The sequence below is a fragment of the Phyllostomus hastatus genome, unplaced genomic scaffold (assembly GCF_019186645.2).
Source record: "Phyllostomus hastatus isolate PE091 unplaced genomic scaffold, TTU_PhHast_1.1 phas_contig_348, whole genome shotgun sequence".
NCBI classification, from domain to species: Eukaryota; Metazoa; Chordata; class Mammalia; order Chiroptera; family Phyllostomidae; genus Phyllostomus; species Phyllostomus hastatus.
In genome coordinates this window covers 10,732,253-10,793,200 of record NW_025333860.1, presented here as the reverse complement: position 1 = coordinate 10,793,200, position 60,948 = coordinate 10,732,253, and the positions used below count along the sequence as shown (strand labels likewise).

At 41.9% G+C, this 60,948-nt stretch overlaps 1 protein-coding gene and 2 pseudogenes across 1 annotated transcript; 1 reads left to right on the top strand and 2 right to left on the bottom strand.

The window, feature by feature from the left end:
- Positions 1 to 1,544: 1,544 nt before the first annotated feature.
- On the bottom strand, positions 1,545 to 2,303 carry LOC123820431 (annotated as a pseudogene).
- A 6,939-nt stretch (positions 2,304 to 9,242) lies between these two features.
- SPTSSA (serine palmitoyltransferase small subunit A) lies at positions 9,243 to 31,327 on the top strand. The gene is made up of 2 exons (XM_045841284.1): positions 9,243 to 9,474; positions 29,445 to 31,327. Exons 1-2 carry the CDS (start codon positions 9,258 to 9,260, stop codon positions 29,546 to 29,548), a joined length of 321 nt encoding a protein of 106 aa, XP_045697240.1. The 5' UTR covers positions 9,243 to 9,257; the 3' UTR covers positions 29,549 to 31,327.
- Positions 19,444 to 26,317, bottom strand: LOC123820411 (annotated as a pseudogene).
- Positions 31,328 to 60,948: the final 29,621 nt, after the last annotated feature.

The following is a 60,948-nucleotide window of genomic DNA, read 5'->3' as shown; positions in this document are numbered from 1 at the left end:
TGGGGACAGTGTGTCTGAACTGGTATCGCCATCTCAAACTCATCAGGAAACCAAATTCAGTGAAGGACAAGCGCCTACCAGGGAGAGCAGTACCCTCTGTGAAGACTTCCAGTGGGAGTTGGGCCAGAGGGCCAGCCCGCTGGATATTATTGGACACATACTCTGTTTTCTACATCAGATCTGTTAAACTGGAAAAAGTTTAAAAGGACCAGAGTATGTCACTTTAGAATGGATGATGGAATGCACTCAGGCTTTTGAGTCCCTGAAGGTGCACCTGGCTTCTGCACAGGCTTTGGGGCTTCTAAACCTACTAAGCCCCCTCAGTTATACATTCATGAAAGGCAGGTCATTGCCCTAGGAGTCCTCACCCAAAGCTTAGTCACATTCCGCAACCTATTGCATACTTGTTAAATAAATTAGGTCACACTGTCCAGGGGTGGCTAGCCTGCTTGAGAGCTGTGGCAACCACCTGTGAGCTCTTACAGGAAGCTGAAAATTTCCCTTGGGACAGCCTATCACCATTTATGCACTCCACCAAGGGTTGAGCCTGCTGGAGCAAAAGGGAAATTTGTGGCTCACTGCTGGAAGAATGGGCAGGTGCCAAGTAATCCTTGATCCCAACGTCTCCCTCAAAACTGTAAGTTAAATCCTGCCTCCCTTCTCATGGAGCCTGACTCGGCTGCACTAATATATGACCATGCTGAGATAACTGATGAAGTGTATTCTAGCAGAGTTGATTTACAGGACCATCCTTTAGAAGAAGCATACTGGACTGTCTATGCAGATGGAAGCAGCTATATGGACAAAGGAAACAGAAAGGCTGGGTACACAGTTGTGACTTTTGAAGAAATAGTGGAGGGCAAGGCCTCGCTCCAGGAACCTCTGCTCAGAAAGCCAAACTGATTGCACTGACGAGGGCACTGGAATTGCCGCACGAAGAGAGTGAATGTGTATATTGACTCTCTTTAGGAATTTTGCAATCACGTGGTTCCATCTGGAAGGAAAAAAGAACTGTTAACCTCCAATATAAAGGAGATTAAGCACATGCCTGGGCTGTGGGCCAGGTCCCCAGTGGGGACTGTGCGAGAGGCAACTACACATTGATGTTTCTTTCCCTCTCTTTCTCCCTCCCTTCCCCTCTCTAAAAATAAATAAATAAAATATTTTAAAGAAAAGAGATTAAACATACAGTAGAAAATTTAAAATTATTAGAAGCTGTTTAGGTACCTTTATGGGTGGCAGTTATACACCACCCAGGGCATCAGAAAGAGGACGCTGAAGTGGCTAGAGGAAACAATCTGGCTGATCAAGCAGTGAAAGAAGCTGCTAAAGGAGTGTTTATAATGCCTTTGGTACCTGTTCTAGACTTGTCACAATTTGACCCTGAATATTTGCAGACTGAGAGGAAGCTGAGAGCTGGGGTTTTGATGAAGAAGGTGCTAACTGTGTGTGGAGAAAGAATCAGAGAGGAGTTATACTGCTTCCCGAACACTTAGTGGAGCATGTGAATAAAACGCCCATGCAGATCCAATCCTTGACTCTGCTCACTGGTTCTGGTAGTGACAGGCTGCACGAACGCTGGCTTTTCCAGTTTCAAAATCACCCAGTCCTGAGTTGCTGTGCATCATGGGAAAATGAGATTGTTGCATTGCCAAGTGGTGCAGCTTGGACAAACTTGGCAGTGGAATGGTGTACTGTCCTTGAATGGTATAAGCTGACCACTTGCAAAGCTGACTGGAGAACTGGACAGCATGGGCCAGTATGGGATGGTCACATCCTTTGGGGGAAATTGGGAGAGAGTGTCCAGTGTGACCACGCAGACCCTTGCCACACACTCAGTGATGGGTTGTAGAATCCCAGCAATAGACAGCGTGCTCAGCTGAGCTGGGGGGCGTATCCCCTGCCACCTGGACTTGGGCCCTTGTACTCGCTCATATTTCCTTGATCGTGCAACCACCCTTCCCAATGAGAGAACCACATGGACTAGGAGGGACCACCAGCCTCAGGGTGACTGGGGGTCTCCTGACAGCTGTGCTGTTGGTAATAGGGCTGTTGATGTCCTCTTCCACTTTGTCAATGATCATAGCAAAGGCTTTGAAGATGGCATTAGTGTGTCCAGCCAAAGTGATAATTCTCTCAATACAATTCCCTTCTGAGGTGCTGATACATGCATCACTCTCCTCACACATCTTCTTAATGGATTTTCCATTCTTTCTGACGGTATTGCCAAATTCCTTTCCATGCATAAGTAGTCAGATGATGAGAGTGACATTTAATCCACCTTCAATCACACCGGAGTCCATGTTGAGCAGTGTTCTGGGGAGCTGGACTTTGAGTGGCCAAGTCTTTGGTCACTGAGGAGGGCAGTGAAAGCCAAAAACTGCAGAGGAAGAGGGAAGGGGGAAGAGGAACAATAGGGGCAGTGGAAAGACTAGGGCTTCCTGCTCCCCCCCCTTCCCTAAGGTGAGGGGATAGGTGGGGAGGGAGAGGAGTAGGGGAGGGCACAGGCTCCTGCCTTTGCTGGCTGGGGTGCATATGAATTTTAGACTTTAAAAGTTTAGCATCCACAACTGATGATCACCTGTCAAAATCTGTCACCTTTCATAGCAAAGTTTTAAGATATATTGTAGTCAATATTTTTTCCTTCAGAGGTTATCATAAAAGCTACAAAGAATGACACAATGGCTCATGCATGACCTGTTATTTATTTGCAACATAAAGGAGACTAAACATGAAGTCACTATTGTATTTGTGCTTGGAAATTACACATAATGAGTTAGAGGAAGCATGAGCTGTTAATGTGAGGTGTGTTCAAATAGGGCCTCTTGTTTATATTCCTCTGCTAAAGAGACAGGCAGGTTTGCAACTGATGACATCTGCAAGGGGACATTTATTTGGCCCTTGCTCTTGGATCTACCTGCAGGACCCCACCTTTCCACCCAGACGCCACTCTCCACCTTCAGTTCTCATCAGAGCCTCTGCCTCCTGGCCTCCGTGCATCTTCAGAGTCAGGCTTCTCAAGCCTCAGGATCCCCACTCATCATCTCCTTTCACAGTCTGGGATCTCCCTCCCTTAGGCCCCTCTTCGGTGGGCCTGGTATTTGGATGAACTCTTCTCTTGCAGGAAGATAACATGCCCTTCTACTCAGTCCCATAGGTCTGTGGATGATATGTGGGGTGTGCCTTTTGCAAAAGGGAGCAGGTTTTCATTCCTTATAGCCTGAGATCAGAGTGGGAACTGACGGTGCTGACAGTGGGGAAAAGCTCCTCATGTGCTGCAGCTCATCTCCTAGGAAACCACAGAGAGCACCTGCACCTGGACTATATGTTGGTGACATCGGGGTTCCTGATTTACCAATGCCACCTTGCCCACTCCTTGGCATTCTCAGAAGTTGCTAGTACTAATCTGGTGCCAAACAGAACAGGAGAATTAGAAATCAGGCTTCGGTGCCTAGCATGCAGTAGGGATTCAATAAGGATTTTCTAACTGCTTGTATGAATGAATGAATACAGTGGTCACATCAACTTTCCTGTAGGTCCTTTATCTTGACTCAAATGACTTGCCAGATTTAGCCATATTTTTAATAATTGTTAGGGTGTATTTATTTTTAACATTGCTGAGGGAAACTCCAAAGTTGACCCTACCCCACTGTGAAACACTTGCATTTGCTGTGCTTCACAGTGACAATCTGTTATAGAACAGACGGTGGGTGGTGGTGGTGGTGGTGGTGGTGGTGGTGTGTGAATGATATACTATTACCAAATGGACCCACCCTTGTGCTCTGGGGGTCTCCACGCTGTACTAGGTTTGCCTTGCCTGCCACCAGGGAAAGACATCTCTCAATGCCAGAGATTGGTGAAAAGGAAAAGGATTATTTATTTAAAGAGTTATACAAACTTAAGAGTAATGACTTAATGTCTTCATTGAGATCCCAAAGTCCTTTAGAATACCCACAAATGCCCAGTCCTTCCTTCCTCCTCCGCCCAGCCCAGGGTACTGTATCTCAGGAAAAGAAATAGAAGTCCGTGGTTCCTTTTTGGCCAAGCAGTGTGGTCCCAAAAAGATTCTGCATGGCTGCTGCACCTGGGTTTAAATCCCAGCACCAAATCTTCCTCTGCCTCACCATTCCTGACTCCTCCCACAATTGGCCACAGCTGCCAGCATTCCTGTATTTTTCCAGCTTTACTGGGCTCCCATAATAAGCCCAGGCAGGTGTAGCCCTGTGGTGTGGAGCCAATCATCTCCAAGCTCTTACACAGGCTCTATAACCAGGGGGAGTTGCCTCCCAGTTATATCATGGGTTGAAGTCACTCCCATCCCCCTGGCTCAAAGCATGGCCACAGCTGTTTAACATATCTATGAAACCCGTTAAACGTTACAAATATGTTAAATGACCATTCTAGAGGTTATCTGCAAAACTGTTGCTATTCAAAACAACTCTCAATGGCCCTGCTCCATGTGTCCCATCCCCCAGCTCAGACTTGTGGGGGTGAGGACATCTTATATATATATTTTTCTAATATTTCCTGGACACCGAGTTCTGGACCCCATTACTAATTCCTATTTGGGGACCCCCCTGGCTGCACCCTGTTACAAATACATTTGAATAAATTACACATAAAAATGTTGATGGTCATTCTATTATGGATGTTTATGTTCTTTGTGCTCTCTGTATTTGTTATATTTTTAAAAAGCACTTTTTTAAACCAAGAATTTACTGTGCAATGCATTTGGAGGGTTTTCCTTATTTATACTCAAATTGACTAGCCTTGCTGGACCCCTTTCCTTTCCACACTAAGAGACCAGCAGTTTCTCTACTCTGGGAACCAGCTCTCACCCCTATTCTCCCTGGAGCCTCTGCTTGTTACCTTCTTCTTTTTTTTTTTTTTTTTTTTGTACTTTAACTCACTAATGGTCTCATTGTTCCTGGAACAGCTTGGCCACCAGAGGCTCTGGACTGGGCCTTAAACCTGGCAATTACTGTGGCTACTGGTCCAGGAATATCTCCTGAAAATCAAGTGGGTAGGGTGAACCTCATGTCTTGTTGCTGATATGAGTATTTATGATATGTGTGTTTAGGGCTCTCCTGGGCCATTAACCCTTTAAAGGCCAGCTCGGTGTGACTGGCCTTACCATTTTCACAGCAAAGAGGCACTCATTAAAGTTTTAAACCAATTGTAACATTATAATATGCATGTTGCATTGGTCTTCCTGAAACCAGTCACCAGCACAGCTGGCATATTGTGAGCGCACAGTAGTGTGCTGAATTCACTCACATGAGTGAATGCATTGGTGAACTAATTACAAGGTCATTTTAAATGAAAAGATTATTTAAGTGAAAAATTTCAGGAGGCAAACAACATGGGATAGTTTCTTGAAAACCTGTCATTTTTTTTTCCTCAACTGCTAAAAGTATTTCCATGAGGAAAGTTTTCAGGGTTAACAAGCAGGAAAAGCTAGTGGTAACAGGTAAACCAAGTTTGAGTGACAATTGCCAGCTCATTATCTTGATAAGAGAGTGCGGTTGTGTGCAACATGTAAAATGGCAGCACCCGCCAAAGGAGGCAGGCCTGAGGGACTGGGCAGTCTGGCTCCATGACCCTCAGAGACAGAAGTCAGGGCTGGGAAGGAGAGAAGGGAATTAGACTGGTTCAAGGCTTCTGGCCTGGAGATCAAGGTACTTTTTGCCATTAACAGAGATAAGAAAAGTAAGTTTTGGGTGCAAGATGAGTTTGGACCCAAATATGCCTCGGAACTCTGGCGCCCCTAGTTATTAAACAGGGGTTGTACTAACTTTCTGAAGAAATGAGATAACAGGTAAAAAGCACTTTGAAATTTGAAAACTGGAAAGAACTAGACAGTTATTGGATGATAATGATAATCTTTATTATCATTTTAATTATGTTTAGATACATTCTGCCAGCATTTAGAAGAAACACTTGAAGTGACTTTTGGGATCCAAATGAAGGAATGAGACAGCTGAGGAAGTAGGCATGGATGGAGAAATAGAGGGACCAGCCAGTCTTTAGAACTTTAGAATGGGGAAAAACAGGGTCCATCAAAGGAGTGGTGAGAACTCCAGGAGGAGGTTAGTACAGAGTGGTGAAAACCAAGACTATGCAGAACTTTTATAAGCTGGAAATGTTCAGTGGTGTCAAATGCTGCAGAGAAGCTGAGTAAGAAGAAGAATGATTAAACTTTGGCAAATGGTTTCAATAGGGGATAGATGTAGAACTCAGACTTTGTATATTTTGGAGGGGTGGGTTTTTTTAATATTTTATTTTTATTTATTTTTAGAGGGGAAAGGAGGGAGAAAGAGAGGGAAGGAAACATCAATGTGTGGCTGCCTCTCACATGCCCCCCACTAGGGATGTGGGGGGCAACCCAGGCATGTGCCCTAGACTGGGAATCAAACCAGTGACCTCCTGATTCACAGGCTGGCACTCAACCACTGAACCATTCCAGCCAGGGCAAGGAGGGGTGTTTATTAAGGATTTAGATCTGGTTCCCCATCCCACCACCTTCATCCTTATCTTTACTCTAAGCCCATAAACTTGCTCACATCTTTCTCATCTGAAAAAAACAAACAAAACCCTTGCTACCATCCTATCTCTCTCTTTTCCGTCAAAGGCAAGTTTCCTGCAAAGTTTAGTCCAATTAACTCTCTTCTTTCCTTCCTACTCCCTCTTGAATCAGGTTTCTGCCCTTATAACTCCACAGTGAATGTCATCACTTGAGCTTCGAGTGGACAAGACAGACTGGCCCTTTCTTTCCTACTTTTGCTGGTCCTCCCTGAGCCATTTGACCTGAGGGCCATTCTGGGCACATCTCTCCTCTTTGCCATTAATCTCAGCTTGTCCTGAGCTCCCTTTAATATCTCCCTGTGGCTCTCATCTCCTAAATGTCAGAATCCCTGGGTTAATTCTGTACTCTGCTCTTTTCACTCTGTGTGCTTGCCAGGGGTGACCTCATCTGTGATCAGGATATCAATTACCAGGGGCTTATTGAAAATTCACATGCCTTTAGCTCCTGTTCATACTTCTCTTCTAAATTCTAGACCCATATCACATGCCAAATGTCCCCTAGACACCTCCACTTAAACGTCTCTCAGCAACCATGGAGTCAGCCTTGCTCTAACATAATTTATATGTTTTCAGCCAAACTTCTCCTGGATTCTTTGTGAATATCATCACCATCCAAGATTCCAGCCTCTTTCCCCCATTTCTTATCAGTTGTCGACTTTAGCAAGATAAATTTTTGTTCACTAGAATCTCATGGCAGCTGAGGGGTGGGGACTGGCTCAGCAGGGCTGCTGTCCCGAAGAGATGCAGTGGTCTGGGGGACTAAGAACTGTAGGGAGGACTGCGTGGTAGGAATGGCACCTACTAGAGAGCTGACCCAGTGGCAGCAGGGTGGTTACAGGTGATGCTTCCAATCTTGGGTAAACTCAGCTGAGAATCACCAAGTGCTGAGGTGCTTTGGGTTCTTGAAGATAAAGGAAGAGTATTTCTGTGTCTGAACATACCTGAACAGAGACAGCTCAGTGAGGAATAGGGAGAGAGAGAAACCCAACACAGTGAGATTCAGAAGTGGGAGGGCCAAGTGTACACGGATCTCTCAAGGGTAAGGAGGAGCCTAGTGATTTCGGGTTATACATGTCCCATTTGCAGGCTCTACAGTCCCTCTGCAATGTCTGCTACAGGATCCTCAGTAATCTCAGTAATCTCCAGGCTACTGCCTAACCCCCAAGTCTTGTCCAAAAAGCAAACCTTATTAAGCCATCGGCTCTTTTAACTTTTGGACATCAAGTTGAAAATTCTTTAGCTCCTCACACAAGGTCCTCCTCGCACACATCAGGACATGGTCCCTATGCTTTCTGGCCCCATGTCTTGCTACTGCCCACACATTCGTCTTGCTTTCACATTCAGACCTTTAAATGCATCAGGCTTTCATGCTCAGTGATTGGAATGTCTGTCCCACCCTTTCCTCCCCAACCGGATTCATTCTGCCATGTCTACTTTTCTTTCAATATTCAGTATAAGCACCATTTCCCAGAAGCCTTGTACACCCCAGTCTGATTTTCTCTGGGCTATTGTGGCGTCCTTCATACAACATGAAAATACTGTTTACTGCATCTCATTGTAATCAGGAACCTGCCTCTCCTCCCTAGTAGACTGGGCCCTTTACAAAGGCAGATCTTGGTCTCTCTGGCTTTCCGTCCCCTTCATTCAGCTCATGAACAGCACTTGATATTCCTAAATGAATAAATAAAACATTATCAACCATGAAAGTTTTAAGGTTTAAGCAGTAGACCATTTAACCTGTAAACCTTTTAATATTTAAACAGCAGGCCATTAGTTGTGTCATTTCACATGCTAACCATGCATCTCATTCCTGAAGATGAGTGCACGCAGTGTTGCTGGCCTATTTACCAGTGGAAAAATCTGACCATTCAAGAATGCATTTCCAGGAATTATCGGCCCACAGACGGATCTCAGGCAGCCTGTTATTATCTGCAGAACCCACCAGGACAGCATCCTTCTCTCGACCTTGACATACGTGATACCGATAGCCACTAAAAGAGGTGGGAAGATAGACATATTTGTGATCATCTCTTTTGTCTTTAGGTTGAGTGCATGGGGTTTTATGTTGGTTTAGGTGGGTGTATTTTGTGTGTGCACGTGCGCAAGGGGATAGGAAGGTGGCATTGTGTGTACACTTCAGAGATGGCTTTTCTGACCTCTTTCACTAGGGGACATTCGTCTCCCCACCCTCTCTGAGCACCTTATTCTCTCCCTCTGCACCCCTCGCAGCTTTACTTGCATTCGTGTCATTAGTACTTGTCTATCCGCTAGCTCGTAAACTGTAGGAGGGTAGGAATTCCTGTTCACCCCTGCAATCCCCCTGCCGGCGGGATGCCTAAGGCATCCCAGCTATTCCACAAAGACTTTCCCGGGGAGCGCTTCTGGGCGGGACTGGGTGGACCCTGGCCCGCGTTAACACTCCGCCCACCAACGGCGAGGCGAGGCGAGGCGAGGCGGGGCGGGGCGGGGCGGGGCGCAGCGGGCGCTCTCGCGGGGACAGTGCTCCGGCTCGCGTGGGCGCGGCCGGGGAGGGGGAGTCGGGAGGGCACGGCGCGGTGCGAGGCTGCAGCCTGGCCAATGGTCGCAGGCCAGGCGGGGCTCGCGGCCGACCGCCCGGGCGCGCGCGCGGGGCTGGGCGTGCCCACGGGTGACGCGCCGGGCCGCGCAGGCCAATGGGCGCGGGGCGGCGGGCGGGCGGGCCTCTAGGCCCGGGGCTTCAGGACGCGGCCCGGAGGCCTGCGGGGCAGACTGACGTGGGGCTGCGGCGCAGGAGGCACGCGGCGGGGATGGCGCTGGCGCGGGCCTGGAAGCAAATGTCCTGGTTCTACTACCAGTACCTGCTGGTCACGTCGCTCTACATGCTGGAGCCCTGGGAGCGGACCGTGTTCAGTATCCTGCCCGGGGCGCGGGCGCGGGCGCGGGGGGGCCGGGTGGGGGACGCGGGGGGCAGAGGGGGCATCCCCCCGGGCGCAGGGCCTGGGGGGGCGGCGGGGGGACGGCCCCGCGGAACCCGCGCGCGCCCGGACTCGCCTCTCCGCTGCAGCCACGCGGGGCGGAGGTCTGGGGGCCGAGGGCGGCATTCCTGCGGGGGCCTGGGGTTGGGGGGCGAGAACTCGTGAGGTCCCTGGTCCTCGGTGAGCCCCTTGGGCCGAGGGAGAAGCGTGTTTGTTGCTGGAAGAAATCCCCTAGGGCGATGTCCAACCTGGCTTGCCCTCGCCTGCGCTTCGGCCGGCCGTGCCTGCCTTTGGTTCGGTCCCCAGTTCCTGTGGGAGGCAGGGACAGTGAAAGTGGAAAAAATCGCTCCCGGCTTGGACGCCTTTGACCTTTAAATGCCCCTGATTTAACTGGCACTGGCTCCAATTAGAAATGCTAACCAGTTTTCTAGCTTTTTAATCAGGTTGTGCCTAATACAGTTTTGAAAGCAGTTCGTTATTGTACCTCTTTGGTCTTCAAAATGGGTAGTTTAAAAAGTGTGTTTTATGCATTAATTTGCTGTTTGCACAGGCCATGGAAGGAGGGCCTGAAAAGGAATCTGTAGTTGTAGACAGTGTTTGCACCTGCTTTCGTATATAGCTAGTGAATACTCGTTAATGATTATTGAGTGTTTACCATGAACCAAGCAATTGTGCTAGCACTTTGCTTGTATCTGAACTCATCTAACTTTCCTAACAACCTCAACTAGTAACTCAAGCTTCTGAAGGTGGGCTCCCCGAAGTCTGTTCTGTTTGTCTCTCCTTTGTCCACGTTGACGTCCCTTGATATTCTTGCAAGAGAAATACTAATCATGAGATGTAACTTTTTTTTTTTAACTTGGGGACCGATTTGAAACAAACATTTCATACAGTCTGCTTACTTCATACAGGGTCTCTCCTTTTCAATGTGCTTTAGTGTGCAGGAGCTTCTGAACAGCTTTGCAAATGTCTAGTTGCATTCTGGTCGAGTGACTGAGGTAATTCCAAGCCTTCATAAGTGTGTTTGTGTTGAACTAGCCTAAAATTGTACTCAAAGCTGAGCCTGTGTTTCAGCACTTTTGAGGAAAGCTTAGCTGCTTACAAGTTTGTTTTTATTACTGTTGGCTTTCTTTCCAAACCTGAAACTTAAGAACTGGAATGTATATTTCAGATTCAATGTCTGAGTGTAAAGTACTGTCTGATTTCCTGCACCATTTATCTGTAGCTGCAGTTTAGGCTAACTCTCAGTTCTGTAGGTTAGGGCTCATGAGGTCATCCTTGTGAAAGGTGTGCTGCAATACAGAAGCACATGCTTCTTGATTCAGACTCATCTTAACAGTGAACTGAAACAGTGTGCTAAACTGAAACTCTGGAAATCAGACGTTGAACGTGGAGCCCCCTCTCAGAGTCTCCTGCAGTGCACCCCTCCTCTGTGCTTTGCTCTGTGTGGTTTCCGTTACCTGTTGGTTGACCCTGGCTCGAAAATATGAAGTTGAAATTTTCAGAAATAAGTAATTTATAAGTTTTAAATTGCACGGTGGGATGAAATCTCACACAAACATTGTCCTGCCCAGAATGTGCATTTGTCCGTTTGTCCGGTGTATCCAGTGGATACGTTACCTGTTCTTAGTGGCCGTTTTGGTTATCAGAGAGGGGGAGACAGACAGACAGAATATATTCATATAACTTATTACAGACTCTTGTTATAATTATTCCATATTATTATTAATTATTGTTAACTTCTGAAGCTTTTGTGGGCATGCGGCTAAATGCCACAGTATCAATGATGTTACATTTTTTCTGTATTATGTTGCAATAGTCATAGTGTCGCATAAATATCTAGGCGATGGCTTTGCTTTGGGATGGAGAAATAAATTATGAAGTGAAATGTAGTGCATCTTTAGATTTTTGCCTTTGAAGTTTTTGACTTCTCATTGGATTATGTGACCAACAGATTTCAATTTTTAAAGTACTACTGAGAACTACAACCAACTAGCATTGGGTACTGTAGAATAATATGGTTTTAAACCTAAGATGAAAAGAAAGTTTATTTCAAAGTTTACATTATTAAATTAACCCAGTGTAGCCCTGGCTGGTGTGGCTCACTTTGTTGGAACATCGTCCTGTAAACCAAAAAGTCACAAGTTGAATTCCTGGTCAGAGCATGTGCCTAGGTTGGGGTTCATCCCTGGTAGGGGTCCCCGGTAGGGATGCTGAACGAGAGGCAATAGATGGAGGCTTCTCTCCCTCCCTTCCCACTCCCTAGAAAGCAATAAGCATGTCCTAGTGTGAGGATTAAAAAAAAATTAATCCAAGGTAGAAATGCAATTCTTTGACATGAGTTAATCTTAGATTAATATTAGGTGTTGTATTTATATTATTCAACTCAACTTCTAGAGTTATTTTGAAGTCAGACATTCAGTTTTAAAGTTTGGGACATTTATTTGAGATAGAATCCTTATTCTAGCTTGGAGGAAAGAACTGAATGAGAAAGCTGGGTTTTCTTCCTACTTAATGGGGAGCCTTACTTACTGTGAAGCAGTTTGAATTTTATAAGTTCATTAATAATTAGTAAGCATCATGCAAAACTGTTTTGTGGCCAGTTACGTTATTTTGGAAAGAGACAGTCTTAAAAATTACATTGGCCCTGGCTGATGTGGCTCAGTGGATTGAGTGTGGACCTGTGAACCACAGGGTCTGTTCCTAGTCTGGGTGCATGCCTGAGTTGTGGGCTAGGTGCCCGGCTGGAGGTGTGTGAGAGGCAACCTTTCGATGTTTCTTTCTCTCTTTCTCCCTCCCTTCCCCTCTCTCCAAAAATAAATATATAAAACCTTTAAAAAATTACATTGAACACAATCATCACTACTAGAAACCTAAAATTTAGTGTAAGAGAAATTTGTCTGGCTGCCTGAAAAAATGGCTTCTGAATTAGGAGTCTTGGACAGAGGGACTCTAGAAGAAGGTAAATACATTAGTTTGCATTTCACTGCTTTAACTCATTTAATAATGTGAAGTTATCCTTATTTTAGGGAAAACTGATAACCATTTCTGCACCCTTTATAGGGGCATCCTTGAACATCTGAATTTGCTTCTCTGTTTCTTCTCGAATCAAATAGCTAGAAGTGAATTAATAGCTGTTGTAAGTGGAAAGGTCAGTCTCAATTGGATATGAGGGTTTTTGAAGTTATCTAAGGAAGTTGTGATTCATAAAAAAGATAATTTAAAATAAGGAAATACATCTGTGTCAAGTCAGACACCTTGTAAATAGTTCTTGAAACAAACATTTATAAATTCATTTTGTAAATCCTTCCATACTAGAACCTGCATCCTAAATTTTCTCTTCTGATAGCACATTTGAAATGATAATTAGCTTTTGGTTTGTCAACCAGTATTTAAACTTTCTTCATTTATCTATCTTACAAAAAAGTGTAACCTGACACCTGCGTTAAGACAGAAGTGCTAAATTGTATTACAATGAATCCATCTCAGAGGGGAAGTTTTTAACCTGTTTCAAAAGCTCCCATTCCCTATTGGCAGCCATCAGGGCAGAGGAAAACCAGGTTTTGTAACTAGTGAGATACTCCTGTAGTGCCTCATCGAATAACATTGTAACCACGCTGTTGAGGACAGGTAGAAAAGTTAAAAATACCTTGTTTAATTTGAAGCACAAGTCAGAGTCATTTTAGCCTTGTTTTTTTTTTTAATTAAAAAGGGAGGTTTTATTCTCTAATTGCTAAATTTTATTTGCCGTCTCTTTACAGCTTCTTATGTTTCCGTGGCATTTTATACTTCTGTTTATTTAAAAAAATGTAGGCAGTTTTAAGGTTATGAATTAGGTTCCCCCTGAAAAATAGGCCTTGTTTCTTCAAGGCAAGAGTTTTAAAAACCACAGTGCTGGACACACAAATACTGCTTGAGAAACATTTAAAATACATACATACTGACATGTCATTTCAAAGCAATTGCATAGCTATTTGGAAATGGTAAAAGAGATGTGATCTTAACTACTTTTAGAGTAGATTTTGAGCTTGGCTGTTTGTGATGAACAGAATTCATTTCTTGGAGAGAATTTAGATGTAAAGAAGTAGAAAAGGCTATGATTGAAAGAACTTCTTTAATTGTTTTTGGAGATGTTAAAAATTTGCATTGCTCTGTCTATTCACTTGCTGAATTCTGTATTCCAGAAGCATTACATACCTTCTAATTGCCAGATACTGTTTTCAATAGTGGGACTATAATTGTGAGTAAAAGAGATAAAAGTATTTATTCTAATACCACTAGGTAAATAAGTAAAAAAAATATTGGTGATTAGATTGTTAAAGCTGTTATGGAACAAAACAAAACAGAGAAGAGGGTAGGAAATAAGGAAGGAGACGTATTCTTCAGTTTTGGCTAGAGTGGTCAGGAAGAAGGCATTTAGAAAGATTTAAGCAAAGCAAGACTTCCAGGGGAGTAAGTACTGCAGGCAAGTTTCAGAGTTGCTGAGGGGTCACGGTGGCTATGGCAGAGTGAAGTGTGTGTGTGTGTGTGTGTGTGTGTGTGTGTGTGTAAGTAGCAGGAGAGAAGTCTGATCCTGTCAGGCCTCTCAGGCTTTGAAGTGCGAGTTCCAGAGATGAAGGGAAGTGCCTCCTGTGTTTTGAGTAGAGTAACTCAAATCCAGTAACTATTTCCTTACGGACACATTAATATTTAATAAAATAGGAAAATAAGACATAAGAATATATATTTCTTTTTTTTTTTCACGAAACCCCAAACTCTTTCGTTTTGAATGAAAAAAAAACATCCTAGGAAGTGTTTTTTTTTCTCATTTTTAATACAGGAAGTTCTTTAGTAAATTTCCAAGGTTATGAGGTTCATTTCTTTCTTCAAGAAAATTAGAGCCAAGGTTCAGGAAACATTCAAATTCACACATGCTCTCAGATGAGCTCAGGGAGCTGGGCAGGAAGGGCTTGGGGACTGGCGTGCCCAGAGCACTCTCAGGGAGGTGTTTTTGAGTGTTGTTTTTCCCAGATTGGAAGGTAGTGTGGTACAGAGGTGTGCTGGGATGGCCAGTACATCAGGCTGACAGGCTGAGCAGAGATCTGTAAGGCAGAATAGGTGGGAAGTAAAATTGAAAAAGCAGATTAGGCCATACTGATTTCAGCATACTTCTGCATGAATACCTTGTGTCAGATACTGCCTGAGGTGCTGGTGATACATCAGTAAGAAAATGATACAATCTCTCTCTCTCTGTGGAACTTTTATAGTAAGTAAATTAGGTAGAATGTTAGGTGGTAAGCATTACAGAAAAAAGAAAAGTGGGTCAGGGGGATAAGAAATATACTGATGGGACAGAGTTGCTGTTTTTAAAGAGCATACTAGGAGAGACTTAATAAAGACTTGAGAAAGATAATTGAGTAAAAACATACTGGAGGTGAGGGAGTGAGCAGGGTAAAATCTGAGGGAAGAGCATGGCTGGCAGAGGAAGCTGCAGTGCAAAGTCCCTGAGTCCAGAGCCTGCCTGGCCTACATGAAGACCATAACTGAGGCAGGTGTGGCTGGAGTTGAGTGAACATGGGGTGGGAGGAGTAGTTGGCTGTTTTTACTTGATAAGGAGGAGACCTTTTCATGTGTATGGACATACAGCTGGTTGAAGCATTGTGTGGCTTCCCAAGGTTGATATCTGCTCTTGACAACTGAACCACAGTCATCACCTCTCACCTAGGTCAGATTGTCAAGCATGGAGACACTGTGTGTGCTAAATGAAGGCACACTAGTTTATTGTAGACCATATGAAAAAGGTCACCCTGTCATCAAATTTAAGTTAAATTTTCCTGAGGAGGGTTCTCTCTCCTGATAAGCTCTCTTTGTTGGAAAAAACCCTACCTGCAAGAAAGGAAGCAAAAGAGACCGATAAAATGGGCCGGGTAGAACTGGTGGACTTTGATCCAAATCAAGATGGCACCATTACAATGGAGAAGCATCTGAGGATGGTGTTCGGTGTCAGAGCTTTTTTTTTTTTTTTTTTAGATTTGTATTTATGTATTTTTAGAGAGAAGGGGAGAGAAACTTTGATGTGCAAAAGATACATCTATTGGTTGTCTCTCACACATGCCCAACTGGGGACCTGGCCTGCCACCTAGGCATGTGGCCTGACCGGGAATCAAACTGGTGATCTTGCATTTTGCAGGCTAACAGTCCACTGAACCACGCCAGCCAGGGCTAGTGTCAGACGTCTTAATGAGGCCAGTGAGTAACACTGCTGGCATTTTACATACAGTAGTGAATGAGTGAAGGACTATAATAATATGCTCACTACGTGCTTTGTTCTTGTTTTAATATTTTAACTACAGCAGTGTTTTAAAAGTTCAATGAAGAATAAACTCAAATATAAAAAAGGAAAATGTTTGTACATATAGAATCACCTGAAAGTCTAAATAGACTTCCAGTGAAAATCAGCATGTGATCTGATTATTAGGTGAAATTCTTACTATTAGAGAGGGTTACCTCTAGAAAAATATTCTTAGTAAATAAGCTTAATGCCATTTAGAAAGATTTTATCAATATAATTTCAAACAAAATGTGATTTCAGAAGAACTTTGAAATAACCAGGATGTTTTGCACTGTCTTCAAACTTATGTGGTAAATGAATTTCTTCCCAAAATCTTCAGTATTTCATTTGTATTTTATGTTATTTCCTTTTTTAAGTTGGTTTTTCCTTTTGATCTTCCTTTTGTAGAAATGAATGCAGCTTTCCATTACCAGAAAGGACTAAGAGGAAAGCAGAGGTAGGAATAATTATAACTGATAAATTAATATTCCCAGCCCTCCAGCCGGGTGGTACTCAAACTTTCATTTGTGTAGTCCCCAAAAGTGTGTACTGTGGTCATTCTCATCAGATCTGAGGTTAAAAAAAAAAAAGAAAAAAAGCATGTACTGTGTATCATCTCACTCATTTAGTTGACATCTGAAATATTTCATGATAAATTCAGGCAGTTACAAAAGGATTTAATTTGTTGCTTATCATACATGTATTTTATTATATATACATATGTGTGTATACATCATGTCTAGGTATATAATATACACATGTATATGTATATATAACATTTATATATGTATTTATAACTTTTATAGATAATATTTATTTTTTTAGAGAGAGGGGAAGGAAGGGAGAATGAGAAGGAGAGAAACATCAATATGTGGTTGCCTCTAGAGCACCCTCTACTGGGGACCTGGCCTGCAACCCAGGCATGTGCCCTGACTGGGAATTGAACTAGTGACCTTTTGCTTTGTGGGAAGATGCCCAATCAACTTGAGCCACTCCAGCCACAGCTATTGCTGTATGTTTTTGTTAAAGCCATAAAAGTATAATTTTCTCATACAATTCATAGAAAATGTTCATCATATAACCTAGTTGGCAAAGCCAGCCCTCATTGTGAAGCCAAGTAGGCAAAATCAACCTTAATTTCTGTCAGAAAAAGCTCAATGCCATTTTTCTCTTCAAATGATTATGTAGGCATCTTAATTCCTGCCTCACTTTCTTTGTAACTTTATCTGACAGCTAGTGGTTTGTTCTCATCTACATTGATTAGGTGAAGAATTTTGAAAGTGGTGACAGTTAACCAGAACGTAGAGCTTGTTTGGTGAATCTTCATCCTCCTTACGTTTTCTGGATGATTGCTCTTGGATATGGTGTGGGACATTCTTTATTCCTTTGGCCCAGAAGAATTTGTTGAGCCTGGTGTTAACGGGCACATCTGGAGTTCGCATCTCCTTCATGACCAGTTTCTGGATCTCTGAGTGCTTGAAGGGCACACTTCTGACAGCCTGCTGCATGGGTGTGCTTGCGAATGTTGATGGTGTGTTCCCCTGTCACCACCGCATTGATAACAGAAATGGCCCTTCTTGCCATCCTCCTATGTGGAAACCGTTTTGCTAGGCTATGGTTGGGAAGGTGGATAACTTCTGAATTCAAATTAGTAGATGGATAGGTAGGTGAGTCTTGGAGGTATGCCAGGAGTTTGTTATTTGAATGAAATTAAGTACAGTACAAGTTAGTTATTATTCCTTTGTTTGTTGTCCCAGATATTCTTTTATATTTTTATACTTACATTTCTCAGGGGAATTGCAAGATTCAGGAAGTAAAGTGGGAGAAGTGAAGTTGTAAGTGGGGATGGGAAAGAACTAGCACATCACAGGACTTCCCGGATCCCCTTCAGGAGAGGTACAGCGGAAGCTGAAGATCTGTAAGCTGAGTCCCTTTAACTCGTCCTAACCTTCTAGAAAGCCTTGTACCCCAGGGCTCCTGTGCTTTAGTATGAAGACTGCTCTAGTGTGTTTGCACTGCCTTTGTATTTGACTGGCTAGGTGACAATGTTAGACTGTCCCTCATCTGTGCTCCTTACGATATGAGAGCTTTTCTTCCTTTCTTTTTTTAAAAAGATTTTATTTATTTATTTTTAGATATAGAGGAAGGGAGGAAGAAAGAGAGGGAGAGAAACATCTACCGGTTGCCTCTCACATTCACCCTGACAGGGGGTCAAGCCTACAACCTAGGCATGTGCCCCCAATGGGGAATCACTGGTTTATTTCACTTAGCATAATCCTCTCCAGGTCTACCCATGCTGTTGCAAAAGGTAAGATTTCCTTCTTTTTTTACAGCCAAGTAGCATTCCATCGTGTAAATGTACCACAGTTTTTTTATCCACTCATCTACTGATGGGCACTTGGGCTACTTCCAAATCTTGGCTATTGTAAATGCTGTGATAAACATGTAGGTGAATACAGTTTTTTTGAATTAGTGTTTCAGGTTTCTTTGAATATATTCCCAGAAATGGAATTGCTGGGTCATAAGGTAGTTAGATTTTTAATTTTTTTGAGTAAAGTCAATACTGTTTTCCACTGTAGCTGCACCAGTCTGCATTCCTACCAACAGTGCATGAGGGTTCACTTTTCTTCACATTCTCACCAACACTTGTTTGTTGGTTTATTGATGATGGCTATTCTTTTTCTTTCCTTTCTTCCTTTATTTATTTTTCAGAGAGAGGGGAAAGGAAGGAGAATAAGTGGGAGAGAAATACCAACGTGTGGTTGCCTCTCATGTTCCCCCTACTGGGGGCCTAGCTCCCAACTCAGACATGTGCCCTGACTGTGAATTGAACCAGTGACCCTTTGGTTTGCAAGCTGGCAGTCAATCCACTGAGCCACACCAGCCAGGGCTAATGGTAGTCATTCTGACAGGTGTGAGGTGGTATATCATTGTAGTTTTAATTTGCATTTTTCCGATGATTAGTGATGTTGAACATCTTTTTATATGTCTATTGGACATCTGTATGCCTTTTTTAGAAAAGTGTCTATTCAGATCCTTTGCCTTTTAAAAATTGGATTGTTTGTTTTTTTGGTGTTGAGTTTTATAAGTACTTTATAAAATGTGGATATTAACCCCTTATTAGATGTGTCATTGGTGATTACGTTCCCCATTCAGTGGGTTGTCTTTTCATTTTATCAATGGTTTCCTTTGCTGTTCAAAACTTTTTTAGTTTCATGTAGTCCCATTTATTTATTTTTTCTTTTGTATCCCTTACCTGAGGAGATATATCATAAAAAATATTGCTATGAGCATTGTCTGAGATTTTACTGGCTAGATTTTCTTATAGGATTTTTATGGTTTTGAGTCTGACATTTGAGTCTTTTATCCATTTTAAACTTATTCTTGTACATATATGGTGGAAGAAGGTAGCTAGTTTCATTTTTCTTGCACATATCTGTACAGTTTTCCCAACACCATATATTGAATAGACTCACTCTTAACATTGTGTTTCTTTAATAGGTGCTACACACATGTGATACAGCCAGAGAAACGTTCGTGAATCCATGCTCTTGTAGGACCCAGAGAGACTGTACCATTTCCCAAACGTGCACTGAGTCAGTTGGGGTTCTGCTCAAAGTCCTTTATATTTGATGGTTTCCATGAAAATGAATGCAGAAGCAGAAGTGTGTCCACAGCACAGGGCGTCTTCTGTGCTTTCTTTGCATTCTGTTTTTCTTTTGCCTTTTCTACTAGTGGTATTAACTGCTATTGTCCTGATAAAGTCTTTAACAATTCCATGATTAAAGGGAAGTGATTATGCTTCCTTCTGATATTTTCAATCTTATATCTTTTCAATTTCTGTACTTCTTCAATAAGCATCTAAGATTTTGGCAACCTCTGACCGAATACCATTTAACATATTACCCTGATCTGTATGCATGGGTTCCTCAGCAAGTTGTCTTTGAACTCCACTGCACTCTGTTCATATATCATTTTTCTGTCAGACACAATGGCTATTAAGTTAAATTGAATTTCACCTGCACTGTACTTTTGTACCCTTTTTCTATGACTGACCTCAGTGCTGATCCAGTCATTTTATCTTGATTGCATGCACCTAAATTAATTCATCCTTTTGTTAATCCATCTATTCATAGATGCTTCCATTAACAGGAATGTAACTGACAAAATGAAAAGCATCATCTTTTTTTGCTGATGTCTTTGCATCAAATTTAAACATTCATTGTTTTGAGAAGCTGTTGTGTATTTGTCTGATGAGATCCAAATTGCCCAGTGCCAAACTTCCATGGCTGCGTCAAAACTTTGTAAAAATTCTTTCAAGTCTGATAATGTCTCTCTTAAATGGACATCTTGATGAGTACAGTTCAATAACACACTTACTATGGCTGGAGTAGCACAAGCACTATTAATTACCTGCTTGGCAAAAAATATCTTGTCAAGTCTGCAGTCCTAAACCACAGAGCCCTCCCCTCTGGTTCTCCTGGCTGCCACTTGAAAAGAAGAATTAACCCGTGAATTGGCTCTAAGTTTTCAAAATTCTCAGGCTCTAAACTCCATATTTCCTCTACTTGGGCTCCTCTGTAACCAAATACTTTAATGAGTTTGGTGAAGAGGCCAGGGTCGCTTTCCTGAGGCACTGCTTCCTGGCATTGCCCATCAGCGTCAGGCTGCACCCTGCACGGCTTCACCTAGGACTCTGGGCGCCCCAGGCACCTGCTGCCCGGCCACTGATAAGGCAAACCTCCTGCTGAGCTGTGCTTCACATTCTCTAAGGCTTTGTGACCCCGTCCCCCTGCCCCAGGCTTTGAGTGTTGTAACGTTTATGGTACTTGGGAGCAAAGATAGATTAAGTTCCTTTGGTTAAAAAAAACAAACAAACAATGCTCAAATTTAATAATTAAACTACATGATCCAGAAGAGCTACTTAATGTAGTGTATTGCATATACCTTTTATAAATTAGAATACTTAAAAATAATAGTTATGAAATGAGAGAAAGATAGTGTTTATGATCAATAATTATAAAAAGCAGAATTACTACCAGCACAAAATTTCAGCTATCATGTCATATACGTGTTCCTGAAAATTCCCCAAGTAAAGAGGGTTTATGGTATGATAGCACTGGAGCAGACCACTCAAACGCTATTCAGCTTAGTAAGCAGGCACTAACACTAATTGGCTTTGTCGGGGATAACTTGGGTAGCTTGTGCAGGCCTGCTGGAAGCTGCCCCAGGGGACATTAAAGATGTGTGGATAGGGTTGACCGGAAATGCTGATGTGATGCAGGTGGTATGGGCTGCCCTGGAGGAGGTGCAGGGGCAGTGCAGCCTGCACTGGTAGAGCACTGTGCTTGCTCACCTGGAGGTGCACTTTCCTCCAGGTGAGGAGCCCCGGTGCAGGTGCTAATTTTTAAATGTCTTAGAGCTAAGAGGACTCCTTCCTGTGCTGCCACTGAGTAGAGGGATGTTTCTTGCTGAAGGTTATAAATCTTTGATTGGTTTTCACCAAACAGCCTATGGTACTACTTTGTCAAATGCTTTATTTTTATTTTCAGTAGGATGGTTTCTTAAAATAAATTAGATTTATCAAAACTTTTGAGTATTTCTAAGCTTAAAAAGAGCATTTTAGAATTAATTTTAAAGAAGGAGTCTAATAGAACATAGGATTGTTTTAGGTGACATTTTAGCTTTGTTGATGTGATTGGCAATCAGAGACTTACAGCATGGAAATCATAGTTTAATGGAAAGATAAATCATACCCACTGGAACTAAGGTCCCTAGCCTTTTCTCAGTGAAAAACTACTTTTGATTTCTCCAAAGTCTTGTGAATATGTTACTGAGGTAGGTGGTAATAATGCAGTTACTGCTTGGGACAAGAAATGTTAGTTACTTCCTCTGATTACTGTACTTATTTTTAAAGCATTTTCTCTCTTCAATTATCTAGCTTTTTGTTTGTTTGTTTGTTGGTGTTGCTGGACAAGGGTTGGAGAAGACCCTTGTACTGGCAAAAAAAAATCTCTATTTTTTTCCTATCCAGAAGCTTACCCAGCTCCTGATTAGCTGGGCTTCCCTATGAAAGAAACAGCTAACAACATGCAGATAGATGGTTTCTATTTGCTTTTAAATCCATTGAACCCATAAAATATTTATGTTATATCCAGATTATAAATAACTTCTGATTGTTCATTCAGCTCTTGAACAAATTTATCTCGGCACCTGTGCATTTCTTGGTGTACTGGCTGCTCGGTTCCTGAATGATTTATGAAGCACCTACTTTCTCCTGCAAGGCACTACAAGTGGGAGCAAAGGAGCAGCTGAGCCCGGGCCCTCCCTGTCAAGTGCTTAAAATTGATTGGTAGAGACAGTTTTAAACCCACAAAACTGAAAAGCCTATTTTTTTAGTTTTTGAGGTCTTTTGTTTTTAATCTAGATTTTATTAACTCTATTATTTCTTAATCACATAGTGCCGTCTAGAATATGGATCTGATTAATTTGCGTACAGCCACTGATACTTATATTACACGTACGACAGGAGCTTGGCAAAGAGAAAGATTACTCTATTATTATTTTGTGTATTCCCTTCCAATATATGTGTGTTAGATAACATTGGTTATTTTCCTGTTTTTTCTGCATGTGAAACAGAAGATTCTGTGAAAGGTGATTGAGAGGTGGGGTCCAAATGCCCTCTCCAAGCAAGTGGGATGCTAAAATGTTAATGAAGGAAGCAGCCTCATTTTATGGAGAAGCTCGGGTCCAGAGAGGTTATGATGTCCCAGGATTGTATTATAAGTTAATAACAAATCAGTTGCAGGGTGACTTTGGGAAGTTCTCAAACATTGGTTTGAGTCATGATGTTAAATGCCCAAGCTCTCCACTGATAGTTTTAATAAGAATTGTCTTTTTTTTGCCAAATAGATTTGATTCCAAAATCTCACATCATCCTGGAAAGGTAGGGGATGTGTGTCTTCTTCATTTTATAGATAAGGAGACTGGCGATCAGAGTTTTTGATGCACGCAGTGTTGGCAAAGTCACAACTCAAACCTAGGTTGCCTCTGGTGTTCGGTGTTTCTACTCTCTGTATCTTGTACCTTATTGTGTGTCAAGGATACTGTGAACTTTGAGAGGTGTGTTAAAGAATGCAGTGGATTGGGAAATCCACTTAAGTACCAGATAGCAAATTATAGCTGGTACACTCTAAACAGTATGTTTAGCTCTGTTTGTGAGAACACCTCTAAGGAGACGAGCATCATATATCTAACCTTGCAAATGTCATAATAGAACCAGTGCCTAAGAGTGACAATACCACTACCCTTTTACATGGTGCCAAGCATAATCTCAGAGAATATTCAACTCAGTGCAATGGAACTATTCCCCCTACAGAGCTTTGAGATAATTTGGGGGAATGATTTTGAAATTTAATTGTATAGAAAACTCATTTTTTAAAAATTTTATTTATTTATTTTTAGAAAGGGAAGGGAGGGAGGGAGGGAGAGAGGGAAACCTCAATGTGCGGTTGCTGGGGGTCATGGCCTGCAACCCAGGCATGTGCCCTGACCGGGAATCGAACCTGCAATGCTTTGGTTCGCAGCCTGAGCTCAATGCCACTGAGCTACGCCAGCCAGGGCATTAGAAAACTCATTTTTAGAGACTCATTTAATTATTGTGATTCTGAAAATAGTTAAGAGAGATGGTATCAAAATATAGAAACATTTTTTGGTGGGACACAGTATAAAAGTTAAATTTAATAAGTGGCTCTGGGTAAAAGGCTAGGTTAAGGGTTTTTCTTTTGGCCACTTACAAATTGGCATCTGCATCTAGGTTCAAGTGACTTTTGATAATTTTCTTTTTCTTGGCCTGAATTGAGAATTCTTTTATTTCTGGGAGCTAACACTTTCTGTGTGTTTCCCAGTAACAGATCAGATCTGGTGATGCCTAGCAAACTTTTTAAAGGAGTAAGATCTTTCACACAAAACAGTTTTTAGTCTTGGTACTATCTGTTGTTCCCTTTTCCTTTACAATTCTTATTTATTAAAAAAGTTACTATTTAGGCAGACAGAAGCTGCACAAAAATAATATAGTGAGTGTGCTTGTATTACCAACTAGGGGAAGAGAAACATTACTAATACATTTGAAGCCCCCTTAATGCCCCTTTCCACTGGCTTCTCCCTTCTTTCCCTCCACATTTCTTCCCACCAAGTAACCACTATCCTGAATTTAGCATATATAATTACCATTTATTTCTTATCACTTCTATTCCACATGTATGCATCACAACATAATGCTATACAAAGCCATGAACTCAGGTATCTTTCATTTTAATCAAGCAAAAAACCTTTTTAAGTTTTGATAAGTTCTTGTTTCACTTAGGAAAGTATCATGATTTTCTATGCATATAAAAATTAAAAAGCCCTGGCTGGCGTAGCTCAGTGGATGGAGCGCAGGCTGTGAACCAAAGTGTCGCAGGTTTGATTCCCAGTCAGGGTACATGCCTGGGTTGCAGGCCATGACCCCCAGCAACCCCACACTGATGTTTCTCTCTCTCTCTCTCTCCCTCCCTTCCCTCTCTAAAAATAAATTAAAAAAATAAAATCTAAAAAATATATATAAAAAATTAAAAAGACAAGTGTTCACAAAATTGAGCTTAATTTTCAGATTCTTATAATAGTCTCTGTTAAGCTAATTCATGCACATTCCTTTCATATTCCTTAATATGGTTTCCATAATTGGAGAAATATAGTGAAATAAAGCAAATATAATATAATCAATCAAATAGCTGTTTTTAGTAATCACTTCTGATTTGAATTGAATTTGAATCAGTGACCTGAAGATTATTACTATACCATTTCATTTGCTCGGTGTATAATTTTATAAGATTTACATAAAACCTGTGAAAAACCAAAAAGCATTTTGAAGATACAGTGTTGCCTAGAAGTGGGTATGGTTTTTCTCCTTCATAGTCACTACAGAGTGTGCCAGTCACACAGTGTGTGGGGTATGCCGAGGGTACCACAGCGAATCTAGAGTCAAATAATGTTTCTCGAGCCGATCCTTTATTTGTCAAATATTTATTGAGTGTATGTTAGGTTAGATATGTTAGATGTAAGAGATATGAAAATAGTAAGACATTGTTCCAGTGTTTAAGGAGTTGATAATCTGGATGACTATCTACCTGTCTACAAATAGATAATGTCAGGTGAGATGTGTTGTTTTATAAGAGCAGTAGGGGCAATGAACTCTGCCAGGAGGTTGTGGTAAGAATGGGGAAAATATGAGGGCCAGGAAAGGCCATATATAAGAGGAGATAACCAACTGAGCTGTAAGAAGGATTAGGTTTTACTAGGGAGAATAGGACTCTTTATATGTAGGAAGGTATTATAGCAGCAATTTTCAAATGGTGTGCTGCAGGAATTTTTAAAACATGCAATATCCGACTGTTTAGTCAGGGGCACCGACCTCTTTCCCTCAGATTGTCATATAAAAATGACAACAGCTAACACAATAATGGCTATCTGGTGTGAATGAATCAAAATTATACCTATTTTTTGCTGGATTAGCAAAAATATATTTTTTGGTATGTTATAGAATTTTAGTAATTAGTTGATGTGTGCCATGAAGTGAAAAAGGTTGAAAGTTGCTGTATTATAGTATAGTGATTAAGAGCACAGATTTTTTTTAATCCTCAGCCAAGGATATGGTCATTGATCTTAGAGAGAGAGGAAGAGGGAGAGAGAGAAGGAGAAAGAAGGAAACATTGATGTGAGAGAGAAACATTAATCGGTTGCCTTCTGTATGCACCCTGATCAGGAGTTGAATCCACGGCCTTTCAGTTTCAGGGAGGAAGCTCCCACCAGCCGAGCCACGAGCCACTCGGCCCGGGCAAGAACACCGACTTTGGAGTTAGCTGACTTGGTTTGAAACTGGCTCTGTTGTTCGTTCTGATGTTGGGGATGTTAACTTGAATGTGCTGAAGTGCCTAACTGCTGGCACACACTAGACATTCACAAATGAAAGCTGGCTGCTATTACTATTATTCTTATGTTATTATTAAATCATATTAAAAGGCAGAGCAGTAAAGAGTGTTGTTTCCTGAGACTCATGTAATATGGCTGCGAATAGGATGGATTTGTTGGGATGATTTGGAGTGTTGGAGGTACAGTGGAAAAGCAGCATGGCCTGGACTGGTGTGGCTCAGTGGGTTAGGTGTCGTCCCGCAAATCTAAAGGTCTCCAGTTTAATTCCCAGTCAGGGCACATGCCTGGGTTGTGGGCCGGGGGTGTGCATGAGGCAGCCAATACATGTTTCTCTTGCACATCGATGTCTCACTCCCTCTGTTTCTCTGTCCTTTCCCCCTCTCTAAAGATAAATAAAATCTTAAAACAACAACCACTACCACCACAACAGAAAAGCAGTGTAGTAATGCTCTTGGTCCTCACCTTGATTACCCAGCCACTGAGTTTTGTCGGCTAATGCCATCTAGCCGTCCCCTTCTCCAGACTGTTACTTTCAGCCAAGGCAGCTGTCTTGCTCAGATGGGTTTTCCTCACTCCATCCTGTAGCCAATGATGGACAGATAAGGGATACAAAAGGTCAGGCCCCTTGCCTCAAAGAAACACTAACTGTATGTGGTACAATTCATGCTCTAGAGCACTCCTGAGAGCTGAGCCCCTGAACCTGCTCTGTTCTGCTCTACTCACTCCCCTTTTGGTAAAACTTCCTTAAGAGTAACTTATACTAGAACCCCTGTCTCAATCTCTCAATTCCTGTCTCCTTCAAACTACCTCCTAAAACAGGTAGTTTAGACTAGATTGAAAAGGTCCTTGGATGCTTGGCTTAGAATTTCAAAGGCTATCCCTAGGGGCATTGGGAAGCCTAATGAATCTTAAAAGGAGCACTCTAGTAAAGAGTGGCATGGAAAGTGGTTAGAGGCATAAAATGGGAACTTGTACATGGTTAAGAAAGGAATGATAAATACCTCAATCATTTATCATTGATTAGGATGGGGAACTCGAGCTGCAGAGTTCATTGTAGGGGTTGGGAAGAACTGAGAAGTCAGATAATTTGAATGTGAAGACAAGGAATCAGACAAGTTTGTAGATTGGATGACTGGGCAGATGGTTAATCAATAGTTATATCAATTATTTTCAAGTAGTTGAAAAAATGGGACTCATAGGAAGAAGTAGTTCTGGAGAAAATAAATTCAGTTTTGGCTCCTGTTGGATTCACAGTACGTTGCGGAATGTCGTAGATAGAAATGTTCAGTAAGTTGTAGGAAATACTGTCTGCAGTATGGAAAATGGGGTCAGGTCAGCAACACGAAGGCATATAGGGCCCAAGGTAATATATTGGGAACTCCATTTTTGTCATTTAGAATGCTTTGTCATTCAGCTGCAAGTAACAAAGAAAATCTAACTCAAGCTGGTTTAAGGGTGAAGGGACTTTATTGGCTTATATATCAGAAAATCCAGTGGTAGGGTGGGCTTCAGGGTGGTTTGATCAAGGTCTGGCCCCGTTTGTCTGCCGTTATTTTTGATCCACCACCTTCCTGAGTCAGCTTTGCTCCGAGTCTCCCTTTCCTCATGGAGGCGAAGTGACACTGATTCCAGGAGTCCATCGGCAGATTGCAGTTCTAGGCAGAGAGATAGCAGATTGCAGTTCTAGGCAGAGAGAGAGAGAGAGAGAGAGAGAGAGAGAGAGAGAGAGAGAGAGAGAGAGAGAGAGAGAGCGCGCTAACCTTGGGGCTGGTTGGTCAGGGTTGGGGGCAGGCAGTGTTACAAAGAAAAGAGTTTACTAATTGGTGAAGATCAATTAGGACTTAGCCCTGGAGGTGGGATAGGGCTAGGCCCACCCAAAGAGCATGGTTGCTCTACCAGGAGGGAGGAAGGGTATATATTAGAGAGAAAAAACATAAAATTCACAAAAGGAACAGACAGAGAAAGAGAGCCAGGGAAACAGACAAATGGTGAGAAAGATGAGAGGCAAACCCTGAAGAGTACCTCAGCCCAGGGTGGAAAGAATTTTGAAGAGGAGAAGCTAAAATAGTGTCAGTTCAAGTAGCTGTTGGATTCGCTAGGAGGTCGTTGGTGAGCCAGAGCCGTGTCTATAGCGTGGGGGTGGCAGTGGGGATAGAAGTCAGTGGTGTGGGTGACGAACAATGAGTGATGTGGAAGCCCCAAGTAAGTATTATTAAAAAAAAAGTGGTAAATAGAAAGTGGTAGTTTAAGAAAGAACCAGGTTAAGGAGGCTAAAAAGGAAACTTAAAAAATGATTATGGGAGACTTTTTACCTGTGTTTGCTGGATGAGGGGAATGAATTTAGAATTTGACTCAGGCAGTTGTTTACTCTCTGGCTCTAAAGACAGCTTCTTGTGTGGCCCAGGACAAGTCGTATAGTGCTTCGTCAGCCTCTAAGAAGTAACAGTCATAATACATATTTCACGGGAACTCTGTTAAGGGTCAAGAAAGATAATATGTAACAGAGGTTTGTCATCTAACTGTTATGCAAATATTGGTTGGTTGTAAGCACATTGTTTATATAAACCCTATCTTATAAAAGAATGCAAGGTACTACAGAACTACTAGCATGTAGAGCTGAAAGGTATGAGGCAGCGGTGGGGAGGGGGAGAGAGACCAAGAGAATATGAATGAATGAATAAAACGTGGTCCCAGTTCAGAAGCTGTTACTCCTCTTAGCATGGCCATGTGACTCTGCTAAGTGAAGAGCTCTTAGATTTTACTTCATTTTGTTAGGGCCGTTTGTTGATTTGCATATATACAGTGTCAGTTTCCTTTGGAACAAGAGGAAGGAACACAGTACAAAATGTTTATTGTTCTGGTTTTCCAGATGACTTTTATTTGACGTTATTGCAAAGTTTAGTGATAATATTAAGTGTTTAATAGTAGCAGGTGTTGTCAGTTTATATGTCGGTGGTGTATGATTTATTTTATTTTAGTTTTTTTTGGTGTATGATTGATTTTAGCTTTGGTGCCAAAGCAAAAGCTTTTAGCCACATTCTAGCCAAAATCTAAAAGTGCTGGATCAGCCTTGGCTGGTGTGGCTTAGTGGGTTGAGCATCGGCCTGCAAACTGAGGGATTGCTAGTTTGATTCCCCATCAGGGCACATGCCTGGGTTGTGGGCCAGGTCTCTGGCTGGGGGCCTGGGAGGCAGCCAACTGATGTTTCTCTCCAACTCTTTCTCCCTCCCTTTTCTCTCTAAAAATAAATAATCTTGGATCGTATGTTCTTATTAATTATTCAAGTTGGTAGAACATGTACAACAATTAAATACAATTTTATTTTTATACATTTCTATTTCTTAGGTTGAACAGTGTTACTTTCTATGCTTAATTTTTTAAGCAGTCTGATGCTCTGAAGTATAATGGGGGAATAACGGTAGCTACCTTGTAAAGTGATGGTGAAGGTAAAATGAGCTTAAAAATTTTAGTTAATATTAGTGGCCACTGTTATTAGTTCTTTATAAATACTTGACATATATGAGAAAGCATCAAGTGAATGGGTACTTCAACATAACACACTTGTTGAAAAATGTTGGGATTTTGTTTTGAATCAATTCAGAAAAACAGTTCCCTTAACTGCAGCTCAGATTCCATGCTGGTGTCCATCGTGGGGATGGCGCTGTACACAGGCTACGTCTTCATGCCGCAGCACATCATGGCGATACTGCACTACTTTGAGATCGTACAATGACCGAGAGGTGGCCGGACGCCAGCGGTTCCTCAGGGAAGATCCACCCTCCGGCGTGGGAATGAGACTTCATCAGACGTCATGAGGAACTCTACTGGATGTCAGTGTAACCAACCTGGTCAATATAAAGACTAAAATTCATGAGTAGAACAGGAAAATGATCCTGACTCATGTGTTATGTTCTTTATTTTTAATTTTAAAAGAGGCTCTTGTATAGTAGTTTTTGTCTATTTTAACATTGTAGTCATTTGTACTTTGATATCAGTATTTTCTTAACCTTTGTGACTGTTTAAATATTACCTTGTGAAAGCTTTTCTTAATGTAACTTTGAGTACATTTTAATTGCCTTCTATTTCTAAAACCCAAAGTCATTAGTTGGGCTTTATTGTTCATGCTGTAGTACGGCATATACATCTGCCTGGATATATTTCTACTCTCGACCAAAGTTTTGTAAGAATTAGGGCAGGGGATGGGGAGGGAGGATATTTTATTGAGAACTATTTACAAAAGACTTACCTGTACGTTTGAACTCAGGAGTACAGTCTTAGCTATCTAGACTCTTAACAGTATCTGCTTTAAAACTATTAAAGGGTTTCTCAACAATGAGAAAGGAAGATCTTGCTAAAGTTAAAAATAAGGAACATTTCACCTTTAAAATATTTAATTCATATGTGGACTCATTTCCAGAAATCGTTGGTGGTGATTCCTGAGATAAAAGGTGGTTAGGTAGCGTTATTGTATGATGCTTGTATAGCATAGAGCTTTTAATGGAAAGTAAATCAGTTTCCTTTGAGGGTCGCTATTAACAACATACTTTCTTAAGTTCAGTTTCAGGATTGTAATGGGTGCTGCAAATGCATTTGAACATTGTAATAAAACAGGATGAGATGAATTGCTAAAAGCTGAAACAAAAGAAATGTAAACTTGGTTAAAATCCTTTCTTTCCTGATTTGTATTATTTTTTAAAAGATTTTTATTCCTTAAATGTAAAATGACCAATTTTTTGATGTAAACTCATTAAATTCAAAGACAGAAAAATCAGCTGCTTGTAGCAGTATATTTTTTCCTCATTGGTTAAATATTGATTTAGTGTTTATATTTGTGAATTGCCTGCTATGGACATATAAGTAGTAAGTATATCTTAACATGTCTCTCAATGTAACAGTATTGCTGATTTAAAAAATTAGACATATTTTACTATGCTTTCCAGGATAAGTTTTGCTATTTTTTAAAAATGCAAGTATTTTTGGCACTAAACTTTAAGGACTAGACTTGTGAAGTATTTTCTAGTCTGGAGGTAATGAGTAATGTATAAAATTTTGTTTTCTTTAAAAATTATTATTTTTTAATCCTCACCCGAAGATATACCCACTGATTTTTAGAGAGAGGGGACTGGCGGGAGAAAGTGAGGGATAAAAACACTGATATGAGAGAGAAAGATTGATTGGCTGCCTCTCACACACACCCTGACTGGGACTGAGCCTGCAGCCCAGGTGTGTGCCCTGACCTGGAATCAAACCCTAGACCCTTCTGTCCACGGGATGACGCTCCACCTGACTGAACCACAGGGCAGATTGTGTTTTTTTTTTTTTAAAAGTCAGTCTATATCATCACTATTAGGTAGGGATGGTGAGGTTAATATGGGCTTATTTAGTTCTGAAGTAGTTAAAAGTAGTTGGATATGGTTTTGTCTGAGCTGTACTCATACTATCTCAAGCTAAATAATGAATATATAACTAAAAAATAATGAATAAATCAGGGAAGCACATTCTTACCAACTGATTGAAGTGTCTGGTGTATTTGTTAGCAAATGACAAGTGGGGCAGTCATTTCACTTTATCTGTTTACAAGAAGGTATTTATTAGACAATCCTCCATGGGTCTCTTATGTTTCTGTATGTCTTACAAGCAGATGTACTGGCTGCCTTTATTCTGGACTATTTTTCAGAGATGTTTGTATGATAGAGAACATAGAGAAGAGATGGTGTCCCATCCCAGAAAAAAGGGCAGGTTTGCTCAGAGTCTTGCAGAATAGGGAGTGTCTTCTCCTGGAGAACAGAGCACTAGAAAAGACCTGCATTCCCTGTGCTCAGGGTTCCTCCCCTCTCGTGCAGCCCTCTGTGTGCACTGCTGTCACTCGGCCTTCTTTGCATTGTCTTGTTGGAATTGGGGCTGAGGACTAGAACAAGCAATGGTACTGCATTGCTGTGAGTAATGCAGTCCTTTGTGTCTGACCCTGGAATCTCATGTCTTCTGTTGGCACCCACCAAGCTGTGCCAGCCTGCAGGTAGGGTGAAGTCTCAGACCCTTCACAGCTCTTGACAGTTTTGGTGATGAGGATGGGAGGCTGACATGGGAGACATGGTCTGCTGGAAGATGAAGGACAGCAGCCCTCTGAGGCCAGCTTGAGAGATGAGACAGCTCCCTGGTACCCAGTAGTAAATGTTTTTGCCCAAGTTTGGGTTGGTTAGGGTAATATGGGCCCCTCAACATCCTACGTGTTAATAATTATAAGTGGAGCAGTGAGAGGTAGGATGGAAACAAGCTGCCTGAATGGTGCCTTAGTTCTTGCTCACTTTCCTCTGGGCCAGCGGAAGTAGGGATTTTATGATAACGGGACAACTTAAAGACAAAGTGGCTCTGGCTGCTAAGCTGAGGAATCCCCAGACTGAAATAAATGGTATCAGCAGTGAGGGACAAGTTATTCAACACAGACCTTTGCGTGGTTCATCAGGGTGGACAGTGGGTGAATGGCTGCTGATGTGGACTGCAAAGCCTTGCTCACTGGCTCTGAGCTGCTCTCACTCTGTGCCCTCACCTGTCTCCCTTCTACTCTGACTCCACTTTCATTAAGGAGAAATACAATTACGGGTGAGGCACACTTTACACACCCAATACACACCTGCCTGAATACGCTGGGGAACTTCACAGAGGGGAGAGACTCAAATTTGTACATGACTCTGTTGGTTATAGCCACCCAAGTCATTATCCTATCCAGTCCTGTGGGAGCAGTGGGCACCAGAATCCAACTCATGGAGTTTGGGCAATTTTTGCAATGGATCAGGGAAATTAATGTGACTCTTGGGTGGAGCCTTTTGGGCCTATTTGAAGTGCTGTTGTAGCTTCCACTGATGACTGCATACAACAGGTCCCTGAATCATGTTATTTTATTTAATGTCATTTTACTATAACGATGAGAAAAAAAATAATGGATTCCCAGCTGGGGCCACCGTCGGTGTGCAGCTAGCACATTCTCCCTGTGTCTGTGTGGGTTTTCTCCAGGGACTCGTGTTTCCTCCCACACCCTCAACGATGCACACAGGAAGTGAACTGGTGTGTCTGCATTGCCTAGTCAGAGTGGGTGAGCGTGTGCGTGTGAGACCGGCCCTTTGGGGGAAGGACACCCTGTCCAGCATGGGGTCTCGCCGTGTGTCCTGAGTTGCTAGGACAGGCTACAGGCCCCTGACCCTGAACGGAAGTAAGCAGGTTGGGAAAGAACTGTTTTACTTGTTTTTATTCATCTTTCTTAAATGTATGTACAGCTCACATCTATTTAATATTAATATTAGAAGGGTTTTGGGTTTTTATTTAGAAGTTTGATGATGTGTTTGTGACCAGAAATATGCCATAGGAACTTAGCTCTTGTTCATGTTAATTATCCTATGATAAAATTAGTTTTGTGATACATCATTTCACTTAATGTTCTAGTTTTCAAGACCCTATTGACAATGTGAAGTGAGAACTTCCTGTAATTGGTATCAGTGTTTACATGTCTGGATTATGAATGCTTGTAAGTACCAGAGGCAATTCTCATTATTTGGGAATAGATGCCTTTAGAGGCGTCCCCACAACCGTAATGAGTCCTTTGAGCTACAGGTCTCTGTGGCTAATTATTTAACTAGTTAGATTATGGCAAAAAAAGGCATCCACCATCTTAGGTGCTTCTTGGATATTTGGGAATCCTTGGCCCCCTGCCCCGCTGAACTGGCGATCCTTTTGAAAACCAGCTATTAACCTGTCTTTGGGCTGTTTTGGAAAACTGACCCATGGAGGCCTCGTGACTCCTCGGCAGGATAGTCCCATTGGGTGGGTCAACCGGACTCAAAGACAAACCAGACAGGGAGGTCCAGACAAGGCTCACTATCAAATGGAAATGCCAGAATTCAGCTGAGCCAGCTCCAGGAGCTCCTCAGGTTTCCATGAAAAGTGGCAGCTGTTTTCTCTGGGGTTCTTTATTTCTTGTTCTGCTGCCAGAAGTGAAACTGCTGGCTTAGGGGGGACCTCAGTTCACAGAGATTACCCTAAATGCAGGGGCCCAGTTCACTGATGATTTCGCTAAGCTTAAGCCTGGTGTCTCCACTGAGCTTCTGCTACGTTGGCCTTAGTACCAGCTGTGCAGAACCCAGCCTGGGCACGGTTGCTCCGCCCATGTACAAACTCAAGGCTGTTCTCATAGCCCTGCCAATACTCCTCTTGATAAGACTTGCATTTTTACTGACTTTTGAGATGTAGCTAATGGTTGAGTAGTTTGGTCTGTTACTTAGAAAACTGCAGGTTGGTAGGTTGATGACACCTCTCTTTGGGGCTACAAAATGTGATCAGTCACAACTGCTGATCAAACTGGGCCACACATGTGGATGCCCATCGCAGAGGCAGTTCTCTGGTATCGAGCTGCTGCTCACATCAAGGCTGCCCTGCCCGTTACTGCCTGGGGGCCTCATAGTACTGGATGAGGCAACATGGCCGTCTTGGGCTGCACACGAAGGTAAGGACGAGTTTCTAGTTCATACACTGTGAGTCAGATTGGGGACTGCTTTCTGCTGCTCTGGAAGGGTTTCAGTGGGGCACTCGCCACACAGTGTGGGCCTTCACCCCCACCTGCTTGCTCGTGGAAGAGTGAATATACCAGACTTTTGACCTCCTCTAGGGCTCTGTTGTGCCTTACTGCCGGTGACACTTTTTCAGCTTACAGTACTGCTGTTCCAGCCCAGTCAGCTAGTTTCGGCCACTCTGTTTTGTCTTTTGAAACTAATCTGTGTCATGTTTTCAGCTTTCTGGACCATTTATAGCTTGATGATGGTGCGATTTTTTGTTAGAAAAGATATTCAGCAATGGATGAATGCCACCTTCCTAGTGGTGTGGATTGATGGGACAGTTTGGACTGACAGCTCTCAGGAAATTCCTCCAAAAATGGACAGATTCAATCATTTAAACTGAACGGGGAATCCTAACTGAGGCTTACCAGCCTGCCAGGAGGCCGGCCCTGTTGGAGGAATGTCAACCTAAGCCCTTTGAATGACGCAAGTCCCACTTGAGGAAGCCAACAATTGGAAACACTTTCTTCTAGGGATATCATGTGTGCCTTATGGACTTTCTCTACTGCGTGGAAGCCAGGAATTAACTTGCCTCTTCTGAAAACTCCTTATGGACAATCACAAGAGGCCTTGAAACACCACTGATAGATCAGTGGCCATTGTGACTGAGAAATCTCTCCAAAGTGAGGCTCACTAGAAAGATAACTGACTTATTTAGGCACACCTTGTGGGCAGTTATGCCTATAATAGGAGTAATCCAATTAGGAAAGGTAGTACAAAATTCATGATTTTAGCTGAAATGATTAATGATACTGCCTTGGCCCTGGAAGGAATTCAGGTTGGCCTCAGCTCATTAGCCAAAGTTGTTATAGCTGGGAGAACTGCCCTGGGCTCCTTCCTCACCGGCTGAGGTGGAGTCTGTGCAATCTCTGTTCGATCTTGCTGTGTCTAGATTAATACTTTGGGCCAAGTGGGAAGGTCAATACAGAAACTTAAAAAAAAGAAAAGCCACTTGACTTTCTTAGGTACACCCAGATGAGATGGTTCATGGCATTTGTTAAGTTGGTTGGCTCAGGACTCTGGGGACCATGGCTGAGTTCAGTATGGATGGGATGGTCTCGTCCTGCTGTACGGAGCCTATAGAGAGCAGCCTTAATTAGACGTCGTGTTAGACAAGTGGATTTGGTTCCAGCCTCTCTGTTGATTAGATTAATTAGAGCAGTGGTGGAATGCCATGATGAAGTGTAGAAACCAGCGTGTTTGGGGAGTAAACATTGTTGGGAAACAGTCCTTTGAGGGCCTCTCACATTTCTGCTTGTCTTGCCAGCAATGACTAGAACTGTCTTTGTTTCAGACTGTCTTTTCAAGGATGTTTGTGAAGGGAGTGGCCTTGAAAGATGTAGTGTCCCCTTTTACAGCTAAGGGTAGGCTTGCTTAGAACCTTAGAAGAGATGGTGTTAGCCGCTGGGACAAAGGGCTGACATGCTTACTGTCCCGTTTAAAATGAGTTGCATTCTCTAAGCTCAGGGGTCTTGCCTATGCTCACCACATTTGCCTGTGGTGAGACCCATTGTGTGGGTAGATGTCACTTAGGTCCTCTTTGCAAGTCCCTATGGGAATTAGAGCTTGAGAAACTAGAACAAAAAGATACTAATACCAGCTATTGCTGTTGCTCTGGGCAAAAAAGACTTTTCTCTCGAACCCTGAAGTCTCCTGTCCTTTATCTGCATCCATGAAGTAATGGGGCTAATTTGTTAGCCTTAAAGCAGGATAAAATCTCAGTCCCTTTATACTTTCCGAATTTACTTCGAGCAATAAGATAGTATCATGGTTTGATTAAAGCATAATTTTTCTCTTGATATTTGTTTTCTTGCTTTGTCAGCTTTTTGTCTTCTGAATATATATAAAGCCTTGATTGTGTGAGTTTTTAAAAATAGTTTATAAGGAAACTCTAGTTCCCATGAACCTGTAATGTTCACCAGGGTTTTTAAGAGCATATTATTTGTTGTTACACATTTTTCACAGTATAAAATTGAAGCCTTTACAAAGTCTAGTTAGTCATGGTGTTCATAAGAACTGTCTGTTTTACCCCCTCCTCATATCCAGGTATCCAGGTAGACAAAGATCTTGACTCAGACAAGGGTGGTGGCACTGCAGGTAGAAACAGCAGGATATGGTGACTAATTAGATTTTCAGGGTGAGATGGGGCTGGAGTCCAGGGTTTTATTTTGAACAAGTTGGTCATTGATGACATTCACTAACATAGGGACTGGGGGAGGCAGGAAAGGATCAGCTATAGGGGTGATCGTGCAGGAATTAAATGGGGTTGTAGATGATAATGGACTTTATAAGTCATAATAAGAAGTATGGATTTTATCCTGAGAGCAGTGATGAGTCGCTAAAGAGTTTTAAGTGATATCAGATTTGTATTTTACAAAGATCACACTGGTTACAGTGTTGAATGTGGATTGGAGGGGATAAAAACTTTTGTAGGAAAACTCTTTAGGAGGCTGTTGGAATAATTTGGGCAATGTGCCGACATGAGAACTTTGTTGCAGTGGAGGTGAGATGTGCATAAAATGGAGAGATATCAAGGTAGTGGAGAGTTGGAAGTCATGACTGCTGACCAGATTTTTGGCTGACTCACTTGAGTGGTTAGTGGTTCTGATGTGGCAGTCAAGAGTTGGAAAATTTTAATTTAGATAATAGCTAAGAAGCTTAGTAATCAATGTGTGTAAAAGCTATCATTCCACGAACTGAACGTATGACCCACCCTGACTCCAGGAGACCTTAAGCAGTTCCACCTCTGTGGGTCAGGAGGACTGCAAGCAATCAAGATGGTACCTGAGCCATTGTGATACAGGGTGAGACGCCCACTTCCCAGGATACAGGTAAAGACCACCACCCAGGACACAGATGAAAGAATGCTGCAGATTTTTCTCTCATTAACTTTTCCTTGAATTCCAAACCCCTTACCTACACTTTTGTCCTCCTTATAAAAAGGATTGGTTTAAAATGGAATTTTACACCATCTGGTTAGGGTACAAAACCCGCTATCTTCTCAGATCACTGGCCATCTGAATAAAGTGCCCATAAAGATTCAATCCCTGTCTCAGCTCATTGGGTCTGGTAGTGACAGGCTGCATGAACACCGGCTTTTCTGGTTTTAGTTCCATTCATTAAAAATTAATATTGAAAGATGAATGAGTTTGGTGTAGGAGGAAATGATTTTAGTTTTTGATATATTAAATTTGATATTAGTGAAATACTTGAGTGAAGTTGTTTAGTAGTCTGATGAATATGGAGATATGATAATTAGAAAATGGATCTGTGCTGAGTATATATATATATATATATATATATATATATATATATATAGAGAGAGAGAGAGAGAGAGAGAGAGAGAGAGAGAGATGGACATAGAAATGTATCACACATATTAGGGAGTCATGAAGTCAAAGGAAAGGGTGAAAAGTTCCGGGAAAGTGTATAGAAAGCAGAGGTTCTTAACCTGGTATCCAAGTCTAAAAACCTCCTGAAGTTATGTGCAAAATTATATGAAAATTTCTTGAGGAGCTTTCCCAGTACTTTAATCAGATTTTCAAAGTCACCATTGACTTGATTAAGAACCACTGTTGTAATCAATGTTTGAATTTTTTTTGCAATGGACATGAATTAATTAGTAACTAGAAAATCCTATGACAAAATGGGGAACATGACAAAATGGGCAGACACTGGCACTGTTCGTAATATAAAAACCATTTGGAAACCAATCAGAAATAGAGTTCCATAACTCCTTATCAAAAGCCTTGGGACTATAAATATTTCAGAATTCTATTTGGGGGGCTTTAGAAAGGTAAATGGTATATGTATATTATTTAATATGCCTAGTGAGGTTCAGGGTAGTATGCAGTTAATCAAATACATTTTTAGTTTTGCAGTGAAATAATGTGAATATTCACACAGAATGAAATAAATAGAACTATAAATATTTTTGCATTAGTCCAGAGGAGGTTTTGCTGACAAATGAGTTTAATTCAAGCCAGATTTTGCTACAAATGGGTTGTGCACAATTGAAAAGTTTTAGAGATTTAAGAATTTTTTAAATTGCTGATAGGAGATTATTGAATTGTGCTAACATTTCAGTAAAACATTGGGCAAAGAACAGAAGTGTTACAAAAAATGAAATAGGAAATATCTAGTAAACATATGAAAAGGTATTTAGCTTCACTGGTAGCCAATTAAAACAAGATAGCTTTTGTTACCTGTCAGATTGGCAGAGGCTGATAAACTGGGACTGGCCTGGGGAGCCAGGTGCCTTGCAGTAGTGAGAGGAATTTTAGATGCCCCCATGATCTCTGCCCGCTGGTGGTGTGTTCCGTAGAATCCCCTTTCCTTAGAGCGGGTAGGACATGTGATTTGCTTGTATAACAGCAGCAGTGATGGGATGTCACCTCCATGATTGTTACATTTTATAAGTCTCTGTTGGCATACTGGAGAGAGAGCCTTCTGCTAGCCATGAAACAAAGAACCAAGCTGTGACCTTACTGTGAGCGGGCCATGCGTCAGGGAACTGTGGGCAGTCTCCAGCAGCCAGCAAGAAGCTGGATGTGCGTTCATACCTCACCAAGGAAGAGAATTCTTCTCTATTTGAGTGTCCAGATGAGGAAACAGCCCACGTGACACCTTGACTGTGACCTTGTGAAACCCCGAGTGAAGGACACAAGAAAGCTGTACCTGCACTCCTGAACCACAGAAAATTTTATGCTTTTAAGTTTGTGATAACTTATTATGCAGCAATCAAAGACTAATACATCCATGCTGGTAGAAGTATATATTGTCTCAAATAAGAGGTGTCAATACTTGAGAAGAAAAGACACAAAACAAGCAAATAAAAATATAGATGCTTTTAAAAAAATACATATATGCTTTTTGACTCAGCAGTTCTACCCATACACAATAGACAGTTGTATAAAATTGTATGTTCAAGGGTATTAACTGAGATGAGTGTTAAAATAATAGAAAAGTGGTAAAAAGATGAATGGCTATTCATAGAGGACTGGTTAAATTATGGTATATCATACTGAGGACTGTTAATCAACTCTTAAAAATGTTGTATACATCTAGTTTTTGTTAGGGAAAGATAGCAAATAAGAAATATTATGTGCCAGATACAACAGTGGGCCATCTTTTTACTGTCAAAGGGCATGATGTATTTTAGGCCTGTTATTCAAATAGGTTTATTCATCTCTAAGTCCAGAATTAGACAAAATTTCTCTCTCTGTCACAGACAGTGATGGACCAGGGCAGGGGGCAAAGGCCAGCCTCTGAGGAGCTGCTGAATTGTGCTCCCTGTGGGCATCTCATTCACAAGAAGACAGGTGAATATGGGTCTTGCATTCCCAGTTCTTCCCAAATTTCCAAGCAGGTAAGTCACTTTACTTTCTCAGGTGGGGAGAGACCAAGAGTGCCTTCAGGCAATTCTTCCTTTGGTAGTAAAACTGGCCTCTGATTCTGCCCTCTGTGGAGCAGGTGCACCTCTGAGGGGCACACCCGAGTCCTCTGCCCTCTCTGCAGTGGCAGCAAGAGAAATGTCGGGGTTGGGAGAGCTGGGCCAGTGTGAGCAGCCCTGAGAGTCTTTTGGTATTTCTGGAGGAGAGCCCTGGCAAAGGGTGAAGCAATTTGGATGCTTACGGAGATGTGGCCTTACTTTGCGGTTAGAGGAGGTGGGATCTGGGGACATACTGGTCACACATCTCTGGGCCGACCACTCCCGAATTTATGATGCAATTCAGACGTCGTCATTTCTGAGCACCTGTCTTTATTTTCTGCTGTGTATTGGACACCCTGATTTCTGCTTTTTGGCCCCTAAGACTTGATCCTGCTTCAGTGTTCCTCATCTCAATAAACTGCATTCCCAAGCTGTTTCCCAAATCAGAAACCTAGGATTTACCCTTACTGCTTCTCTTTTCCTCATTTGCCATTTCCAGTCAACCATCAGGTTAAGTTGGTTTCACCTCCTAACTAATTGATCTGAACTGTCCACTTTTTATTTCATTATTTTTTCTTACCCACACTGCCATTACTCCATCCATGCCAACTTTCTGTAAATCCATTTTAAAAATAAAACTTTTTCTGTGCTCAGAGCACTTCTGAGATCAAATGTGTGGGTTTGTCTTTTCCCCATACCCAAACCAATTCTCCAAACCAGCTGAGTGCCCTGCATTTCCATTACATTCTGACACGATGTCCCTGGAGATAGCATCAGATTCTACAGGTTGAGGATCCAGCCCCACGAGATTACCCCTACTTTCAATGCCAGTGGAAAGCCCCAACCTTCTGTACTTCTGACCTATCGGCTGTAAGTTGGAGGTTCCCATGAACCCTTCCTCAAATTTGATAATTTGCCAGAACTCAGGAAAACACTTTACTTTCTAGTCCTCATTTATTATAAAGAATACTCAGGAACGGCTAAATGAAAGAGGTGCGTAAGGTGAGGCATGTGGGAAGGGACACGTAGCTTCGATGCCCTCTCTAGATGCACCACCTGTCCAGCGTCTCCATGTGTTCCCCAGCCCAGAAGTTCTCCCATCCCCATCGCTGAGGGCTTTAATTGGAGATTTAATTATGTAGACGTGATGGGCTAAATCATTGGCCGTTGGTAATTAAACTCAATCTTCAGGCCCCAGAAGGGTGGGGTTGGGGTGGGACTGAAAGTTCCAGCACTCAGATCACAAGGTTGGCTCCTCCAGCCTCCAGCCTCCATCCTGAAACTATCTACGGTTCCATCAAGAGTTCCTCATTAACTTAAACACAGGAATGGTTGCACAACAAAAAACAATTCTCTCATGTTTACCACTTAGGAAATTCCGAGAGTTCTAGAAGCTCCAGGCCAGGAATTTAGGACAAATACCAAATGCGTTTTTCTTATTATGATAATCTCAATTCTTCATGGTGCACCCAGACTGATCTCTGAAAGAAGAGTTAGGTACTATCACTTCTACCTAAAGCCCACCATTGTTTTCTACTGTATTTAAGATCAAACCCCAAATCCTTACCACAAGGCGTGAGTGACACCACACTGTGTGCTTCAGAAGCTTTTTCATGTGATCATCAACTCATACCTCCCCCCAAAGCCTTCTTCGCATCTCAGCCTATTTACCAGGCCCTTGCCCCTGCCCCTCAAGAGCTTCCCCACTCTCCTTCTAGATGTGCTCTTGTCTCCTGGCACAGGTGTCTCCTTCTCTGGAAACCTCTGTGACCCTCCAGACCAGGCGACGGGCCATGTGACACAGCGTCACTTAGCACAATTCTAGTGATGTCTGTTGTAAGTCGTTTCTTTCCAACTAGCCTACAAAAACTTTGAGAGCAGATCTTGTGTCTGTCTTGTTCATTTTTATTTCAGTATCTGTAAATAAAACTGGGATGAAAAAACATTTTGAAGGGATAAAAATTAATTTTTTCCTTAGTTCCTATTCCATGAAACTGACCCACATTTTCCCGTTCCTTTAAAATTTTAATAGCAGATGCTATAATGGATCCTTAAAGGCTATAATCTTGAAAAAGCAAGACCCATTAAAAGTAGAAGTAGATTTTTCCCCCCTTAAGTATAAAAATGGCTCTCAAGCTAGGAACTCTGGGTGCCTCCCTCTGTTAAGTGGTTCTTAACCAGGATGATCATCTTGATTGTTCTGATTCAGGAGATCTGTAATGGAGCTTGAACATCCTTACTAGTCAGTTATGCTATTCTACGATTATAGTTCTGCAATACCAGACAATTTCCTTTTCTTAATTTAGAGAAAAGTATGAGCAGACCAGCCTTATCACATTATGTGATTCTGTTCCTGATCATTCCACTTAGAGTGTCAAGTTGTTTGTACCCATGTAATTCACCTTTTCATAAAAAATCTTTATTATAATTACCATTTAGTCTCCTTATACCCTCCTTCCCCCAGCAATCACCACACTGTTGTCCATGTCCACGAGTCCTTTTTCCTTTCTGTTCAATCCTTCCATCCCCTCACCTCCACTCCTCCCCAGTAGCTGTCATCTCTTCTCTATCTGTGAGTCTGTCCTCACTTTCCTTGTTCAGTTTTTTTTTTCATTAGATTCCACATGTGAGTGAAATCATGTGGTATTTGTCTTTCTCTAATTGGCTTATTTCACTTAGCATAATGGTCTCTAGGCCCATCCATACTGTTGCAAAGGGTAAAATTTTCTTCTTTTTCATATCCAAGTAATATTCCAATGTGTAAATGTCTCATAGTTGTTTTATCCACTCATCTAGTGATGGACACTTGGGCTGCTTCCATAACTTGGTGATTGTAAATAACGCTGCAGTTGTTAAGCACATAGGGGTCCTTATGTTCTTTTGAATTAATGTTTTGGGTTCTGTTGAGTGTATTCCCAGAAGTGGGATTGCTGAGTCAAAAGGCAGATTCATTTTTAATTTTTTGAGTTATCTTCACACTGCTTTCCACAGTGGCTGCACCATTCTATATTCCCATCAACAGTGCAAAAGTGTTTCCCTTTTTCTACATCCTTGCCATCACTTGTTCTTTGTTGATTTATTGATATAGCCATTCTGACAGGTGTGAGATGATATCTCTTTTTTAAAAATATATTTTATTGATTATGCTATTACAGTTGTCCCATTTTTTCTCCCCTTATGCCCTTTTGCCCTGCACCTTGTCCCCCCCGCAATTCTCCAGCATTCCCTACCTCCTTAGTTCATGTCTGTGGGTGGTGTATAAAAATTCTTTGGCTTTTTCATTTCCTATACTATTCTTAACCTCCCCCTGTCTATTTTACGCCTACCAATTACGCTTCTTATTCCCTGTACCTTTTCTCCCATTCTTCCTTTCCCCCTCCCCACTGATATACCCTCCATGTTACCTTCATTCTGTGATTCTGTGATCCTGTTCTAGTTGTTTGCTTTGTTTTTGTTTTTTAGGTTCAGTTATTAAGTGTGAGTTCATTGTCATTTTACTGTTCATATTTTTTATCTCCTATTTTTTAGATAAGTCCCTTTAACATTTCATATAATAAGGGCTTGGTGATGATGAACTCCATTAACTTGATCTTATTTGGGAAGCACTTTATCTGCCCTTCCATTCTAAATGATAGCTTTACTGGATAGAGTGATCTTGGATGTAGGTCCTTGCCTTTCATGACGTTGAATACTTCTTTCCAGCCCCTCCTTGCCTTTAAGGTTTCTTTTGAGAAATCAGCTGATAGTCTTATGGGAACTTCTTTGTAGGTAACTGTCTCCTTTTTTCTTGCAGCTTTTAAGATTCTCTCCTTATCTTTAATCTTGAGTAAATTGATTATGGTGTGCCTTGGTGTGTTTCTTTTAGGATTCAATTTCTTCTGGACTCTCTGAACTTCCTGGATTTCCTGGAAGTCTATTTCCTTTGCCAGATTGGGGAAGTTTTCCTTCGTTATTTTTTTAAATAAGTGTTAAATTTCTTGCTCTTCCTCTTCTCCTTCTGTCACCCCTATGATTTGGATGTTGGAACATTTAACATTGTCCCAGAGGTTCCTAAGCCTCTCCTCATTTTTTTGAATTCTTCTTTCTTCATTATGTTCTGGTTGAATGTTTATTTCTTTCTTTGTTCCAAATCATTGATTTCAGTCCCAGTTTCTTTCCCTTCACTGTTGGTCCTGTGTATATTTTCCTTTATTTCACTTTGTATAGCCTTCATTTCTTCCTTCATTTTGCAACTGAACTCAGTAATTTCTGTAGCATCCTGATTACCAGTGTTTTGAACTCTGCATCTGATAGGTCCACTATCTCTTCATAGCTTAGTTTTTTTTCTGAAGTTTTAATCTGTTCTTTCATTTGGGCCATATTTTTGGGTCTCAACATGCCTGTTATGTAGTAAAAGGCAGAGCTTTAAGTATTCGCCAGGGCAGGGCAACCCAGGTCGTTGTGTTGTGGTGCTGTATGTGGGGAGGGGTCCAAGAAGGAGCAATGCTACTTGCTGGGCTCTCACCCCTCTTCTTGTCACTTTCCACAAGCAGACTGTGCTCTTTCGGGTGCTGATTCCCAGGTGGGTGGGTTTGTGTGTGTTCTGGGATTCCGTGGGCCTCTCCAACAGACTCTCCTATGAGACTGGGGGTTTCTCCTGGCTTCACAGCCCCCGTAGAATCTTAGAGCCAGAGATTTTTGAATCTTTAGTTTCTCTTGCTGAAACCCTGGGTTTTGATAGGTCTGACTGCCCTCTTGTTCCTCCTGTCTCATCCATGCGCTAATGTGGGAAGTCCTGGCTGCCAGTCACCACCTTGATGTGTGTCCTCTCTGCCTGGCTGCCAGTCTCTGCCCCTCCTACCAGTCTGGATGAATGTTTCCTTATCTCCTTGGTTGCTGGAGTTCCACACAATTTGATTTTGTGGCAGTTTTGGTTGTTTTTTTTGTTTATTTGTTTTTGAATTGGTTGTTATCCTTCTGGTTGTGTGAGGAAATGAAGTGTTTTTACATACCCATCTTGGCTAGAACTCTTGTTGTGGTTTTAATTAACATTTCTCTGGTGATTAGTGATGTTGAGGTAATTCACTTTTTGCCAACAAATCAGCACTAAACGTGGAAGCCCTCCTGCTTAGATCTGCTTGTTGAGCTCCAGGTAAATCCTTCGGTGATTAAGGTCTCAATCTGTCTCCAGGGCCCTTTACCTCTCTGCTGCCACTTTTTGGGTCTGGGGCATCTTGCCTGGGGATGAGGAGTTCCTGGGATCCTCAGGCTGTGGGCTTAAATTGAGGAGGAAAAAAGTAGAGATCAGAACTAAGTTAAGCAATGTTGGGAAATAGGAGAGAGAGAGAGAGATGGGAGAGGAAATGGAAGGAGTAAAGAAGGGGAGGTAGAGAAAAGAATCCGATAAATATAGGAATATTTTGTGATTATGGTGTAACGAGACTCATTTTTCTTGTGTGGCTGATAATTCATCTCCAAAGGCAGTTTTATTAGGTGAGACCCAAACATAGATTTTAAACATTTAGAAATGTCACATGAAAGGAAGCAGGACTGGAAAGACACGTTAGAGGAGAAAGATTGGACGAGTGCCAAGAAAAATATTTTTATTTAGTCAAGTCAAGGCCATCGTTGGTTTTGCAGACTTGCACTTGGCTACCACTCAAGCCAAAGCTTGAGCACATGAAACAGCCCTGAGGTGAAGAGGTAAAGGCTAAAATGTGCACTGAGAATGAAGGTTGGGGTATGCACTTTCAAGGGAAAGGTATTTCGAATACGACCTAGCTGCAGGGCGAAGTTGCTGATGCAGGGCAATGGCAGCTCAAGAATTCAGGTGCCTATATGTTTCAAAGGCACAAGAAGGACCAGCAACACGATTGTTAATGCCAGTGTATGCCCAAGGAGAACTTCTACCGAACAAAATATTTTGTAATTTCTTGAAATGGTCATCAAGTGGCCCTAACTCTTCAAATACCTTCTTACTCATAACTGTTAAAAATGTCCTAAAATTGATAAAACTCAGGGTTGGTAAGCATGTAGAAGAATGGGAATTTTCACTCATTATTGATAGGAATGGGAATTGGTACAAGCATTTGGGAGGTAATTTAGTGCTACTGAATGTTTTAATGTTTGTATTGTTTGATCCAGTAGTTATACTTCTATAAATTTATCCTTTAGAAATATCTGCTGCAGTTTATGATGATAAATGTACAAGGATATACATTTAGTACCTTTAAAACAGTTTTTGATGTAACAACACCCATTAAAAATGTTCATAAAATTCACCACATATGGTTTAATGAATAATCATGGAACAAATATTCATGTCACCAGCACTCAAACCAAGAGAGATATAACAGTGTTATTTCCCCAGAAGTCCCCACGCCTTCTCAGCTGCAATCCTACTTCTGTCTTGTAGAGACAGCCTCTTTCCTGACTCTCATATTCGCTAGAGCTGGGCTGTCCAGTGTGGTAGCCACTAGCCATATATAGCTAATAAGCATCTGAAATGTGGCTAGTTGGAATTCAGATGTGCTATAAGTGTAAAATTCACACTGGATTATGAAGACTTAAAAAAAAGTATAAAAAAGAATGACAAGTACTTCATTAATAATTTTTAATATCAATTACATGCTGCAGTGATAATATTTTGAATATATTGGGTTAAATACAATATATATTAACTTCACCTGCTTTGTCCCTTTGTTTAATGTAACTACTAGAAAATTTAAAATTACATTTAGAGCTTGCTTTTGTGGCTCACATATTTATATTAGACCTCACAGCTCTACAAGTAACCACTATCTTGACTTTTTGATAATAATTTTCTCCTTTTCTTTAGAGTTTACCATGTGTATGTATCCATAAAACAATATTGTTTAGTTTTGCATAAATTTGAAATTTATGTAAATGGGGAATGCTTTATGTATTCCATCTCGCTTCTTTTGTTTATGTTTGTGCAATTAATCATGTTCTTACATATAATGGCAATTCATTCATTTTCATTGCTGCATACAGTATTTTATTTTATGAATATACACAATTTGTTTATTTACTCTATCATGATAATTTATACTTCTATAGCAGTATATGAGAATTACAGCATTATTTTTATTTATTTATTTTTAAGATTTTATTTATTTATTTTTAGAGAAAGGAGGAAGAAGGGAGAAAGAGAGGGAGAGAAACATCAATGTGTAAGAGATCTATCAATCGGCTGCCTCTTGCACGCCCTTAACTGGGAACCTGGCCTGCAACCCAGGCATGTGCCCTGACTGGGAATCAAACCAGCAACCTTTCAGTTTGCAGGCTGGCACTAAATCCACTGAGCCACACCAGCCAGGGCACAGCATTGTTTTTAATAGTGAAAAACTGGAAACATCACCAATGTCTATAGTCAGGACTGATAGGTAAATTATAGTACATCTATGCGATGACATGCCATACAATTATTGAAAAGAATGACCTAACTCTCTCTGAAATGACTTGGAAAGAAACTCATAATATATTATGAAATAAAAAAGAATGAACACATAAGAAAGTTGCAAAATAATTTTATAGAAGCATCCCATTAAAAAAGCCTGCATCTGGGCCTAAGTGCAAAAGTGTAGAAATGTAAAAGAAGTTTTTGCTGCAACACAATAGGCTCGAGAGGCTTGGATTGTAGGAGAGAGGAATGTGGAGAGTGAAGTGGTCAGAGGTGTGTCCTTGGAGGCTTTTTCCCTGGTGATGGGGAGGGGTGGGATGCTAGCTAGTATAATTAGATCAGGTGAGGGGAGCGCTGAGGACAGGAGGACTGCTGGAGAGGACTACCTCTCAGGCTGTGCATTGCCACAGCAAAGTGTACTTTGTGGTGAGCAGCAGAGGGGAGCCTTGAATTTGAGTTTCCCTTGGGGTTTAGGAGGGACCCAGAAACTGATGAGAGATAGATTGGGGAGTTTGTCGGAGAGGAGCTCCTAAGACAGGGAACTATTCCTGTATGTTTTGGGGAGGCTTCAGAGTGACCCTGTAGGCCAGGACCTAATTGGGGTTACAGTCAGAAATTGGAGGAGCCTGCTGAAACAGCGTAACTGAGGGGAGGGTGAGTTAACAAGAAGGTGGCCAATAATCCTTGGCAACATTGCATGAGTCAGAAGAACAGACCATGGAGTCTTCAGGGAGGCCAGTGGACAAGTTGTATCTAGGCCATCAGCAGACCAGGAGAGTCAGGAGCTTGGAACACGAGGCAGTGTAAACCCAGGGATCAGCACAATGCCAGCCCAGTGCCTCCCTTCCCCCCAGTGCTTCCTAAGGCGGTGCAATCCTATAATTCAGAGGGCAGAGCAAGAGAGGGGGAAGTTGCTGAGATCCTGAGCATCTTTATCCAGACAGAAGACTGAGGGACTGTTTAAAATACTGGATCTGACTAAGTTTAAGCTACAGTAGATGTTTAGCAAAATATTTGCCTTATTTATTAGTGGATAGGGGCTTAATGCCTAAAAACAGAACTATAACACATCAAATTCAATTTTTCTTTGAAAATATGCACTGCAGCAAATTATACTTTGTATTAAAACATAATACTCTGTATAAAAACATAAGTGTGTTAGTATATTCATAGAAGAAAGTGTCTGGAGGAAGACATGCAGAATAGTTAGTGGTGGTCAGTTTCCAGGGGATGAGGGTTCTTGGTGATTTTCCTTTTCCTTGCTATGTTGTTCTGTAATGTTTGCATTTTTTCCTCCAGTTTTACTGAGATATAATTGTCATACAACTTGTATTAGTTTAAGGTATACAACATAATGATTTGATATATGTATATATTGTAAAATGATTACCATAATATATTTAGTTCATATCTATCACCTCACATAGTTATACATTTTAAAAATAAGCTTGTGCCCTGGCTGGTGTGACTCAGTAGACTTAGCACTGGACTGCGAGGCAAAGGGTAGCCAGTTCGATTCTCAGTCAGGGCACATGCCTGGGTCGCAGGCTAGGTCCCCAGGAGGGGGCGCGCAAGAGGGAACCACACAGTGATGTTTCCCTCTCTTTCTCCCTCCTTTCCCCACTCTCTGTCTTAAAGAGAAAGCTTGTGTTAGTTTTGTAATTAGGAGAAAATTAGAAAAAAATGTTAAATTTCTTTAAGTATTTCAGTTTATTAATTTTTGGTTCAAGAACCAATTGTCTTTTAAATAAATTTAAAAAGAAAAAATATAAAATAAGGATACTAAGTTTTTTAAAACATTTGTTCAGATAATTTAGCCTTTCTTTTGCTCTTCATTTTTTTCCTGCTGTACTAAAGTTCTGTAAGGCTCTATTTTCTTTTAGCCAGAAGAATTATCTTCCATATTTCTCATAGTAAAGGTTTGGGAGACAAATTCTCTCAGCTTTTATCTTTCTAAGAATATCTGTAGTTCATCTTCATTTTAAAAGTTAGAAAAATTATTTTATTTTATTATTTTAATTGAGTATAACTGACACACAACATTAGTTTCAAGTGACTTGGTATTTGTATATATTATGAAATTATTGCCACAATAAGTCTAGCTAATATCTGTTGCTACACGTAGTTACAGAATTTTTTTTTCTTGTGGTGAGAACTTTTAACATCTATGCTCTTTATTTATTTAGTTACTTATAATCTTCACCCAAGGATAGTTTTATTATTGATTTGAGAGAGGGAGGGGGGAGAGAGAGAGAGAGAGAGAGAGAAACATTGATGTGAGAAAGAAACATTGATTCATTGCCTTCTGTAGGCACCATGACCAGGGATTGAACCTGCAACCTAGGCATGTGCTCTGATCAGGAATTCCAACACACAACCTTTGGTGTAGGGGATGACACTTCAACCAATGGACCCATCCAGGCAGGGCCCATTATCTATTGACTTTTAAGAACAGTCTCTAACTTCTGACATTTCTAAACAAAACTTATTGGAGAAATATTGTTATTTTTAATGGACTTAATTAAACTTTATGCTTTTTCAGCTGTTTAGAAAATTGATTCTTTTTTTCTTTGATTTAACTATGTTAAATATAGTCATCACAGGTGATGTTAATTTTCCCTTTTTATCTTATTTTTTCAAAGTTTTTCAAAATTGCCAAACAAGGACACAGGTAGATTTGTTGGTTGAATATTTGTTGCAATCAGTATGAAAATGATGATTTACAGATATTTCTAGTTGGTACAATGCTAGGTATAAAAACATCAGTAAACATAAATATAGAAGCCATTTGTTATGCCCATAAAATAAAAGTAACTATTCTATAAGAAAAACAAATATAAGGAACACACAAAACTATTTTTATGAATTAAACCACAACTACTTTTACTTTAGTATCAACTATTCCAAGATCCTCCCCTCCCACTTTTAAATTGGAATATTTTTAGTAAATCAGACAAATAACAATATGTACTATTTACCTAGATTTATTAGTTGCTAATATTTTCTGGCAATTCTAAAATGTTATCAAACAAGTTTTATTTGGGCAGTTGAGAATTACATTTTGTTTCTGCTTTTTTTTTGGTAGTTTGCTTCTTGGTGATTAGTTACAGAGACAAAAAGACACTGGCAGAATTATCCCCTCAGATTAGTGCGAACTTTGTGGTATCTGCTACTTGTGACCCATCCACTTAGGGCATGGGTCCTCTTGCATCATAGCAAGAGGAGAAAGAGGAGATACAAGAGAACCTTCCCTCCATAAAGTGTCTTTTGCCCCTTTTTGATGAGTACTTGCTGGTCTGAATAATTAACCATGTGCATCAAGGCATAGTGAATCTAATTTTCTTCCTTTCAGGTGAAGAAAGTTTCATCTTTTGAGTTTTCTTTTTCTGGTATACTGTATCACCCATCAGAGAGTTCACTATGATTTTTGATTTTGTTGTATTTCCTACAAAATATAACAGAGTTAATAGTTTATAGCACTCTCATTCAGATAAGAAACATTGGCCCTGGAGGATTTGTGATATCTAACTTAATTTTCTGTCACCACACCTTGATCTTGGCCTTATAAGTTATAGCCCCTACAAAGCAGTCGATTGCTCCCCGATAGAGGCAAATGACCTCTTTAACTCTAGGGCAATGGCTAATAAGGTCTGGGTAATTGTGATTTATCCACTGTCAACTGTGATTGTGTGCGCCTCTCTGAAGCTTTCCTGCATCGATGGATGCAACTTCTATGACCGGAAGTCTGTTCCAGGGGTTTTCTTGTTCTATCTTTCGCTTCAGTGGGGCTCCTAGCATGCGAGTGATGAAGCCATTTTTCTTTCATTGTGGACTTCTATAATGAAATCTCGTGAAAATTCATCTTCTCTTGAGCATGCCATTCTTTTCCCTGTCCAATCTGCAGTCTTTCTTTGACTGAACCAATTTATCTACAAAAGCAGTGGCCTTGAACTTCCCTTTGATTCAAGGAGCTCTGGATCAGCCAAGAGGAGTTTTCATCTATAAATTTAGTAGAGGGTCAGCTCTTTCCTTCACCAAGACATATGGTTTCCCTTTTAATGAGTTTGAGAGAATAGAAATTCTGTATGGAATACTTCAAACTGTCTCATTCTTCAAGTCGACTCCAGGTAAGATATGTGAGAAGAAACAAAAACTAATTTTTCTACATGTCCCAAAATTAAAGGATACCTTAGCTATTAGTAGAAGTGAGGATGCAGTAGATTCCCTTCATTCAAAGTCATCACTTATGAATTGAGAGACCCTCAGAGTTAAGTCACTTCTGATTTGGCCAAAGAAAAAGCCTAATGGCATATTCTCTGGTGATTAGTTACAAGGACTGAAAGACACAGTGACAGAACTATCAAAGTGCTGAATCATGGATAGTATTGGATTTAGTATTTTATTTTTTATTATAGAGAGAGGGGAAGGGAGGAAAGAACGGTGGGGAGGGAACCTGCCACCTAGGCATGTGCCCCGACTGTGAATCAAACTGGCGGCCTTTTGGTTGGCAGGACAACAGCCAACCAACTGAGCCACACTGACGAGGGCTTGGAGTTAGAATTAACAAGTGAAAGCTGCATGGGCAAAAAGAGAAAATCCTATATCCTGATGTGCAGCCCTGCCACAGTGATGCATTTTTATACAGTTTTCTATTGGCTTTTGCTTCACAGTACTTGATTTCCATTCAATTTGTATCGGAAGTTCAATTTGCCTCTGTACCCCTATTTTTTTTTGCATTTGTACAGATTTATTGCCTAAATACAAGTATGTTAAACATATTTTGGTCAGAGGAAAATGGAGACTCGTTGTATTAAATAAGGTGGCATGTTTTAGTTGTCGTATCAAATGTGGGGCCTTTTATTGACAAAGATGCAACGTGATTATGACTAGGCAACAACATTTCACACGTGACCCAAGGTAACCACCTATTAGTACAAATGGAATCACATCGATCATAATGACCCAAATGAGTGGGCTCTTATCCCGCTCACTCCAGCAGGGCTTCACCCTGTCAAACATTTCTGGGGTCCTCCAGGAGGTTTCTCCTCCACGAGTACATAAATGAACACCCTCCAGTCTGATACTGCTGCTGCTTTGCCACCTCCACAGGGTCTTGCTGTGACCTGCTGGGTCCCAGTGTTCTGCTGGGTCCCAGTGTCCTGAATCTGAGTCCTAAGTTCAGATGTTGTCCCCAGTGCCCTAGGGTTTTCACAGAGGTGCCTGTGGGGTAGGAGGGCATGCCCCCTCGGTTTGGAGCTCCGTGTTGCTCTCAGCTAGAGGGATTGTGGAGCATTCCTTGCCCAAGCGTACCACCTGAGGTTTTCCTTTTTCATGCCACCTGTGTTCCACAGGACTCAGGTATGGGTCCATTGGGAGTGGACCTGGGGAGTATTTTTTAAAATCTTGCCAGTGGGCAGAAGGACTTTATGAGCACATCCCAATGGGTGCCTCTGCTAGGTCCATGGAATAGGTCTCTGCTAGGAATAGCCTTAGGCTATTCCACTGGGCTATCCTTGAGTGGGGCTGGCTGGTGGGGTCCAGAATCTGGAAAATATTCATGCAGTTGGATTGGGCAGCCAATTACATCAAGGTTGCCAGGCGATTAGGGGAGGGGCTACACAATCTCTTTAAGGGTAGGCAGGCACTCAGAAGCTGGGGGTCCCCAGGCAAAGATGACTCATTAACCCTATAAAATAATATGGATCCAAGGCAGTTATATATTCACATTAAAAACAACTTATACCATCATTGTTCACTTAAGCCAGTTCAAGTCAACTGCAGGAAGCAGGTAGCACTCACAGGGCTTGGGGAACAAAGACTGGATTATTAAAATTAAAATTTAGCAACATAGAGGAAGGGTCCCGTGGAGCGGAGCCCAACCTGGGAGGAGGGGGAGGCACAGCTCTGCTGGGACTGGAGAAGAGGCCTGTGGGTTTGAGAACCAGACCTCTAGGATCTAAGAAGAAGGCACCACCTGGGATGCGGCTAGTACTCCAAGCATTGGAAAAACTGCACACTAAATGTAAATGTGCTATTATAGGCAGACAGAAACTTGCTGGTGTGATACTCACAGACTTGTAAATACACAGGAAGGAGTCCTTTCTACCTCCACTAGCCTCTCAGTCTCCCTCTAGCACCTCTTTTTGGCAAAGCCTAAAGGAAAGACTGCTGGCCGAGTGGAAATGTGGCTTGCCGAGTCCCAGCCTTAGCACCACAGGGCATAGTGAGATGGGTTTGGAGCTGACATATTATAATTTAATAACCGGCACACACCTCAGTGGTGTCTAAATGCAGATTGTTTCAAGTTGCACCAGCCAGCATTATAGGGAAGGCCTACAGACTTCAGTTACTTAAGGGACAATCTGGTGACTAAAGCAAGAAAGACTTATTGCAAGATGACATTTGAATTGCTCAATGGAGATGAAGCAGATGAGACATCACAGGGCTTGTGGGAGGCAGTACAAGAAGTCTTAAAGGATGAAAAGGTGTTCCTTAGGCAAACCAGTGGAAGCGGGTGTTCTAGGCAGAAGCAACAATAGGAACAAAGGCCAAGAAGTGGGCTTAAACCCTTAACCCTCAGGGCAAACCCTGAGCTCCCCAAGTCTTTGGGCTTTCCAAGGACAAGCAGGAATAGGGGCCTGGGTGACTAGGGAGAGAAGTCTCCCCCAGGACCAGTGGCCTTTTGGGGGTCTCACCCTCAGAGTAATTAGGACTTTCCACCTGTTTTTTTTCTCTCTATTTAAGGACAATGTTTTATTCTGGGCAGACTTGGACAAGTTAATTAAAACCTCTAAGAAGAAAGTATTATTTCCATTTGACAAATAAGGAGACTGATTGTCTAAGAACTTAAGTAACATGCCCACAATCGCAGAATCAGTGACTCCAATGGTCTACTTTCCCACTGGACATCTCCACCCGGATATCTCCGTGGATTCTCCAGCTGAGCACCTTCCAACATGAGCTCCTTCCTTTCCTCCGTGCCTAGCTCCAGACCTTCTTTCTAGGTCCCTGAAGTTTGGTGGTAACTGTATGACCTGGTTCCTTCCTTCTTCCTGCCTCCACGCTCTCATCTCAACCCATACAATCAACCACTAAGTCTTATTTGACCTGCTAAATATCCATTCCCTATTCTTTGACATTGCTGGCTTATCTTTACACAAGCAATCACTTGATTGTTGCTAAAGTTTCCCTCTGGTCTCCCTGCTTCCAGCTTTGTCCTCCTCCAAACGAGGCACTATTCTGTGGCCAGAGAAAGCTTTAAAAAAATGCAAAAATCACACTATTCCCTTTCTTAAAACTTTTGATGGCTCCTGTGGCTTAATGGGGGAAAATATAAGCTCCTCCCTATTTCACAGAGAGGCCACTGTAATATGGTCCCTACCTGGCCACTGTCTCCCTATTTTGGGGTGCAGCAGTGGGATAACCAGGCAAAGGAAACAAGATCAGGGTCACCTTTTTCCCTCCACTGACTAAGCTGTGGGCAAGAAATCACAGTGATGTCGCATTGTTTTCTGTGTCTTACAGCACGTCGCCTGATTCCACGGCTGTGCCACGTCAGTGGCTGCTGACTTCAGTGTGGCAGTGACCCAGACTCCTGCTGGGTTCCTTTTTCTGTGCTGGAATGAATGTGTGAGGACGCCTCTGGGTATTGCTTCTGTGTTCTTGTCTGGTCCTCCTCTTTTTGTGTCTTTCTTTTATAGTAGACAGGAATCTTTTAATGCAAACAGCAGAAACTCAGTTCAAATTAGTTTGAGCCTAAAGTGGGAATTTATTGAGTTATTTAACTAGTAAATCTAGGAGTGGAGTTGAATCCAAGGATACAAATATTATTTTCTCTCTCTCTCCCCTTCGGTTTTGCTACTCTGTATGTGGGCCTCACTATCTCCTGTTTCAAGATGCACTTCTGTTGTGCAGGCGGTAAAGGGCCATGTGACCACAGATAGCCCTGAGCTTGTATCATCCTAGCCCAGCCACCTCAGAGGAAGGAGAGGTTCTCTCTCTCAACATCTCTCTATAAAATCCTGAGGGAAGACTCTGATTGGTTCTGCTTCACTTGTTTGTTCTCCCTGCACACCCCCTCCCCAACCCCTTATCCTTGGAGTCAGGAGAAAGGGGAACAAACAGGACAAAGGCCTGGATCAGAATCCTGTCCCTGTGGTCAGGGGGGTGGGGCACTGTGATTGGCAGTTCCTTTAGAACCACATGGAATTAAGGAGCAGTACCCAAAGAAAATGGGGTATTATTATTAGGATATGGAGGAAAGGGAAGTTAGGCAGACAAAAAAATTAAAGAAATACAACCAAAGAGATATCTACACCAGTGTCATCACCACTACTACTATCACCCCAGCACTATTAACCTCTACTACTATTGCAGCATCCATGACTGTCACTGTTTATTGAGCAACTACTGTGTCCTAGGCACAGTGGTGGTCCTTTATGTACACAACCTCTTTCTGAAAACTACGCAACACTCTCAATTTTGTAGAAGGGGAAACTGACACACCTGTGCATTTAACACACCTGTTTGAAACCACAGAGCTAGTCTGTCTGACTTCAGGTTATGTGCTCTGCACTACTCTAAGCTTCTCCTGGTCGGGGGGTCCTCTGTCTTGACTTTGCATGTTAATTACAGCTCACAGAAGACCCTGTGAAGGAGTGACTGAAACACTGCCTAGCTTTTTAAATTGACCTTCAGTCACATTGGCTGGCTTATGATTTTATACTGTTGAGAAGGTGTGTTTATGATCCCATCTGTGGGATGAGGTCAATGAACCAGTCCTTTCCTCACGTGGGCTGGTGTGACTGCTGAGAGGGAGGCGGGGAGGGCTGAGCCGGTAACAGGAGCGGGGCTGCCCTGGACACACGCTTGGAAGGCCAAAGCACGCCTACGGACATTTTCAGTTCAGGGGTGCAAATCTGCATTTTAAAAACAGAAGCCTATACAACATTTTTGTATCTGTTCTTTTACTTTGTATTATTTAAATTAAAGTATTATTTACTATTGGTTTGCCACTAGCTGTTAAAGACTTTAGGCATATAGGAAAATAATAATAAAAAACATGGAAATATAATTTAGCCTTCACATGTGAGCTACATAGTAAGTTAAAGGAAGAAATCAATGTTATATACTTAAATATATATATTATATACAGGTCTGTCTGGAAAAAGTCCAGCCATTGTCAATATAACGAGAATGCTTTGTGTGACATTGATGTAATCTGGCAGCCAAAGAAACTGGACTGAAATGCACATGGGTGAACAATGACGACTTCACTGTACTAGTCAGTGGGGGTGGTAGATGCCATTGAGTGAGCGTGTGAGTACTGTGTATGTGGCCATTGCATTCAGAATTACTCTGCAAGTAGAGCAACGAATCTGCATTACATTTCCATTAAGCTTGAACATTCCTCCACAGAAACTATTTGGATGATTCAGAAGGCTGCAGCTATGGGCCACTGGTGATTGGCAGCATCATCATGACAATGTACCCACTTATGTGTCATGTCTTATGCAGAGTTTTTTGGTGAAGCATGAAATCACCGAGGTGGCTCAGCCACACTATAGCCCAGATTTGGCACCCTGCGACTTCTGGCTTTTCCCAAAACTAAAATCACCTTTGAAAGGAAAGAGATTTCAGACTGTTGATGAGATCAAGGGAAATATGACAGGGCAGCTGATGGCGATTGGGAGAACTGTGTGAGGTCCCAGGGTGCCTACTTTGAAGGGGACTGGGGTATCATTGTTGTATGTACAATATTTCTTGTATCTTGTATCTTCTTCAATAAATGTTTCTGTTTTTCTTATTGCATGGCTGGATACCTTCTGGCAGACTTTGCATGGTCTCTCTAATAAAAATACTATAAAATACTATATATACTATAGTCTTTTTAGTATACTAAAAGGTTTTAGTATACTATATTATAGTATATATACTATAGTAGGATATATACTATATATCCTATATATTATATATATGCACTTAACATACTATATATTTATATAGTACTTAAACATACTATATATTTAAATATACCTGTTTAAAATGTTATATATACTTAAAATGTGGCTAACTTCTTCAGTGAAGAAACTTGCAGGCGTTAACATGGATCCTGGTCTCATTTTGACAGCAGTGTACTTCAGTAGGCTGGGGGACTCTCAAGGCACTTGAAAAACATTTATTTAAGTTAGGTCTCCCAGTTACAAATGTTGCACGTCTTCAATCGGTGGCTGGTTGTCACAAAGGGATTAGAGAGTCTGCAGCATCTATAGACTGGTCAGTCGTGGTGCTGTCCTTTCAGTCTCCTGCTAAGGGTGGGAGATCACATTTCATTCCCCTCTCCTGGTCAGGGGTGATCACCCAGGTCAAGGTGAGTCAGGCTGTAGGTTGGTTAGTGGCTTATAAGATGACTCAACACCAAGGATCTGCCCAAATTGTTCTGATGGTGACCACACTGGAATAAGCAATTTCTTTATCTTTAATAGAATTGAGACACAGGGAGGGTTTGTTGGTCATGGGAGCAGGAGCTGAAAATACAGAGAGAGCAGTCTGCAGATACTATGGCCTCAAAGCTACAAAGCCAAGGTCAAGAGGAATAGGAAGGGCTTCCAGCCATGTAGCCTGTGCTGTTTTCCCTGAATGGGGTTTCCTAGGTCAATGCATTTGGGAAACAATATATCTGTGTCTCCTCTTAGAAAGCTGCATGGTGCGTTGGCATTTTAAAGACTCTGAGAATCCCACAGTAACAAGCTTGTCTTATGTTAACTCAGTGTTTCCCAGACATTTGACAACAAAACCCTCACTTGGTAACACCTTTTATAACACTGTGTTCAATGGAACAGAGCTTGGAGTATGAGCTGGCATGTGGGTGGCAGCAAAAGGAGGGATGGCAGCAGAAACAGAGAGGCAGCTCTGTTCCCATGGCATAGGAGACTGGGCATGCCTTTGCCAGGGTGGTGGGGGGGAACCGAGAGTTCCTGGCCAGGAGTTCTGTGTCACACTGTGTACTGCCTTCTCGTCATTGTGAGGTCTGGGTATGGCTGCCCTTTGGCTGCTACAGTATTTGAATGTTCCTTATTTCCATTAGTATTCTTACCTCAAAACTCCACCAATTAAAATAAATGAATGAGTCTTTTTTCTTGTAACCGAGAGTCTGACTAATGTAACAGATATTAAATGTGACTTTTTAGTTGTCTCCCCAGACACTATGACAGGTGACAAATGTTCCTACTTCCCCCTGAGATGTTGGGCCACCTATAAATCCGTGGAACTGGTGTTACAGCATATGCTCCAGCTGAGGGTGAAGAAGCAGCATGGGGGTGGGCAGTGAGAGCGCTTGGAGAGAGAGGTCAGTGTGCCTTCCTGGGGGAGAGGAGAGAGAGCTCCCACAGGGGAGTTCACCAAATGAGGGGGGCTTCAGAGTTTCAGCTGAAGGGACTGGTGTCTGTTTCTTTGTGGCCAGAGCCAACACAATGAGGTGAGAAGGCAATAATGGGTGAACTCTACTCCCACTGGTGGAGCAACTAAGTGTGAGCAGATGAGGAACCATGGAAGAGAAAGGGACCTGGGGTTATCTTAATGAAGAGGATCTCCTGGAGGGGCAGGGTGACCCCTGCACCAAGAGGCTGGAGCTGGACAGTAGGGGAAACTAGATCTGAGGGGATGGTGTTGGTGGCCAATCAGAGGTACCACCTATACTGGCGACTACATCAGGGTCCTCGGTGGGGAGGAAGGCTTTCCTGTGAGGAAGAAGAGCCAGTCATTGTATGGCAGTTGCTTTCAGATTTCAACCCCACCGGTGTAGGAAGACTTCCATGTCCCTGCCTCTGTCTCCTCCCAGCACTCCCCCAGCCTACGGGGACCCAGAGGCAGCAGAAGGTATGGGGAGGAGACAAAAAATGAGCTGACTGTACCCCATGCACGGCATCCTCGGCAGGTTTCCCAGCAGAGGTGGGTCCAACTGAAGGAACAGAGAACTGTTCATTGACTGAGAGTCCGGAGACAGGCTGTTTGACCAGACTAGAATTTTTGCCTAAAAGTGACCAAAGGACTTTTTTGAGTGACTGGGGAATCTGTGAGCCCCAGGCTGGGATGGAGCAGGTCTGTGCAGAGTTTCACAGAGGCAGTCATGCCTTTGGCTTATTCAACTCTGTACTTCACACACTGGGATAGAAAAAGCTGGAAGTCAGTTTAAAGGGTTTGTAAGTGTTTATACTGCTTCCTAAGTCACAATGCATAAATCAATTCTAACACAACAGATTTGGCACACTTACAATACACTTTCAATGAACACAACCAATTCATATGCACTTAATCATTGAACATTATGAAGCACCTCAGGTGGTTCCTGGGTCTGTGAGGATGAATATATGAGCTGCTTCCTGCCATCAAGAAGCATGCAGTGGAGTATGAGAAGTCCCAGTCCAGCCTGGGTTCTCTGATTTCAGGTTGCATCAGAATCACAGTGGTGTTTGTTTAAATGTATTGTACGTAACCTCTAAGTCCGATGCTGCAGGTCTGGGTTGGGGTCTAGGAATCTGCTTTCTAACAAGTAGCCATCTAATGAGCTCCTCACGCCAAAGCAGCAGTTTTTAGTGTGTTAGGTCTCGCATTACAGACTGCCCCAGAGTTTGGCAGAGTCAGTCTGCTCAGACTCCAGGACAATAGCACCCATTCAGATAAAACAAAATTTCTGTCACCTCTTCTTTACAACAAATGAAACAGCTGGATAGAGTTTCACCAAATTAGAATAGCGTGTTTAGGCTTGTCTGACTTAAAGGCTGAACGAAATTTGGAAGTTCCTGAGGAAGGGGGTCCTTCTAAGTGAGAGGCAGCCACCTTCGGAGAGGTGTTCGGCTCTGAATTCTGACAATGCTGCTTCTCCCAAGAGTAGGCTGGGCTGAGGGTGGAAGATCCTTGATTTAATGGTGGTTAATGATGGATGTGAACAGCCCAGGGGAGGCCAGGGGAAAATTCTGACAACAGAATTTTTCACAAAAACGTTGCCAGAGAAAATGGACTACAAGCTTATGAACAGGGAGGTTCATCTGCATTCAGCCATTTGTCATGGAAATGTGGACGAAGGCCTTGTCTTCTTTGTTGCCCTGATTATGGATGTAGTTAGATAGGGCAAACTTTTTCCTAAGGTTGTTGTAAGGAATAATGAATGAAACCCCATGTTAGTACTTGGAAACTTTGTAAAGATGAGTTTTGTTATATGTTAAAAATGCAGAATAAGTGGGTAAACTAGATTTTATTGCAAGACCTTGGGTTTAGTTTACTCCTCATTCCTTTATCATGCATTGTTTATTTCACATATTGTTTGCTTTGATGATGCACTATACAAGTGTGATGTGATTTTAAAATCACACAATTAGATTCTACAGTTTTCCCGTGGTGAAGAAGTACAACCTGGCAGTCACAAAGCAGTCACACAGAGAGTTGGAAGGGGAGAACTGAGAGCGAAGGTCACACAGTGGAGAATTGAGAGGGAGAGGAAAGAAAGGATTCAGCAATGGTTTTCTCAGGAAATGGATGCAAAGGTCTGTCAGTTGGAGATTTTTTTAAAAAAAGATTTTTATTCACTTATTTTAGAGAGAGGGGAAGGGAGGGACAAAGAGAGGGAAAGAAACATCAATTTGAGAGAGAAACATGAATCGGTTGCCTCCCACATGCACCCTGACCAGGTTCTAGGCATG

Coding starts and splice junctions, on each gene's coding strand:
- SPTSSA (XM_045841284.1), top strand. CDS start 9,258: ATGGGCGCGGGGCGGCGGGCGGGCGGGCCTCTAGGCCCGGGGCTTCAG. Junction 9,475..29,444: donor CTGGGAGCGGACCGTGTTCA/GTATCCTGCCCG, acceptor ACTGCAGCTCAG/ATTCCATGCTGGTGTCCATC.